This window comes from Oncorhynchus mykiss, chromosome 21 (assembly GCF_013265735.2).
Source record: "Oncorhynchus mykiss isolate Arlee chromosome 21, USDA_OmykA_1.1, whole genome shotgun sequence".
NCBI lineage: Eukaryota > Metazoa > Chordata > Actinopteri > Salmoniformes > Salmonidae > Oncorhynchus > Oncorhynchus mykiss.
In genome coordinates this window covers 40152826-40224914 of record NC_048585.1, presented here as the reverse complement: position 1 = coordinate 40224914, position 72089 = coordinate 40152826, and the positions used below count along the sequence as shown (strand labels likewise).

At 41.2% G+C, this 72089-nt stretch overlaps 3 protein-coding genes across 10 annotated transcripts in view; 1 reads left to right on the top strand and 2 right to left on the bottom strand.

Annotated features, from left to right (window-relative positions):
• The first annotated feature begins 14283 nt into the window (after nt 1-14283).
• On the top strand, nt 14284-22845 carry LOC110500402 (NACHT, LRR and PYD domains-containing protein 1 homolog). Of its 3 annotated transcripts, XM_021577760.2 has the most exons (9): nt 14284-14358; nt 14553-14634; nt 20259-20296; nt 20442-20506; nt 20642-20862; nt 20980-21239; nt 21616-21741; nt 21890-22022; nt 22306-22845. In XM_021577760.2, exons 2-9 carry the CDS (start codon nt 14613-14615, stop codon nt 22596-22598), a joined length of 1158 nt encoding a protein of 385 aa, XP_021433435.1. In that variant the 5' UTR covers nt 14284-14358; nt 14553-14612; the 3' UTR covers nt 22599-22845. The 3 variants fall into 3 exon arrangements, with proteins under 3 accessions (XP_021433435.1, XP_036813709.1, XP_036813710.1); XM_036957814.1 differs by lacking the exon at nt 14284-14358 and having other exon boundaries at nt 14365-14634; XM_036957815.1 differs by lacking the exon at nt 14284-14358 and having other exon boundaries at nt 14365-14634; nt 20395-20506.
• Nucleotides 22846-30440: 7595 nt separating this feature from the next.
• LOC110500400 (E3 ubiquitin/ISG15 ligase TRIM25) lies at nt 30441-58823 on the bottom strand. Of its 5 annotated transcripts, none has more exons than XM_021577758.2 (9): nt 58767-58823; nt 54120-54475; nt 52586-52783; nt 49237-49455; nt 46302-46397; nt 45759-45992; nt 44143-44165; nt 40373-40518; nt 30441-32011 (listed from the first exon to the last, which is right to left on the bottom strand). In XM_021577758.2, exons 2-9 carry the CDS (start codon nt 54375-54377, stop codon nt 31827-31829), a joined length of 1359 nt encoding a protein of 452 aa, XP_021433433.2. In that variant the 5' UTR covers nt 54378-54475; nt 58767-58823; the 3' UTR covers nt 30441-31826. The 5 variants fall into 5 exon arrangements, with proteins under 5 accessions (XP_021433433.2, XP_021433432.2, XP_021433434.2 ...); XM_021577757.2 differs by having other exon boundaries at nt 54120-54425; nt 58664-58819; XM_021577759.2 differs by having other exon boundaries at nt 54120-54425; nt 58790-58814.
• Nucleotides 58824-66339: 7516 nt separating this feature from the next.
• The window catches only part of LOC110500398 (FACT complex subunit SPT16), a 20950-nt gene continuing 15200 nt past the window's right edge, over nt 66340-72089 (bottom strand). Inside the window, exons 20-24 of one of the 2 annotated variants that reach the window (XM_036957812.1) lie at nt 69806-69975; nt 69327-69456; nt 67833-67956; nt 67619-67693; nt 66340-67296 (exon numbers count right to left, since the gene is read on the bottom strand). In XM_036957812.1, the coding sequence (XP_036813707.1) occupies nt 67184-67296; nt 67619-67693; nt 67833-67956; nt 69327-69456; nt 69806-69975 (612 nt within the window). In that variant the 3' untranslated portion in view covers nt 66340-67183. Of the gene's footprint in view, nt 67297-67618; nt 67694-67826; nt 67957-69326; nt 69457-69805; nt 69976-72089 lie in introns of both variants that reach the window. The other variant, XM_036957811.1, reaches the window with a different exon arrangement.

Sequence of the window (72089 nt, the reverse complement as noted above, 5' to 3'; positions counted from 1 at the left end):
ATACACACACAAACACTCATAATGCACCAATTAACAAATTAATAATATAAATCAATGGCCAGATACCAATAAGGATCAATCTTCACTTTACAACATTCAAATGATTCTCATGTCTAAACACATATGTGTTTGGTTATCCATGTTTGTTTGGTTGTAGCTACTGTATATACATATTTCTATATTTCAGCTCACACCCAGAAAAATCATTGAAGCGAAGTTGCCATATTCGTTACTAAGAATGCAAACCCCCTTTCCTGTGAAAAGGTAGAATGACAACCCCTTTTCATTCCACCATACCCTTTTTCTCTCTTCCCCCTCTTTTACCCTTTGTCTTCCTCAGACCCCCCCCCCCCCCATGAATCAGCCTATCTATCAAGTGTTCTATATCTATGGTAAAACTCTCAATAGGGTCCAACCCATGGCGCTCGGTGTGGATTTTATATATTTCTTATTGGTTAGAAGTCACGTGTATGACATCGCTGTGCTTTTTATGTGGCCATTGGCACAAATAATAACAACATATCACTCACAAATGATGTCAATTTGGAATTCCGTGTACCAATTACATATCAAGTTACAAAAGAATGCTGCAAAAAAAATGTGTATTAAAAAAATCATAAAATCGAAGTAAAAAATAAACATAGCCTATATGACAAATAGATATGTAACAATATAACCAAGACATACGTAGACCTAAAATTATACTGAACATTTTAAAATGTAAGACAAAGCTAACCGTTATAGAGAGCTCATCAAACTACAATTCAAATTCAAACTATTCAAGCTACAGGAGTTTTGACTTTTCCCTTTATCCCTTCGTTTACATTCAATATACTGAAGTTATGATTGAAGGGATTTGACAGTAGTTCATTTTCCTATGTTTACTTTTCAATTTTTGGGGGATTAGGTTGTACATATATATGATGAATTTATATCAATATGTTGGTTTCGTAATGGATTAATTTATTTTATGCCAATGTATTGTTTGTTTTTGTATTTTTTAAGTATTCTGATATGTTCACTAAACGGGGTAAAAACGTGTCACTTATCTGATATTAAATAAGGATTGATCAGAGACCACACTTCAATTTAGATTTTAATCTCTGTATCTCTATCCATGTTTTTATCTTTAAATATGGAGTTAGGGGTTGCGTTGTTTTTATTAAGTTAGGAGATACAACCGTCCTTCCTTAAAAAAAAACAGATTGTATTCTATTATTGTATTTAATTTGTCTTCTTATCGTTGGATGTATTTTACAACACACACGCAAACTACACAAACTGTTACCCAGACAGTTGCTAAATTGCAACAGGATATCCATTGTGATTATCTCTTCACGTCATTTGTTGTTGTTTTTCATTGTGGTTGTTTTTATTGGATTATTGTCTTTGTTTTTGATAGAGATGCTTTTGTTTGTTGTGCCGTGAAATGTAACTATCTGAAGGCAGGCCGCTGGGTAGAAAAGTCTCACTCAGAAGAGTTTGTTCTGTTCATTTTCTTGTCTTTTTTTTTTCTAGCTGTGGAAAAAAAAGTGTTGATTTTCAGTTGTGACCCCATGGATAGAGAGGTAGAGGAGGGATGCATTTGGAGTCAGTGCAGTGTAGCAGTAGATGAAAACCCAGGCCCAAATTACACTAATTGCAAATCAAATCATTTCCCTGAGACTAACAACTTGCTAAGTTTATCGGTTTTAACACGTTTCAACTGGTTAGCTGCTCACAATTCCAACAGTGTTAACATAGTATGTGAACCTGCATTGTGATTTCCTTTATCTAAGGTAGATTGAATTTGGGGCCTGAGTTGGATTTGAAGTGGCTGGTGAACTATAAATTACAAAGGTCTTTAAAGAATAAGTTAATTATTATACAACTTAATGTTTGATGGTTCCTTATCCATTACAGTTTGTCCTGGCTCATTGACTACGTTCAGGGTAAGGAACCATCCAACATTAGGAAGCAAAATGACAAACGTATCCTTTAAGGTGTTGAATGTTTCAGGACTCACACATGATGCTGTATAGTAGGCTAGAGAGGTTGTGTTGAGTATTTTTATGTGGAGTTTTGTGTGCTTGGAAAGAAGTTAGTGAGGTTGGGGATTTTGAATGTCTGAAGTTGGAAGATATTTGTACAGCAGAAACAACATTGACAAACATATATATTTTCACGTTCATTGCGTGACAGAAAGAGTGAAAGAGCAAAAATCAATTTAAATTGTGACCATGCATTTTTAAAGCCTGACTATTCAACCTTCTAGCACTAAATAGCAAAATGTGACGTGACAATTTTCAAATAAACATTTACATTAATATGCACAAGAAGCAAGCTTTCACACCATATAGTAAAAGTGCCAACTTTATAGTTTAGTTGCAAAACCGCTAGGGAGGCGGATGGGAGACTTGACAAATCCTGATGCTTGTATGTGCTGTTAACATGACAGAATAATAAAAACAAGTGTACAGTATGTGTACTGAACAATCTCTCAAGAGGCTGCGTCCCGAATTCCACACTGGCGTACTATTTAGAATGCAGCAGTATGAATGCTAGGGTGGATATCGGGATGGAGACTCTTTATTTTAGACGGAAGTTGAAGGCCGTTTTTGGCGGCTGTAAGAAGCCCTTTTAAGTGTGTGTTTTTGCAGTAGAGACTAGCTAGCAACATTTGTTGTGCCGTGTTTTAAGGTGCTCTGCGAGAGGTGAGTTCAACAATGCGAATGTTTGCTAACAGAAGCTAACACGTTCCATTTGGTTTGTGCCAGCTGCAAACGTTTGCTAACATTAACAGACTAAAAAGGTAGTGTGCAGCAAACATAATAAGAGTCTGTTTTGGGTCGAAACTTTTTTTTTAAAGTGGCTATTTGCGGCTTCACTGTTACAGTTTTGAATGTTTATTGCTCAACTGAGATTATTCCTAGGTATTCTAACATTGTTGAACTCCCCTCAGGTCGGTGTCGGGGCCACATATTTAGAGAGTTTGGACATTGTGTTTCTATAATGCACTTATATTCCATATGGCAGCCATGTTAGCTTCCCATTATTACACTGGCAATATCGAGTTCATTGAATTCTTGACATTTTAAACAATGCTATATCTAACTGAACATCTAGAATTACAATTACAATCCAAACGCTCATCATGAATGGATAAATGGAATACTTGAAAGCACTATGCGTTCTAACGGTTGGCCGAACTCTAAATATATGGCGCTGGTCAGTGTTAATCATCGTAACTGCAGTGGTGTGGTCCCGTCAACGTGAGTAGAGGTCATCATCGTAAGGTCACGAGTCATGACGTTCCTGTGCTTGGTTAAGGATAGACTAGGGTCTATGTCCTAATAATATCGCCTTTCTTCTGAAGTGTACACTGGTCACTACTTCCCACACATACGTGAATGCATTCTATGTAGCTAGGTATGGGCCAGCTAGAGGGAGTTTCCACCATATTTCGTATAACAGCTATTTCCTTTCAAAGCAGCGAAGGGAAGTGTACAAGTGCACACTTTGAGTGGAAGGATAGGTAATTGGGATGTAGCCTAGATATAGGCATCTAACCGTTTGATTTTAACATGAAGGAGCTTTAGATTTCCGGCGGAATTCCACCAGGGGTTTAAAGCAGGCAAGAAGTAGCCTATCTAAATACATTATCATTTCCCCCTATTCATAATTTTGACCCTCAGAAGTGAAGAAAAGTAAGAGAAGGTATATCTTAATGGATCACTGCATATCATATCTGGGTGTTGGAAAGTGTTGTATTTCTGATCCTGTTTAAATATGACATCACAGACGGAGACTGACTTCACTGAGCCACAACACAATAGGCCACTATGTTCTTAGTGAGTAAGTTCAAAAGTATTAGTCAACCTGCGGTACCTTGCATACTGTAGTACTCATAAGCATAACGGAACCACAACCTCTCTGTGGTAACAAAACGTTTGATAAATGCAGGTCAAAGGTCAGGTTTCCTCTGATTAGCCAATGAAATGGTCTCAATCTTACCAAAATGACAGGATGTTGCATCAGTCTGAAGGAGTGGCTTGTCTTGAAGCTCTGTTCTCACCATGTGGTAAAGAGGATGGCCGCATTCCAAACTGACTAGATAGCAGACATCTTCCAGATCTCACGACTGGATAGGTGTTTAACAATTAACTAACCACATCATATGATGGCAATTTAATGCCGTACTGTGTACTCAAAGACGTAGCATAGAACCATTGGTTGATACAATTCAATGCCTGCAATGTACTCGGCCTGGAAAGCAACCTATTACAACTACATCCACACCTTGCATTGTTATCATATCTCCCACTGGATGCCATAGGCTATATGCTGTTAGATTTTATTAGAATTCTTATTTTACAGGACCAAGAAAAGAAAAAAGGATTTATGACAGCAACAAATAAATAAATCAAATATAAGGTATTACAATATGTATTAAAATAAATACCGACCTTCAGATGTGGCTTTTGTCCTGATTTACATGAGACTAAACTGAAATGATGCCATTTTGTCATTGTGCTAAAATTATTATAAATATTATATTATATATTAAAATATATTTGCTAACCTACTGATTTGTCTTGAGTGATCTTTTCTTTCCTAGTCAATTGGCTAGATTTCCAAGCAATTCAATACAGTTTAATACCTCAGTAACGTTCAACCAGATATTATCAACCAGCAATTGTCCGTGATTTTTGTGGGAGATGTCGCCACTTTTCTCATTTGATGTTGGCTAATCTGTTGCAGATTGGTGAAATTCCTGAGCAGTTTCCTTCCTCTCCGGCAACTGAATTAGGAAGGACACCTGTATCTTTGTAGTGACTGGGTGTACTGATACGCCCATCCAAAGATTATAAGGCTCAATCAAGCTAGTTGTCTTGACTACTTTCTTATGTCATTCTCGCTGGCACCAAAAGTTTTTGAAAAGTGTTGATAGAGGACAGAATGCGGTCGTACAATTAAATAATTGGTCTTTACAGTGCCTTCGGAAAGTATTCAGACCCCTTGACTTATTGCACATTTTGTGACATGACAGCCTTATTCTAAAATGGATAAAAATATATACAAATCCTCAGCAATCTACACACAATACCCCATGACGAAGCAAAAACAAGTTTTTAGACATTTTTACAACTGTATTAAACATAAAAAACAGGACTACCTTATTTACATAATTATTCAGACGCTTTGCTATGAGACTTGAACTTGAGCTGAAGTTCATCCTGTTTCCGTTGATCACCCTTGAGATGTTTATACAACTTGATTGGAGTCCACTTGTGGTGAATTCAATTGATTGGACATGATTTGGAAAGGATACACACCTGTCTACATAAGGTCCCACAGTTGACAGTGCATGTCAGAGCAAAAACAAAGCCTTGAGGTTGAAGGAATTGTCCGTATAGCTCCGAGACAGGATTGTGTCGAGGTACAGATCTGGGGAAGGGTAACAAAACATTTCTGCAGCATTTAAGGTCCCCTTGAACACAGTTGCCTCCATCATTCTTAAATTGAAGAAGATTGGAACCACCAAGACTCTTCCTAGAGCTGGCCCCCAGCCAAACTGAGTCATTGGGGGGGATGGGCCTTGGTCAGGGAGGTGACCAAGAACCTGATGGTCACGCTAACAGAGCTCTAGATTTCCTCTGTGGAGATGGGAGAACCTTCCATAAGGACAACAATCTCAGCAGCACTCTACCAATCAGGCCTTTATGGTAGAGTGGCCAGACGGAAGCCACTTCTCAGTAAAAGGCACATGACAGTCCGCTTGGAGTTTGCCAAAAGGCAACTAAAGACTCTTAGAACATGAGAAACAAGATTCTCTGCTCTGATAAAACCAAGATTGAACTCTTTGGTCTGAATGCCAAGTGTCACGTCTGGAGGAAACCTGGCACCATCTCTACGGTGAAGCATGGTGGTGGCAGCCATCATGCTGTGTGGATGTTTTTCAGCTGCAGAGACTGGGAGACTAGTCAGGATCGAGGCAAAGATGAACGGAGCATAGTAAAAGAGAGATCATTGATGAAAACCTGCTCCAGAGCTCTCACTACCTAAAACTGTGGGAAGGTTCATCTTCCAACACGATAACAACCATAAGCACACAGCCAAGACAATACAGGAGAGGCTTTTGGGAACTCAAGTCTCCTTGAGTGCCAGAAAATGGACTTGAACCCAATCAAACATCTCTGGAGAAACATGAAAGTAGTGGTGCAGCAACGCTCCCCATCCAACCTGACATACCTTGAGAGGATATGCAGAGAAGATTTGGAGAAACTCCCAACATACAGGTGTGCCTTGCTTGTAGCGTCATACCCAAGAAGACTCAAGGCTGTAATTGCGGTCAACGGTGCTGAGTAAACTGAACTGTCAGTTCTGCAGCCTTGTTAAATGCTGACAAAAGTGCATATGATGCCAAAAAGCGATACACTTTCCTACCAGATCATCAGGTCAGTGGAGTGTGATGGGTCAGCAACATTAAGTTAGGGAATTTTACAATAACCCACGTAACTAGTAGAGAGTAAGTAAAAATCATGATGTACAAGACACCTGTCTGACTTGTGCCTGTCTGAGTGGACTGATCCATTGTGGAGGTCATGGGGGTGGTACAGTCCATCAGTCTAAGGGTGATTTCACATATAGTCCTCTTTAAAATAAGCGATCTCAGTCCTCAAGAAAGTGAACTGCAAAATAACTCAGTTTCTCTTTGTGTTCACACTGCCCTTGCATTTGAATGAGGACTCTTCTGCAAGTTCACTTCACCTATTTTGTGGACCTAGTCCTCTTTGCATTCACATTGCCATGTTTAGAAAGGAACCAAGATTTTTTTGTAACATGCATTCTGGGTTTTTACAAAGTGTAGGACAAGCCATTCAATCAGAATGTGTTATCGGACAGCCTGCTTAAATATACCTGCTTACCTTTTGGATTGCATTTAATTCAAATATGAGACATAATAATTGTAATCAGAAGACACTATTAACATCTACATAGCAATAGAATAACTGCAGAATAAATAATGCTGTAATTTAACCTTGTACGCCCATGGTAGGCTACTGCCCTTTTAAGAGCTAGAATAGATGTTGTACCCTTTCTGTGCATCCTTGACAATCGCTATTCAATATCCAAGAACAGTTCACATTGTTTCCCGCGAACCTGAACATCATAATCTTCTCTCTTTTGTGTCACCAATGTGAGGGTTTATGGGAGGGGAAATGGTGTTGCAGTAGTCTAATGTATTGCGGGAATAATGACAAGTGAACCTCGGGAGCTTTGCTTTCACATTGCCCTAAAAAAGGTAACCCGGACTGCGAATTTCAAGCGAAGCGAACTCAGACCCCCTCTCGAAATAGTCTCTGTTCGGTTAGCTTCAGGGGCTCTTTTGAGGGGGTCTGAGTTCCTTTGGAGTGTTCACATTGCACAAAAAAATAAAGCGAACCGCACTAGCTGAAAGGGATATAGTGTGAAAACACCCTAAGACATTTGCTACTGATAATGGTGCAAACACAAATACAAATAATATTATTTTAGAACAATTGCTTTTTCTCCTGCATTGGATAGTGGTCGCTGTCCGGGGTTCTGAATCACATCAGTGCGCTGTTGAATTTGCGCCTTTCCCTAACCATGTTGCTGTATGCATAATAGCAAAGTTAACCAGTATATTGGTGTTGAGAAGAATGCGGCAGAGGCAGCAGCGGATTTAGGAGACAAGAAAACAGCAATTGACTTAATTGTAAAAGAAAATCGAGGTGAGAGGAAACCCCGACTTAACTGTTAAATATGCCTGGCTTGTCACGCCCTGGCCTAAGTTATCTTTGTTTTCTTTATTATTTTGGTTAGGTCAGGGTGTGACATGGGGGATTTATGTGTTTTTCCTGGTCTAGGGGTTTTTGTATGTTTATGGGGCTGTTTCCTTTCTAGGTAGTTTGTAGGTCTATGGTTGCCTAGATAGGTTCTTAATTAGAGGCTGCTGTCTATCGTTGTCTCTGATTGGGAACCATATTTAGGCAGCCATATTCTGTGGGCACTTTGTGGGTGGTTGTTTCCTGTCTTTGTGTTCTCTGCACCAGATAGGACTGTTTCGGATTTGCCACGTTTGTTGTTTTGTAATTGTGTTCATGTTAAGTTTCTCTTATTATTAAACACCATGAACTCTAACTACGCTGCATTTTGGTCCTCCTCTCCTTCGAAGGAAGAAAGCCGTTACACTACCTTTATAAAGCATCCATATATGTCTACAGAAATAAGACAGATCCTGCTTCTGTTGCATGTTTTGACTGTTTGTTTAATAGACTATTGGTTACGTGACCACCAAGACCAGCCTCTCTGCTATTATTTATAATTTATTCAGTGTTTACATTTTTTACAATAATAATAATAATAACCCTGCTTTTTCCTTGATCTCCTTATTTTTATTATTACTATTATTATTATATTCATTATGATCATCATTATAATAATAGGTAATAGGTCATTATCATTAGTAGGCTTAGTTTAGCAGGCTTGTTTAACCACCATCGAGCTGTAGGCCTAAGAGCACATCCTGTTTAGTCTTATTAATACCATAACTTAATTAGGCCTATTTTTCAATACTTATATAGGCTACTGTATCAATCAATAATGTATTTGTTCTTGTCATCACACAGCATAGGAGTCATTCATGATTTGAAATTCAATCAAGCATTTTAGTTTAAAAAACAACAACAAAGCAACCATTTATTAACTGGCGTAAACAATACATAGGCCTAAACTGTTCCATTTCTGAAATTGCATTCATGAATGTGCCAAATCCTTTCAGCCAATTTGTATCTTTAATATATGTCAGGCAAACAAGTTCCCTACCTTCACCCTTTTCCACATGCCTCCTCCATTTTTGTAGTCATGCTGCTATCAGTTTGTTGTAAGTTTGGATTGAGCAGACATTCCCATATATTTTCAATAGGTGCATATGTGACATAACTCCGTTTCTATTCATAATAACATTCATAAATCTAATTTAAAAAATGTCATTTTTTCCATAGAGAATGTTTTATATTAATCAGCATATTTGAGTTAAACCATAACATTTGTTACAATATTTTTTCTATCTTTTCTGGAGGATAAAACTGAAATTGTAACCACCTTTGTATGGCTTGTTTAAGAAAGGGTGATGCTTAAAAAAAACATTTTCAATTAGTTGGAAATGAGAAGTAATAAAGGCAAAAGGGCCATTTTGAACAAAGGATGAGGCTTTTTTAATAATCTACTGGATAACCATTTTGGGTTTAAGAATAACTTATGTAAGAGTGAAGCTTTTAGTGAGAGGTTTAAAGCTTTAATATATAATAATTCTAGCCACCCAAACTCATATTCATTTTATAAATAGGCACTTTTAATTTTGTCTGGCTTAGCATTCCAAATAAAAGGAAATCTTTTTTGTTCAAGTGATTTAAAAATTGAGTTGTCGGGAGTAGGTAGTGCCATTAGTAAGTAAGTAAACTGTGATAGGACCAAAGAGTTTATCAATGTGATTTTCCCATAAATAGACAAGTATTTACCTCTCCATGGTTGTAGAATAGAATCTACAGTATTTTTTTGTAAACTTTCCATTGAAATTGATTGTGGTAAGTTCATTTAAAAAAATTGAAATGTGAATACCAAGTATGTCTAATTTACCCATTTTATTGGTCAACTACAAGGTAGTATAAACACTGTGTCTTTTAATGATCCGATACGTAATATGGTACACTTGTCATTCTTAGGTTTTAGTCCAGAGGCTAGAAAAGTGATCAAGATCTTCAATGAGACTGTGCAGGGATCCAGATTGCAGACTTAAGAAAAAACTTGAGTCATTGGCATACATTGACACTTGTTTTTATCCCCTGGATTTCTAACCCCTTGATGTTTTTGTTGAATCTGATTTTAATAGCTAGCATTTCAATGGCCATACTAAATAGAAATGGAGACAATGGACAGCCTTGTTTAACTGCTCTTAAAATATCAATACTTTCTGAGAAGTAACCAATATATACTATTTTACATATGGGGTTGCTGTACATAACTTTAACCCATTGTATAAGAGATTCACTGAAATTATAGTAATCCAGGCATTTATAGATCAATTCTAGTCCTACTTTATCAAACAACTTTTCAAAATCTGCTATGAAGACCAGGCCTGGTATCTTTGATGTTTCATAATGTTCAATTGTTTCAACTAATTGTCGTATATTATCTCCAATGTATCATCCATGTAGAAAACCTGTATGATCAGGATGAACAATATCTCAAATCAAATCAAATCAAAGTTTATTTGTCACGTGCGCCAAATACAACAGGTTACAGTGAAATGCTTACTTACAGGATCAAACCAATGGTGTGAAAAAAAAGGTGTGTGTGTGTGTGTAGGTAAGAAAAGAAACAAAACAACAGTAAAGAGGCATTTGAAAAAAGAGTAGCAAGGCCTGTTAGTCAGGCTTATTGAGGTAGTATGTACATGTAGGTATCGTTAAAGTGACTATGCATATATGATGAACAGAGAGTAGCAGCAGCGTAAAAGAAGGGTTGGGGGGCACACAATGCAAATAGTCCGGGTAACCATTTGGTTACCTGTTCAGGAGTCTTATGGCTTGGGGGTAAAAACTGTTGAGAAGCCTTTTTATCCTAGACTTGGCACTCTGGTACCGCTTGCCATGCGGTAGTAGAGAGAACAGTCTATTACTGGGGTGGCTGGGGTCTTTGACAATTTTTAGGGCCTTCCTCTGACACCTCCTGGTGTAGAGGTCCTGGATGGTAGGCAGCTTTGCCCCAGTGATGTACTGGGCCGTACGCACTACCCTCTGTAGTGCCTTGTGGTCAGAGGCCGAGCAATTGCTGTACCAGGCAGTGATGCAACCGGTCAGAACGCTCTCAATGTTGTAGCTGTAGAACCTTTTGAGGATCTCAGGACCCATGCCAAATATATTTTGTTTCCTGAGGGGGAATAGGCTTTGTCGTGCCCTCTTCACGACTGTCTTGGTGTGTTTGGACCAATCTAGTTTGTTGTTGATGTGAACACCAAGGAATTTGAAGCTCTCAACCTGCTCCACTACAGCCCCGTCAATGAGAATAGGGACGTGCTCGGTGCTCCTTTTTCTGTTGTCCACAATCATCTCCTTAGTCTTGGTTACGTTGAGGGATAGGTTGTTATTCTGGCACCACCCGGCCAGGTCTCTGACCTTCTCCCTATAGGCTGTCTCGTCGTTGTTGGTGATCAGGCCATTGTTGTGTCATCAGCAAACTTAATGAGGGTGTTGGGGTCGTGCCTGGCCATGCAGTTGTGGGTGAACAGGGAGTACAGGAGGGGACTGAGCACGCACCCCTGGGGAGCTCTAGTGTTGAGGATCAGCGTGGCAGATGTGCTGCTACCTACCCTCACCCAGCTCGCGGCTGTGCTTCCCTTTGTAGTCTGTAATAGTTTGCAAGCCCTGCCACATCCGACGAGCGTCGGAGCCAGTGTAGTATGATTCAATCTTAGTCCTGTATTGACGCTTTGCCTGCTTGATGGTTCGTCGCAGGGCACAGCGGGATTTCTTTGTAAGCTTCCGGGTTAGAGTCCCACACCTTGAAAGCGGCAGCTCTACCCTTTAGCTCAGTGCGAATGTTGCCTGTAATCCATGGCTTCTGGTTGGGGTATGTACGTACAGTCACTGTGGGGACGACGTCCTCAATGCACTTATTGATAAAGCCAGTGACTGATGTGGTGTATTCCTTCAACGTCATCGGAAGAATCCCGGAACATGTTCCTGGCTGTGATAGCAAAGCAGTCCTGTAGTTTAGCATCTGCTTCATCTGACAATTTTTTTATAGACCGATCTGGTAAAACCTTTTTGATTCTATGTGCTGTGCATTTCGCCAGGATTTTTGCATCACAACATTGAAGTGTAAGAGGCCTCCTGTTTTTTTAAATGGAAAGGAAATATGGGCAGTCCCATGATGACACAATTCAATACTGCCATCTGCCACATTCAAAGCCCTGTAGGTCTATTGCATATCTTTGAGGGTGCTTTTTAAGAGAACTAACCAAATAGCATGGAAAACAGAAGAAAAAAACAAACGATAATAGATCATATTAATAGAAATTATAACAGCACAATCTTTTAAATGCATGCTCATATTTAGAAAGTCCTAGCAAGGCTATAAGCATATCAGCCCAGCCTGCTCAGTTCATTGGATCCAATTGTTTGAAAAATGTTTGAAAAATTAAGAGAAACAACCTATATATTTCGCAAGACTAGATCTTTATGTCCATTACATTTAAGACATAATTCATGTAGTCCTCATTATATCCTGTTTTATTCTGACAAAAAAAGGAAGGAAAAAGGAACATAGATTTTAACGGCCGCTAATGACTGCCAGTAAAAATGTGTCTTAGTCATCACACTACCCATAAAGGAATACCTAAGTTTAACTTACAATCGACACAGCCATCACCGAAACGGTGAGAGCCCATTGTAAAATCAATTGTATCTACCTGTTCGTCCGTCATCATGATTACATTTCACGAACACCTTGAACTTTTCCTCTGTTGACTGATAGTTTTCATTTATCCTCCTTTATTCCAATTCTAACAATATTATCAGTCATACTTCTGCACTTTAGATCAAGTAATTCGGCTTTCATTGTTTTATCATACAGTAGCCTCTCTGTAGTGTATTTTAGGGAGTCCACGGTAGTTTTCAACTTCTTATTTCCGCTCGTATTTCTTTCATAATTTTATTACTGTTATATATTCCTGTTTTTAGGGCCTCAACCTCCCCCAGTAGCACAAGCAATAGATCCATTTTTTTTAAACTCCTCAGTCATGCTTGTAAGCAATGCTCTATCTTCTTGAGACATGGTTACAAATAAATGTACCCCTCCGATGTTACATTTTCAGTTTCACTCAAAGAAAGGTCTTGTTCTCTTCGATGTATCTGATTCTTTTTCAAGCAGATCAAAATGATGATCAGTAAATAGTTCCAAGGTTCTCTATATTATCTAGAATGTTTGTTTCTCAGTTATCAGCTAATCCTCCATTTTTATGATTAATGGGACAAGCTGTGCCTACTACGCTGCCACCTGCGACGTCATCAACTACCTCAACCATTTGTGTGCCATAATTATTTCATCAAACAGTTCGCTCAGTGTATACAGTTGATTTGATTAAAACACATAAGATTGTCTACATGTGGAAAAATACACGTTTTTCAATTCCAACCTACTGATTGGTCGAAGGGAACATGCAATTCTCGATCTACCAAAAGATTTTTATTCAGGGACAGCCCTAGTTCCTACAACAATTGCAGAACTGATCATGTCAAAAGAGGTACTCAACATTCAAAAGAGGTACTCATAACAATGAAACCACTTAAACTTGAATAACATTTCCATTGACAAATATGACATATTTTAGATCATGCCACCAAATATGCTAATGAGCCCCTGCCAGCACATTGCCCCACAGTAACTGAATGCATCGATGCTTGTCGCCCTGCTTTTAGCAAGTCATGGCCACGTGACTCACCGTCTTGTAGGAGCGATCCAAATAAACTGTCCGTGTGTGTAATATATGTTTAGTTAATACAATTATTGAATTTGTGACTAAGATTTCATCACATGAAAAAGTAGTTAGGCTTGTGCACTGTCCCATTTTTACTTCAGACTGGCACTTTGTGGCCCTGATCCAGAGAGTGTGCCAAGCCCATCTTGGAGAAACGTCTGGCGAAGAGAGCTGTCACTGTCGAGGGCTACAGTGCTGGCCGAAAGCCCCAGATGAGGGAGCTCTACATGGGACCTCTGAATGCAAGCTGCACCAGAGGCATGCACCCTATGGGCAGGATGCCTCTGTGTGGGTGTCACTGAGTAGGATGATACACCATTTCATGGGTGCACAATCCATAGGTAAGGTTGTAGGGCTACAGTGCAATAAGAATGTCAATACGGATAAAAGGCTGACTGGGGAGGTGATTTCCCACAGTCAAGTCTCGCAATAAGAGCTATGATGCTAATATTTGTATAAACTCTTCAGAATTGTGTTCTGTGGGTGTCACTGAGTAGACTGATACCCCATATCATGTGTGCACAATTCATAGGTAAGGCTGTTATGTGCATATAAGTATGCCCCCAATGCAATTCTGAAGTCTTAATATATCCACAGTGCGGTGTAGCTTTCTTGGGGGTCAAATTAGATCATTATTGTCTTTTGTTGAATTGATATAACATTCCAACCATATGTAGCATTATCGAGTCCAAATGACGTGATTCCACTATTTGTATTGATTTGCATTAGTTTCATTTCAGAACTTTTATCTTGAAGGCCAACCGTTGATTCCACTACTATTTCACATCGGTAGGGCGTTCCAGCCTTCTCACTAGGTACGTACTTTCTCACATCCGGGAAAGAGTCTTCTTTTTTTCATTCTCTTCATTTTCTGAGAGAGGATTATTTGTTATTGTATATGCATTTAGTGGATGTTACAGGGAGAAAATAACACAGGTTGAGATATGTCAAAATAAGGCTGCATTTGGAGAAAGTAAACTAGCACTCGACGTCCTGTTGTGAATTACAGTTGAACCAGACAGAAGCAGGCAGCTGACGTCATTATCCATTTGAACTGTATCGGACGAAAATGGCCACGTTAAAACAACAAGGTGAGTGTTATGCCGATACTCTTCTGTGAGGTAGGGCTACTCTTGTTATTTCATTGTAGGGCGACTGTATGTGCATTAAAAAGTGTGCGCATAAATAAATACACCAGGCACAGACAGAAGAGCCTTGCTTTCTTCCTATGTTCCTGCCTTGAAGGGAGTTTTTGTAGCCAAGTAACTTGCTTCCGCACCAGCATTGCTTGCTCTTTGGAGTTTTAGATAGGCTACCCAATCTGTAAAGCACTTTATGCCAACTGCTGATGTAAAAAGGGCTTTTATAAAGTACATTTGATGTACTATGTAAAGAACTGAGTACAAACATGAATTTCCACAAAGGTGGTTGACTTCCCAGAAGTGTGTCTAAAGCTATGTGAAGATAAATCAAATCACATTTTATTGGTCACATATACATGTTTAAATTAAGAAATAAATAAATATTTAGATGAGCAATGTCAGGAGTCCGGAGTGTTGACACACTCCGGACTCCTGACATTGCTCATCTAAATATATATATATATATATATATATATATATATATATATATATATATATGTATATATATATATATATATATGTATGTGTGTGTGTGTGTTGAACACCCCTTCAAATTAGTGGATTCGGCTATTTCAGCCACACCCATTGCTGACAGGTGTATAAAATCAGGCACACAGCAATACAATCTCCATAGACAAACATTGGCAGTAGAATGGCTTTGCTGAAGAGCTCAGTGACTTTCAACTTTGCACCGTCATAGGATGCCACCTTTCCAACAAGTCAGTTTGTCAAATGTCTGCCTTGCTAGAGCTGCCCCGGTCAACTGTAAGTGCTGTTACTGTGAAGTGGAAACTGTTATGTGTAAGGCTTGGATGCCACCTGCTGGTATGGTGCTTAACTGTTAGGTTATAGACCGGATACCATTGTTCTACAAGCGGGATATGGAAGTTGATACACTCTGGCGAATGCACTGTTGGCTTCTTCAATTAAACATGGTGTCAGAAGTGGTCTAAACGAAATAACATATTTCAACCAGGCAGGTGCGACACGAAAGTCAGAAGTAGCGATATACAAAATGCCTTACCTTTGATGATCTTCTTCTGTTGGCACGCCAAAAGGTCCCAGTTACATCACAAATGGTCCTTTTGTTCGATAATGTCCTTCTTTATATCCATAAAAATGCAGTTTAGCTGGCGCGCTTCAGTCAATAATCCACCCAGTTTCCCTCCATCAAAATGCATACAAAATGATTCCCAAACGTTACTAATAAACTTTTCCAAACAAGTCAAACAGCGTTTATAATCCAACCTTAGGTACCCTAATACGTAAATAAACGATACAATTTAAGATGGAGAATCGTTGTCGTCTTTACCGGAGAAAAATACCAAAGAACGCACTCTGATTCACACGCTTGGAAACACTACAGCAAAAATGGGAGCCACCTAGAAAAACTACAATTTCTGGCTCATTTTTCCAAAAACCAGCCTGAAACGCTTTCTAAAGACTGTTGACATTAGTGGAAGCCATAGGAACTGCAATCTGGGAAGATTTAGCCTTATAATAAAAGTGACAGCCATTGAAAAATAGTGATAGGCTGACATTTTTTTGTTGTTGGGGGGGGGGGGGGGGGGGGTTTGTCCTTGGGGTTTCGCCTGCCACATCAGTTCTGTTATACTCACATTCTTTTTAACAGTTTTAGAAACTTTAGTATTTTCTATCCAAATATACCAATTATATGCATATCCTAGCTTCTGGGCCTGAGTAACAGGCAGTTTACTTTGGCCACGTTTTTCATCCGGATGTGAAAATACTGCCCCCTACCCAAGAGAGGTTAACCAAAGAACAGCTGCTGAGCGCATATTATGACGTTTTCAACGTTCCAGTGGAGTCTGTGCCAGGAGATGTCCCAATTTGCACCCCACTCCGGTACTGCTTGCCGTGTGGTAGCAGAGAGAACAGTCTGATTAGGGTGGCTGGAGTCTTTGACAATTTTTAGGGCTTTTGACACCGCCTGGTATAGAGGCCCTGGATGGCAGGAAGCTTGACTCCAGTGATGTACTGGGTCGTACGCACTACCCTTTGTAGTGCATTGCAGTTGGAGGCAGAGCAGTTGCCATACCAGGCAGTGATGCAACCTGTCAGGATGCTCTCCATGGTGCAGCTGTAGAACCTTTTGAGGATCTGAGGAGTGTTGCCAAATCTTTTCAGTCTCCTGAGGGGGGGAATAGGTTTTGTCGTGCCCTCTTCACAACTGTCTTGGTGTGGTTGGACTAGAGGTCGACCGATTATGATTTTGCAACGCCGATACCGATTATTGGAGGACCCAAAAAAAGCAGATACCGATTAATCGGCCAATTTTATTTATTTATTTCTAATAATGACAATTACAACAATACTTAATGAACACTTATTTTAACTTAATATAATACATCAATACAATCAATTTAGCCTCAAATAAATAATGAAACATGTTCAATTTGGTTTAAATAATGCAAAAACAAAGTGTTGGAGAAGAAAGTAAAAGTGCAATATGTGCCATGTAAAAAAAACTAACGTTTAAGTTCATTGCTCAGAACATAAGAACATATGAAAGCTGATGGTTCCTTTTAACATGAGTCTTCAATATTCCCAGGTAAGAAGTTTTAGGTTGGCCTCCCGGGTGGCGCAGTGGTCTAAGGCACTGCATCGCGGCCCTTGCTGTGCCACCAGAGATTCTGGGTTCGAGCCCAGGCTCTGTCGCAGCCGGCCGCGATTGGGCGACAGCACAATTGGCACAACGTCGTCCGGGTTAGGGAGGGTTTGGCCAGCAGGGATATCCTTGTCTCATCGCGCACTAGTGACTCCTGTGGCGGGCTGGGAGCAGTGGACGCTGACCAGGTCACCAGGTGTACGGTGATTCCTCCGACACATTGGTGCGGCTGGCTTCCGGGTTGGATGTGCATTGTGTTAAGAAGCAGTGCAGCTAGGTTGGGTTGTGTTTCGGAGGACACATGGCTCTCGACCTTCACCTCTACCGAGTCCGTACGGGAGTTACAGTGATGAGACAAGACTGTAATTACTACCAATTGGATACCACGAAATTGGGGAGAAAAAAAGGGAGTAAACTAATAATTTTAAAAATAAGTTTTAGGTTGTAGTTATTATAGGACTCTCTATACCATTTGTATTTCATATAACTTTGACTATTGGATGTTCTTATAGGCACTTTAGTATTGCCAGTGTAACAGTATAGATTCCGTCCCTCTCCTCGCCCCTACCTGGGCTCGAACAAGGAACACATCGACAACAGTCACCCTCGAAGCATCGTTACCCATCCCTCCACAAAAAACACGGCCCTGGTGCTGCCTACCACCACTCAGACTGCTCTATCAAATCATAGACTTAATTATAACATAATAACACACAGAAATACGAGTCTTACGTCATTTATATGGTCAAATCCGGAAACTATAATTTCGAAAACTAAACGTGGGTACCCGGCTGAAAAGTCCCACCGGCACACTTTTTTGAATCTACATGATTCCATGTGTTATTTCATAGTTTTGATGTCTTCACTATTATTCTACGATGTAGAAAATAGTAAAAATAAACAAAAACCCTGGAATAACTAGGTGTCCAAACTTTTGACTAGTACTGTATTTAGTGCAATACATAGGATAGAATGGTATATGTACAGCAATAGTTAAATAGGATAGGCCTTGACTAGAATACATTATATACATATAAAGTGGGTTAAAAGGTATGTAAACATTATTAAAAAGACCAGTGTTACATGACTGTGTACAGTGCTTTCGGAAAGTATTCAGACCACATGATATTTTCCACAATTTGTTACGTTACATGCTTATTCTAAAATGGATTAACTTGTTTTTTCCCACCTCATCAATCTACACACAAACTGATATCACATTTACATAAGTATTCAGACCCTTTACTCAGTACTTTGTTGAAGCACCTTTGGCAGCGATTACAGCCTCAAATCTTCTTGGGTATAACACTACTAGCTTGGCACACCTGTATTTGGTGAGTTTCTCCCATTCTTGTCTGCAGATCCTCTCAAGCTCTGTCAGGCTGGATGGGGAGCGTCGCTGCACAGCTATTTTCAGGTCTCTCCAGAGATGTTCGATCGGGTTTAAGTCCAGGCTCTGGCTGGGCCACTCAAGGACTTTCAGAGTCCTCATGCATTGTCTTGGCTGTGTGCTTAGGGTCGTTGTCCTGTTGGAAGGTAAACCTTTGCCCCAGTCTGAGGTCCTGAGCGCTCTGGAGCAGGTTTTCCATCAAGGATCTCTCTGTACTTTTCTCTGTTAATCTTTCCCTCGATTCTGACTAGTCTCCCAGTCCCTGCTACTGAAAAACATCCCCACAGTATGATGCTGCCACCACCATGCTTCACTGTAGGGATGGTGCCAGGTTTTCTCCAGATGTGACGTTTGGCATTCAGGCCAAAGAGTTCAATCTTGGGTTCATCAGACCAGAGAACTTGTTTCTCATGGTCAGAGTCCTTTAGGTGCCTTTTGGCAGACTCCAGGCGGGCTGTCATGTGCCTTTTACTGAGGAGTGGCTTCCGTCTGGCCATTCTACCATAAAGGCCTGATTGATGGAGTGCTGCAAAGATGGTTGTCCTTCTGGAAGGTACTTGGTCACCTCCCTGACCAAGGCCCTTCTCCCCTGATTTCTCAGTTTGGCTGTGTGGCCAGCTCTAAGAAGAGTCTTGGTGTTTCCAAACTTCTTCCATTTAAGACTAATGGAGGCCACTGTATTCTTGGGGACCTTCAATGCTGCAGAAACGTTTTGGTACACTTCCCCCCCAGATCTGTGTCTCAATACAATCCTATCACAGATGTGGGACCGTTTATATAGACTGGTGTGTGCCTTTCCAAATAATGTCAAATCATTTGAATTTACTACAGCTGGACTCCAAGTTGTAGAAACATCTCAACGATGATCAATGGAAACAGGATGTACCTGAGCTCAATTTCGAGTCTCACAGCAAAGGGTCTGAATACATATGTAAATAAGGTATTTCTGTTAATTTTGTATAAATGTACTAACATTTTAAAAACCTGTTTTTGCTTTGTCATTACGGGGTATCGTGTGGAGATTTGATTATAATAAGACTGTAACGTAACAAAATGTGGAAAAAGTCAAGGGGTCTGAATACTTTCCAAACGCACTGTATATAGGGCAACAGCCTCTAAGGTGCAAGGTTGAGTAACCGGGTGGTAGCTGGCTAGTGACAGTGACTAAAGTTCAGGGCAGGGCGCTGTACTGGGTGAAGGCCGGCTAGTGGTGACTATTTGAAAGTCTGATGGCTTTGAGATAGTTGTTTTATCAGCTTAAGATGGCAGCCCCCCCCCCCCCCCATTTCAGCTTTGATGCACCTGTACTGACCACCCCGCTACCATCCAGAAAGCGAGAACAGGCCATGGCTCGGGTGGCTGAGGTCCTTGTTGAAAATAAAGCTAATCAAATGATAATGTGCTTAAAGTATCTGGATAGTCCATTTCTTTTGGGTTTATTCATTATTCATGGATGGGTTCATTCCTAAAATCACTCTCTTACTTGATAGATACATGCATTGTCTGGTTATTTAATTCATTTACTTATTTATTTATTATGTGACTTGTCTTCAGATACTCTGATGGAATGCTTGAGTTGCAGCCATCTTAAGGTGAGAAGACAAAATGTTGATATTATGAAGAATCTACTTATTCTACTCTTATTCTGCTCATAACTGTTGTTGCAATAATTTTCAAATATTTTTGAAAGATTAATCTGAAGGTTTTACCATATTTGGTTGGCTCAATCCTAAACAGACCGCAGAAATGTGGATTGCGCTTGAGCCGTTAGTGTCTACAGAAAATGAGATTTCAATCTACAGGTAAACACCTTGGACTTAATTTCGCCTCTACCTCAATAATTAGCATCTGTCACAAACAAATCCTGATCAACAGAGGATTTAGTAATTCAGTTTATTTATTATTTTGGTTACCTAATTTGCATTCCCTTCTTCCAGACTTGAATCTATCGCAGGACGCTATGAGTGCACAATATCAGGGCTGCGCTGGGTATGTGAGAGCAAAGTCACACTTCTGTACCACTTCAGCTCTTGGGATCCTCACAGGGCAGTGCTACAAAGCATGGGGTACAGGCAAGCAGGCCCCCTACTGGACATCAAAATCATTGAAGGAAAACTGAAAGAAGTGCATCTGCCACATTTTGCCTGTTTTGGTGCACGTATGGATATCAGCAATACTGAACAAGACATTGTTTTATTTACCTGGGAATTCTCAATACATATTAAAATAAATGTTTTAATCAAACTGATAATGTTCTGGTTTCTGTCCATTTTAGGGGTTGGAGATCGTTATGATCCCGCTATAAAGCAGAAAGTGAGAGTTCTTCATGTAGAAGGCCGTGGTGTGTCCATAGAACAAGTGGATAAGGTCACCCGCTTCCACGTCAAGATTCTCCATCCATCTTTCTCTCTGAGAGGTGTTATCCTGCAGGCATTAGGGTGTTCCGTGCACTGTGACTTGCAGATCTACCGAGCCAGGACAGCACACCTCACGCTACATGCTTATCTGATGCCATGTGATCCTGCACTAACACAGGTTATAAAGGCTAACTCTCTTCCTCATTGTTACTTCCATATACGGTATTTATTCAACCAGGATGGTCCCCAGCAACAATTTCCATTGACTTTAAAAAAAAAAAAATCGAAACACTCCAGATCAGACAAACGTAAAACAATCAGGCACCCTGATCAAAGCGTTAGCCAAGACGTGTTGGTGTATTTTAATGACTTAGCCCACACATTTTAAAGGTTTATCAACTTTCAAACCCACACATGTGCCTGGACTTGGATTTTTTTATGACATTTAGCACCCATGTTATAGTTTTTTTCTTGTCAAACAATGTTGAGAACAAATGGTAATTGGAAGTATACACTGCAATAGACAGTGATGGATATGTTTGCTTGTTCTACAGGCAGTGGAGAAACAGGAGAAGTGTCATGGATCCACAAGGATCCTAACACCAAGACCAGAGAAGTCCCAATGGTTGACTAGTGATTTCTACCTCACAACATCCTGTCCTTCTGATGTTAACCCTCGTGTACGGTTTGAACTTGTATAGAACATTAATGAAATCCAAAACATTGCACATTCCCAGAACCCCCCTCCCCCCCCCAAGAATGACTAATTTCAAGAAACTATGTTCCATGTCTGTTAGTCTAACACTATCTATCTATCTATTGTCTCAGAGATTGGAGCTCGCACATGTTGACCCACCAAACTTCTTTGAGGTGTTTATAAGAGACGCAGATTTAGACTTCAGTCTGAACCTAAGCTGTAAAAGTCGTAAACAAACCATATGGAACCACGAAATACGAGCAGGTCAGAAAAGATCCATTGGCTTAGTAACCATAAATGTCAAATATAGTTTAATGCCGGGATTCCTCAGGCGAGTTGCATGCTGCACGACAGACAATTCGCTTTTAAAAGGCATATTCCTTTACATTCACGGTAAACACTGCTGATATCAGCTCAGTCGTAAACTATATTAAAAAGTCAACTGTAATGCACTTGCCAATACTGCGCCTTTGATTGAATCCCGTCCTAGAAATGTGTTTAAGGGTCATAAGTAAAGGCAAACTAATTGTATCAGTTTCCTTTATAGCTGAATACAGGGGTTCCATCTTGACCTCAGACCAGCACTTTGTGGACCTCCACCAGACAGCCCTGATTGACAGAGTGAGCCAAGTCGGTCCCATCTTGGACAGACTCCTGAAGAGTGGAGTCATCACTGCTGATGGCTACAGTGACGTGATAGCTGAAAGAAATAACCAGAAGAAGATGAGGGCGCTCTTTGATGGGCCCTTAAAAGGGTGTGGCCCCGAATGCAAAGATCGGTTCTTAGAGATCCTGACAGAGCTGGAGCCATACCTAATCAATCACCTGAAGCTGGAATGATGAGCTAGGTTGGTGAAAGGGGGGCATTTGAAATGTATTTTTGGGGGAAAGAGCATGAATGATGTCAGTTACACTTTGTTTTATTTCTTTATATCATTCCTTTTATTTCTACATGTACAGTTGGAAGTCGGAAGTTTACATAAACGAGTTTTAATGACTCCAACATAAGTCTTTCAACCACTCCACAAATTCCTTGCCAAAACTATAGGCTACTTTGTCCAACAATTGTTTACAGACAGATTATTTCACTTATAATTCACTGTATCACAATTCCAGTGGGTCAGAAGTTGACATACACTAAATTGACTGTGCCTTTAAACAGCTTGGAAAGTTCCCGAAAATTATGTCATGGCTTTAGAAGCTTCTGATAGGCTAATTGATATCATGAGTCAATTGGAGGTGTACCCATGAATGTATTTCAAGGCCTACCTTCAAACTCAGTGCCTCTTTGCCTGACATCATTGGAAAATCAAAAGAAATCAGCCTTGAGATGAATTGGTTCATCCTTGGGATAAATTTCCAAGCGCCTGAAGGAACCACGTTCATCTGTACAAAAATTGTACGCAAGTATAAACACCATGGGACCACGCAGCCGTCATACTGCTCAGAAGGAGATGCGTTCTGTCTCCTAGAGATGAACGTACTTTGGTGCGAAAAGTGCAACTCAATCCCAGAACAACAGCAAAGGACCTTGTGAAGATGCTGGAGGAAACAGGTACAAAAGTATCTATATCCACAGTAAAACGTGTCCTATATCGACATAACCTGAAAGGCCGCTCAGCAAGGAAGAGGCCACTGCTCCAAAACCGCCATAAAAAAGCCAGACTACGGTTTGCAACTGCACATGGGGACAAAGATCGTACTTTTTGGAGAAATGTCCTCTGGTCTGATGAAACAAAAATAGAACTGTTTTGCCATAATGACCATTGTTATGTTTGGAGGAAAAAGGGGGAGACTTGCAAGCCGAAGAACACCATCCCAACCGTGAAGCACGGGGGTGGCAGCATCATGTTGTGGGGGTGCTTTTCTGCAGGAGGGACTGGTGCACTTCACAAAATAGATGGCATCATAAGGAATGAAAATTAGGTGGAAATATTTAAGTAACATCTCAAAACATCAGTCAGGAAGTTAAAGCTTGGTCTCAAATGGGTCTTCCAAATGGACAATGACCCCAAGCATACTTCCAAAGTTGCGGCAAAATGGCTTAAGGACAACAAAGTCAAGCTATTGGAGTGGCCATCACAACACCTTGACATCAATCCTACTGAAAAAGTGTGTGCAAGCAAGGAGGCCTACAAACCTGACTCAGTTACACCAGCTCTGTCAGGAGGAATGGACCAAAATTCACCCAACTAATTGTGGGAAGCTTGTGGAAGGCTAACAAGTTAAACAATTAAAAAGGCTATGCTACCAAATACTAATTGAGTGTATGTAAACTTCTGACCCACTGGGAATGTGATGAAATAAATAAAAGCTGAAATAAATCTACTATTATTCTGACATTTCACATTCTTAAAATAAAGTGGTGATCCTAACTGACCTAAGACAGGGAATTTTTACTCAGATTAAATGTCAGGAATTGTATTTGGCTAAGGTGTATGTAAACTTCTGACTTCAACTGTAAATATACAGGGGCACAACTTTGGTTTTAGAAGTAGGGGGTACATAACCTGGGGGGGGGGGGTTCTCCATCAAATGTTTTGGGCATCTAAAGCTCATTTCCTGCATTTCTACACAATGTAATATGACCCTTTTGAGGTTACTGTTATTGTAGATGCATTCCAGTTATATTTAAACACTTCTAATAATAATCATGAATAATGATGTGTGAGAAAGTCAAAACGCACAAATATCACACCCTCGCAAAAATGCGGACCTCCCCTGTTGTAATGGTGAGGTTAGCCTTGTCTTGGGGGTATGATATGTGTGTGTCGAAACCTTCTCACTCATTATTCTCCGTAATCATAGTATCATCCACATTAATCAAGAAGTGTTTAGAAACATTCTATTCTTATTTACAATAAAGGTGACTTAAATGACACAATACATTATTTACCATTAATTTGTACTGGGCACAAAATAATCTGAGAAACAACCAAAACTGACATCAATTGCATCCAACAAATTTGTAGATTCACCAGCTTGATGTACTCATTGTGTGCTATGAATGTGGGACCAAATACTTAACTTGTGAATTTGTCCCAATACCTTTGCTCCCCTAAAATGGGGGACTATGTACAAAAAAATGCTGTAATTTCTAAACAATTCACCCAATATGTATGAAAATATCCTAAAATTAAAGCTGACAGTCTGCACTTTAAGTTCATAGTAATTGTTTGATTTAAACTCGCATACAGAGAGTACTTAAGTACTTTTCACAGACCGTCATGGGGCTGCAGAAAGGTTGCTAGATCAAATCCCCGAGCTGACAAGTTACAAATCTGTCATTCTGCCCCTGAACAAGGCAGTTAACCCACTGTTCCTAGGCTGTCATTGTAAATAAGAATTTGTTCTTATTAACTGACTTGCCTAGTTAAATAAAGGTTACATTTAAAAAATAATAATAATAATTATACTATGGAATTGTTTCTAGTCACCACCAGATGGCAGTATATCGCCACAATCTCATGAAAGAAATACTATTAAAATCTAATTTTATTGGTCACAAACATTTAGCAGAATTTTTTGCGGGTGTAGTGAAATGCTTATTCATCACTACCTTACAGGTTCTACTCAATACATTGTTTCACTCATTTACATGAGTGTTAAGTCAGTACTGACGATTTTGTAATTTGAGTAGTGATGAGCACAGTGGCACGGGGCGACCGCACAATTTCGGGGGGAATAGTGACATTTGCGCGATCGGTTTTCTATCACTCATTTACACATCACGTCAAAGATATGTCACCGTGTGGGACTGGATCAAATAACGTTGTCAGAGTGGGCGCCCTGATTCTATTTTATGAGCTGGGCAGGTCTCCCACTCAAAAGTACGAGATGGGGAGGGGGTAGGTTGACCTCAGGTCTCCCCACTGGAAGCCCGATGGAGGAGAGGGGGAATCTATCAAACAGCGCACATCAAACTTTGTACAGTACTAATGCAATTAGTAAAATTAGTCACACTACCAAATAAACCACAATTCATTCATAATAGTGTGAATATATAGATTCAGACATAGTTGCATTTTTTTTCTGGTTTGTGCAAAATCATTAAGAATAATATTAATCCAGTCTGCACACCACCAAGGTGAATTGGTTTAGTCTTGACTCTTGGTTGACATTGTTGGGGGATGGGTAATGTATTGATGCTCGAGTGCCAAACCAACACACATGTTTTCGTATGTTTGAAATGTTATGATTATTTTTGTGTTCCAAATGTCTAAATAAAAATTACAGTTAGTGCAGAATGGTGCCTTTTTTGTTGTTGGTGGGGGGGGGGGGGGGGGGGGGGGGGCAGGCGTCCTGTGAATGAGTCGATTGGCAAAAAAAAAGCAAATGGTCGAGGGACAGCTATTGGGGAACTGTGGGGGGGATCTTGGAGGGTTCGGGCTTCACAAGATTGTGATCATGAAAAAGGAAACTGACATTTTATATCACTATCATGCACACGCACCCTCACACATAAGGATGGCTCTGTTGCGGAAAGACATGTTTGAGAGTGTCTTGATGCTGCTGTATTGTTTGTCCTTCATGTTCTAATACTTTACCCATTCCTTGTTTTTTGTAACAAATAATTATAAAATAACATTTTTTTAAAGCCCTGGAGGTTGTTGCTGAGAGAAAGTCTCAATGTAGAACTGGCACCAGCGCAGGGTGCAGCATTGTATTACTAATGCCCTAGACAATAGAAAGTACTGTGCCGCCTTGTTCATAGATTTGTCTAAAGGTTTTGACACTGTAGACCATGCAATACTTTCAGGTAAGCTGTCGTTAATAGGACTGGGATCAGATGCCTGTCGTTGATTTCATGACTATCTAAAAGGATAAAGTCAGCCTGTTAGTGGCGGCATCCAGTCGGAGCAATTGGAGTTGTCAGCATGTAAGGCAAGGCGCGTCTTTTTCCCAACGCAGTTAAGCCATAACCATGCGTTCTACTACGCTCCAATTGGCTAGCTAGCGTTGTCTCACTCACAGGCAATCAGCGAAGAGACAGTGGTACCTTCCGAGGTATGGATGGAAAGTGTAATTTTACAGTTAGCTGCCTACAGGAATGCAGGCCTATTATTATCATCATGTTTGGTAACATTTTCCCATGTATTTATTTTCAGAGTTTCAATTGCTTCACAGTTGTAAATGTCTCAGAACTCTGCTGAATTCCCTCAATTGAAGGTCAGTTAACCTAGACTACTTAACGTTACAAGCTCGGTATTTGAAGTTATATTATCATTAGTAGTCTCAGGTAAAAGCACATGCTTATTATTGATACTTTCTCAAATATTTATTAGCTAATCATTCATTTCTTAAATATTTATTAGCTAATCATTCAGTCGAATACGCTATGCCATTGAATCCGTCTTTGAGCGTTAAGGGACGTTAATGGCTAGCTCGGTCCATGACATTATGTTATTATATTTTTCAATCTTGTACAAGGGCAAATGTTATTAATCAGCAACTGAAATGTCACGCTACGTGATATTCACCTCCGGATTTGGAGACTTGTAGAACACCCCTCAATCTGGGTTTGGCAGATGCCAGGAGACGCTACCTGCCCCAATGCATAGTGCCAACTAAAGTTTGGTGGAGGAATAATGGTCTGTGGCTGACCTCAACCCCACCAAACACCTTTGGGATGAATTGGAACGCCGTCAGAGCCACACCTAATCAACTACACCAGTGCCCGACCTCACTAATGCTTGTGGCTGAATGGAAGCAAGTCCCAGCAGCAACGTTCCAACATCATGGACCAACTCCATATTAATGCCCATGATTTTGGAATGAGATGTTTGATGGTGTCCACATACTTTGTCAGGTAGCGTTTTACAGTTGATGTTCCCCAAATGTCCAAGTATAAGTTACTGTAACTGCTACATGATAAGCAATTTCATGTAGCAAGTAACCTAGCTGCATATATCTTAGTCAAACTCATAAAATGTTTTACCTATAGGCTACAGTCATTCTATACTGAACAAAAATATAAACATGTAAAGTGCTGGTCCCATGTTTCATGAGCTGAAATAAAAGATCCCAGAAGTTTTCCATATGCACAAAAAGCTTATTTTAAGGTTTACATCCCTGTTAGTAAGCATTTATCCTTCGCCAAGATAACCCATCCACCAGAAGCTGATTAAACAGCATGATCATTACACAGGTGCACCTTGTGCTGGGGGCAACAAAAGGAAACTAAAATGTGCAGTTTTGTCACACAACACAATGCAACAGATGTCTCAAGTTGAGGGAGCGTGCAATCGGCATGCTGACTGTAGGAATGTCCACCAGAGCTGTTGGCAGATAATGAATTGAATGTTAATTTCTCTACCATAAGCCTTCTCCAAATTCATTTTAGGGAATTTGGAATTCCAATGTCCAAATGGCCCCATATCCACAGGCCATGTGTAACCTCGCCAGCCCAGGACCTCCACATCCGGCTTTTTCACCTGTGGGATTGTCGCCAATGAAATGTAATAACAGCACAATGCATTTATTTATCTTTATAACATTCATGCAGAATTGATTGGCTGGATAGAACGACAACTAAATTGCTCAAAATCACCCGTATGAAAATCCCTGAAAAATATACTATTTTGTCAAATGATATTTACAAACATTCACTGTCAACTTTCGTAACAATGTGAAGAAAAAACAGATCCCATGCAAGACACAAAAGCCATGATGTACCACCATGTTATTTGCAGAACTTATTTGCAAATAGATAGCCATACAAAATGTCTAAAATAGCACACGTTATCGATTGCTACAGTCATTAGAAGTAGACCTGCAAATGTTTCTCCGAACTGCAAGTCATGAAACATGGGTCGTATTCATTAGTATGCACCATTTCAAAACGTTTTGCAACGGGAAAGGAGAACAAGGGCTTCTTATTGGACAAGTCCTGGTCCATCCTTCCCAGTTTTCTTGTTTGGTGCCTAAGGAATAGGACCGTGGGTGTGCAAATGATTACAAACATATACTGCATTATATTGTGCATTATTAAACAGATTGATAAACATTATCTCAACTTATCTGACAAATTGCGAACAGCTTTTGAAGAACACACCCACGCTTTACACATCTACCCGTCTGTCAAGTCTCCTTTGTTTTCTTTCTACAATCAATCTTCTGTATAAATTCACATAAGTCAGAATTCAGTCAAGACATGCACTCACGTGTCTAGTTACACAAACCCCTAAATGCTAGCCTGGTCCCAGATTTGTTTTTGCCATCTTGCTAATCCCTATGGTTATAAATATTGGACTCAAGGATACCTAGATGTACTAAATTAGTTGTGAATTATTGTGGTTTGAAATTCATATCTGCAGGTAAGTGCAATACCTTTTAATTATTTATATAATATTAATTATCCAGTGCACTCAAATAATAAACACAGTATAACAATGCACCATGCGTTCAACCAGAGAATACAAAATAAAATGTAGCTTTCACTGTATTCGGAAAGTATTCAGACCCCTTGACTTTTTCCACATTTTGTTACATTAGCCTTATTCTAAAATGTATTAAATTATGTATTTTTAATACAACTGTATTAAACTAAAAACAAGCCTACTTTATTTACATAAGTATTCAGACCCTTTGCTATTAGACTCACAATTGAGCTCAGGTCCATCCTGTTTCCATTGATCATCCTTGAGATGTTTCTACAACTTGATTGGACGTGATTTGGAAAGCCACACACCTGTCAATATAAGGTGCCACAGTTGACAGTGCATGTCAGCAAAAACCAAACCATGAGGTCGAAGGAATTGGAACACAGTGGCCTTCATCATTCTTAAATGGAAGACGTTTGTAACCACCAAGACCCTTCCAAGAGCTGGCCGCCCGGCCAAACTGAGCAATCGGGGGAGAAGGGCCTTGGTCAGGGAGGTGACCAAGAACCCGATGGTCACTCTGACAGAGTTTGAGCGTTCCTCTGTGGAGATGGGAGAACCTTCCAGAAGGACAACCATCTCTGCACCACTCCACCAATCAGGCCTTTATGGTAGAGTGGCCAGACGGAAGCCACTCCTCAGTAAAACGCACATGACAGTCCGCTTGGAGTTTGCCAAAAGACAACAAAAGACTCTCAGACCCTGAGAAAAAATATTATTTGGTCTGATGAAACCAAAGATTGAACTCTTTGGCCTGAATGCCAAGCATCACATCTGGAGGAAACCTTGCACCCTCCCTCGGTGAAGCATGGTGGTGGCAGCATCATGCTGTGGGGATGTTTTTCCATCGGCAGGGACTGGAAGATTGGTCAGGATCGAAGGAAAGATGAACGGAGCAAAGTATAGAGAGATCCCTGATGAAAACCTGCTCCAGAGCCCCCAGGACCTCAGACTGGGGCGAAGGTTAACCTTCCAACAGGACAACGACTCTAAGCACACAGTCAAGACAACGCAGGAGTGGCTTCGGGACAAGTCTCAATGTCCTTGAGTGGCCCAGCCAGAGCTCGGACTTGAACCCGATCAAACATCTATAGAGAGACGCTCCCCATCCAACATGACAGAGCTTGAAAGGCCTTGCAGAGACAATTGGGAAAAACTCCCCAAATACAGGTGTGCCAAGCTTGTAACGTAATACCCAAGCAGACTCGAGGCTGTAATCGCTGCCATAGGTGCTTCAACAAAGTACCGAGTTAAGGGTCTGAATACATAAGTAAATGTGATTTCAGTTTTTTTTTATACATTTGCTAAAATGTCTAAACTTGTTTTTGCTTTATAATTATGGGGTATTTTGTGTAAATTGATTTTGGGGGAAAAAAACAAATTTAATACATTACAGCCTTATTCTAAAATGTAACAAAATATGGAAAAAGTTGAGGGGTATCTGAATCCTTACCCGAATGCACTATATACTAGACCAGGTCCTGTATTCATAAAGCGTCTCAGAGTAGGATTTCAGATCTAGGAACAGGTTCCCCCTGTCAATATTAACTTATTCATTATGATCTAAAAAGGCAAAACTCCTACACTGAGGTGTTTTATGACTATGGCCCCAGACCTGGGTCTAAAAACCATTTTAAATAATTTCAAATACTGTACTTGATTGAGTTTGCCTAGTTTAATGAAAGCAATGGAGTATATCTAAAACTGCAAACCCCACCCATCTGGCACACCAGTCAGGTTAGGAACAAGTGCTTTGGTCAAAAAATAAAACAGTTTGAGGTTAGAATTAGAAACCCAGTGTTTAGCTATAACAGTATAGTCTTGAACTACAAAAATATAGTCTTCATCCCAAATGGCACCCTACTGCCTAAATCAGGGCTATTCAACTGGTGGCCTGCGGGCCAGATCCGGCCCGTTTATTTATTTAGACTGGCCCTTTGATCAATTGTGAAAATCCGACATTCAGTGCCAAAATGACAAGCACTATCGTTTCTAGCACCTATGTGACATTTGGATTCTTCTTTCTTTATATGAGTTTGGCTCTAGCATTTGAACGGTTTAAGGGAACAAATACTTTTTGACCCCATTTCTGAAAGCTAAGCACACTTCTGTTTCCCTCTCTGATGCCCACGAGGACTTGCTAGAGGAAGTGTGACAAAAAAAACGCACCAAATGACTGAGGGAAATAAATTCAAAGCATACTGGAATTTGGCATTACCGGACTTGACATATGTGTTATTTTTTTAGATACTTTGTTTTCAGAATTTAAAATGACCTAATTACTTTTAAGTACTTTACTGGTGTGTGGTTTTATTTTTTAAACAGTTCTTCCTTAAACTAAACGCATGTAGAAAATGTCTGCCCCCCCTGCAATTAACCTTTTTTACATCTGTAAGAATATAGTTGAATAGCCCTGGCCTAAATAGTGTACAACATTTGACCAAAGCCTGGTCAAAAGTAGTGCACTATATATGAAATATGGTTCCATGCACCCATAAACATCTCCTCTTCGAAACATTGATGTAGAATGTATAATATTTTAAAGGTTTCCCAAAATGGTTGGGAAAATCCTAAATTCAAAGTAACATTTTTACATAGTCAAATATTGATGTCAGTGGGAGGCTATGAGAGACAGTTTGACTTAAATGGAAGAATGGATTTGACAATTCACCACATAGTCATTTCATCAGTTCGAATAAATCTCCTCTTCATCTTCCTCACCGTAGAGTTCGTCTGCTGACTCGAGGTCGTGTATACCCTCCTCTTCCTCGCTCATTTCCTCCTCTTGTTCATCTCCATCACTGCCATCCTCCTCGTCGTCATCTTCATCCTCCTCTCCTCCGGTGTCCGGCTCTTCCCTGACTGAAGGACCTGGTAGAAGACAAAACCTTTAAAACTAGAATCTAGAGCCACTGTTCACCCTCAATGCCTTTTGTGTATATTTTGTTGATGAAACGGAAGAGCAGCGTTTGGCAGCGTTGTTAATTAAATTTCACAATACATATTCTGCTGTTCAATCGCAACATTTGTTGTTGTTTCAAGTAACTTCTTTGTTGTAATATCCCAAACGGATCTGGCAGTTTCACCAAATACAGATTCTAGCTTTAAGAGAACAATACTTTGTCGATTTGTCGTCACTGGGATACAAATGTGTGTGTATGTGTGTGAGTGTGTGAGAGTGTTGCACAGTATACTGGTATCGCAGTACCAAAATGTCATGATACCAACATTTTTAAATAGCTTAGTAGTTTCATATGATAACACCAACTTTTTCAGCCCTACTAATCTAAAGAACCCGCTGGCGCCTGTTATAAAATGTTTATAAAGTCCGCTGTTTAGTTACATTTTTGACGGGCAGGGATGGAGACCATGATCAGTCTTCTGTTGTTACATTTGTACATTGGAGCAGCACGCAAAGCAATGCAATCTTGATACATTGTATATAATTTCATCCCTAGTATAACCAAGAGCACAGGCCAGTCTGAGTACAGGCTTTGCAAGTTCGCTATCAAGCAGCAGTGCCAGAGAGGAAAAACAGCAAAGGAAAGTGCTTGCTCTAGCTCAAACAACAACAAAAATTAGCCTTTTTCTATTATTTTTCTATTATTTCACAAACCATGTCAAGGCCATTTTAAACTAATCCCAGAATGCTAATTATTGGTTTGATAACAAACAATGTTGTTCAGTCATGTTACCTAGCTAACTAAGAACATATTTGGGGAACCTATTTGATTTTTTTAATTCAATGCAGTCTGGTATTAGAACGGTAGTCCCTACCTGCAAAAGCAGGGTGTCTGCGGAAAGCTGTGTATCTTGGCTATTGATCGGTGCCTTCAAATCTTTCGTGTGACTTACTACCATATATGGGCAAATTAATTTATAAGGGCAGGCCCAGCTGATGACCTCATTTCAAGATGGCTGATATCTACATTCCAGGTAGATTAGTGAAGCATAAACGAAATAAACACAGAATACGTTGATACACACCGAACGCCGGGACTCCACAGATCATGGGGATATCTTATTTGTCTGCCTGTGACCTACCGTTTTTGATCACCAGCCCCGAAAGTCAAAATGTATATATTTTACACAACGTTTTCCCCAAACATCTTACAAGTTAAGCTTCAATTTCGTCTGTGTTTGAGCTATAACTACATGGGGGGTATCTAGCCTATTGCCAATGTTATCTGATATATGACTTAATAGCAACATTGAATGTCACCGAGTGACTATATCAAAAATATGATGTTGCCTGCTTATGCGCTGTAGGCATCCATTACACAAGGGATTGGCTACAATGGCACCTTGACAGTCCTATAACCAATGATATGCAGTTTACCTGGGTGGGACAAAGCAAGACCTAGAACCTTTTATGCGTAATGCGAACTAGTGCTACCTGGTCCAGAGACGAGACACACTGAGCACGCTACATTACATTGGAAACATATTTCATCGCTTTAGCATAAAAGATGGCTTCTCAAGGAGAAAAAAAAGGGGAAATTAAGAATATCGAACAGGAACCTAAAAAGGCAGCAGCTATGAATAAGTATACCGACATAGAAGCTTTGACTAAAACGGGAGTGATTTGGACATTGAGGATTTCGACTCGGCCGACGAAGATTGCTTTCTAGAAGGATTGGATCCACTGTTAGATCTGTAAGTAAATTATTTATGACTTTATATAAACTCAGCAGAAAAAGAAACGTCCTCTCAACTGCATTAATTTAATACAAACTTAACATGTGTAAATATTTGCATGAACAAAACAAGATTCCACAACTGAGACAAACTGAACAAGTTCCACAGACATGTGACTAACAGAAATTGAATAATTTGTCGCTGACCAAAGGGGGGGGGTCACCAGCTGCATTAATTACTGCAGTGCATCTCCTACTCATGGACTGCACCAGATTTGCCTGTTCTTGCCGTGAGATATTACCCCACTCATCCACCAAGGCACCTGCAAGTTCCCGAACATTTCTGGGGGGGAATGGCCCTAGGCCTCACCCTCCGATCCAACCGGTTCCAGACGTGCTCAATGGGATTGAGATCCGGGCTCTTCGCTGGCCATGGCAGAACACTGACATTTCTGTCTTGCAGGAAATCACACATAGAACGAGCAGAATGGCTGGTGGCATTGTCATGCTGAAGGGTCATGTCAGGATGAACCTACAGGAAGTGTACCACATGAGGGAGGAGGATGTCTTCCCTGTAATGCACAGCGGTGAGATTGCATGCAATGACAACAAACTCAGTCCAATGATGCTGTGATACACCGCCCCAGACCACGACGGACCCTCCACCTCCAAATTGATCTTGCTCCAGAGTACAGGTCTCGGTGTAACGCTCATTCCTTCGACGATAAACACGAATCCACGATAAACGCGAATCCGACCATCACCCCTGGTGAGACAAAACCGCGACTCGTCAGTGAAGAGCACTTTTTGCCAGTCCTGTCTGGTCCAGTGATGGTGGGTTTGTGCCCATAGGCGACATTGTTGCCGGTGATGTCTGGTGAGGACCTGCCTTACAACAGACCTACAAGCCCTCAGTCCAGCCTCTCTCAGCCTATTGTGGACAGTCAGAGCACTGATGGAGGGATTGTGCGTTCCTGGTCTAACTCGGGCAGTTGTTGTTGCCATCCTGTACTTGTCCCACAGGTGTGATGTTCGGATGTACCGATCCTGTGCAGGTGTTGTACACGTGGTCTGCAACTGGGAGGACGATCAGCTGTCCGTCCTGTCTTGCTGTCTTACAGTACGGATATTGCAATTTATTGCCCTGGCCACATCTGCAGTCCTTATGCCTCCTTGCAGCATGCCTAAGGCACGTTCACACAAATGAGCAGGGACCCTGGGCATCTTTCTATTGGTGTTTTTCAGAGTCAGTAGAAGGGCCTTTTTAGTGTCCTAAGTTAAGTTTTTATAACTGTGACCTTAATTGCCTACCGTCTGTAAGCTGTTAGTGTCTTAACTGTTCCACACGTGCATGTTCATTAATTGTTTATGGCACATTGAACAAGCATGGGGAAATAGTGTTTAAACCCTTTACAATGAAGATCTGTGAAGTTCTTTGGATCTCTCTGTGAAGTTATTTATATGCGGTCTCATCGTTGTCGGTAATCAGGCCTACCACTGTTGTGTCGTCAGCAAACTTAATGATGGTGTTGGAGTTGTGTTTGTCCACGCAGTCGTGGGTGAACAGGGAGTACAGGAGGGAACTAGGCACAAACCCGAGGGGCCCCAATGTTGAGGATCAGCATAGCAGGCGTGTTTGTTGCCTACCCTTACCACCTGGGGTGGCCCATCAGGAAGTCCAGGATTCCAGTTGCAGAGGGAGGTGTTTAGTCCCAGGGTCCTTAGTGATGAGCTTTGTGGGCACTATGGTGTTGAACGCTGAGCTGTAGTCAATGAACAGAAATCTCACATAGAAGTTCCTTTTGTCCTGGTGGGAAAGGGCAGTATGGAGTGCGATTGCGTCATCTGTGAATCTGTTGGGGGGTGGTATGCAAATTGGAGTGGGTCTAGGGTATGTGGGAGAATGCTGTTGATGTGAGCCATGACCAGCCTTTCAAAGCACTTCATAGCTACCGACGGGAGTGCTACAGGGCGGTAATCATTTAGGCAGGTTACCTTCGCTTCCGTGGGTACAGGCACTATGGTAGTCTGCTTGAAACATGTAGGTTTTACAGACTCGGTCAGGGAGAGGTTGAAAATGTCAATGAAGACACTTGCCAGTTGGTCCGCGCATGCTTTGAGTACACGTCCTGGTAATCCGTCTGGCCCCGCAGCTTTGTGAATGTTGACCTGTTTAAAGGTCTTGCTTACATCGGCTACCGAGAGCGTTATCAAAGTCGTCCAGAACAGCTGGTGCACTCATGCATGCTTCAGTGATGCTTACCACTATCCTCTGGTTGCATGTGAAACGCAGGTAGAAATGAGGTTAAACGGATTTAAGTTTCTCTGCATTAAAGTCCTCCGCCACTAGGAGCGCCACTTTCGGATGAGCATTTTCATATTTGCTTCTGGCCTTATACAGATGGTTGAGTACACTCTTAGTGCCAGCATCGGTTTTTGGTGGTAAATAGACAGCTACAAATAATATAGATGAAAAATCGTGGTAGATAGTGTGGTCTACAGCTTATCATAAGGTACTCTACCTCAGGCGAAAAATACCTTGAGACTTCTTCAATATTAAACATCACGCACCAGCTGTTATTGACAAATAGACACACACCCCTGCCCCTCGTCTTACCAGAGGTAGCTTCTCTGGCCTGCTGGTGCATGGAAAATCCCGCCAGCTCTATATTATCCATGTCGTCGTTCAGCCATGACTCGGTGAAACATAAGATATTACAGTTAATGTCCCGTTGGTAGTATAATCTTGATCGTAGGTCATCCATTTTATTTTCCTATGGCTGCACGTTGGCCAATAGAACAGATGGCAGTGGGAGTTTACTCACTCGCCTACGAATTCTCAGAAGGCAGCCCAACCTCTGCCCCCTTTTTCTCAGTCTTTTCTTCATGCAAATGACAGGGATTTGTGCCCATTCCCGAGGAAGCAGTATATCCTTCCCGTCGGACTCGTTGAAGAAAAAGGGGGTGTATGTTTGTGGTTCTCACCTCTGCCTCCAAAGTGTTACTGTTTGCATTGTGTGTGTGCTTCACACCTATGTAAGTCACTGTACATATACAGTTTAGGCTTGGTGTTTTTACTTGAGTCAACTGTAATTCTGTGTGTCTTACAACAATATATCCCTAGATTTTATTCATCAGGATATGGATGCAGAGGATTTGGATGATGACGTTTGAGAGCCACCCCTCCCCAGCAAGCTCTTTGTGCTAGCTAATTCAGCCTCTGCCTACACGTGGAACCTTTTCATCTATGAAGGCAAGGCGATCACACCCACTAGAAAGGGCCTTAGTTATGACTGTTATGCAGCTGATGGACTTCTCCTTACTTGGCAGTGGGTAACAAGCTATTTGTGGACAATTTATATACTAGACATCTTGAAAAAGCAATTAGGGGCTTGTAGCATTCGTGGGGAAACCAATTCTAAGGTAAACGACATGACAAACAAAGCGAGAGGGGGTCCATACTAACAAGCTGCTTTTTGTGAAATGGAGGGACACTAGAGAAGTGACCATGCTCACCACACAGCATAAGGCATTCAAAAAACGACCATGTCTAGAGGAGGGTGAAAAATGCCAAAGGGAATGGGTGAGGAAGAATGTCCCCATTGCTGTTTCTGTGAAGGACTATGTCAGCATGGGGGGTGGCGACTTGCTGATGCTCTGATAGGCTACTACCAGATCCTCCACAAGACCGGGAAGTGGTACAATACTTTTTTTTAACCAGTTTGTGGACATGGCGACAGTAAATGCCTTCATTCTCCACAAGCAGATTGCCAAAGTAAATGGTCAAAGCCCTCTCTCCCTGTTCGCCTTCCAAGAGAAGCTGGTGTTAGAAATGGCTGAATTTGGGGCCCAAAGCAACCTCACAACCATCACAATGACACAGGTCAAACGTTTTCTGTAAGTCTTCACAAGGTTTTCACACACTGTTGCTGGTATTTTGGCCCATTCCTCCATGCAGATCTCCTCTAGAGCAGTGATGTTTTGGGGCTGTTGCTGGGCAACACGGACTTTCAACTCCCTCCAAAGATTTTATATGGGGTTGAGATCTGGAGACTGGCTAGGCCACTCCAGGACCTTAAAATGCTTCTTACGAAGCCACTCCTTTGTTGCCCGGGCGGTGTGTTTGGGATCATTGTCATGCTGAAAGACCCAGCCACGTTTCATCTACAATACCCTTGCTGATGGAAGGAGGTTTTCACTCAAAATCTCACGATACATGGCCCCATTCATTCTTTCCTTTACACGGATCAGTCGTCCTGGTCCCTTTGCAGAAAAACAGCCCCAAACTCAGCATTCTTTGTCCTCGAAACACGACGAGTTTTTACCAAAAAGTTATATTTTGGTTTCATCTGACCATATGACATTTTCCCAACCTTCTTCTGGATCATCCAAATGCTCCCTGACAAACTTCAGACGGGCCTGGACATGTACTGGCTTAAGCAGGGGGACACGTCTGGCACTGCAGGATTTGAGTCCTTGGCGGCGTAGTGTGTTACTGATGGTAGGTTTTGTTACTTTGGTCCCAGCTCTCTGCAGGTCATTCACTAGGTCCCCCCGTGTGGTTCTGGGATTTTTGCTCACCATTCTTGTGATCATTTTGACCCCACGGGGTGAGATCTTGCGTGGAGCCCCAGATCGAGGGAGATTATCAGTGGTCTTGTATGTCTTCCATTTCCTGCTTACCTATTGCAGATTCAGTCTTCCCAGCCTGGTGCAGGTCTACAATTTTGTTTCTGGTGTCTTTGGTCTTGGCCATAGTGGAGTTTGGAGTGTGACTGTTTGAGGTTGTGGACAGGTGTCTTTTATACTGATAACAAGTTCAAACAGGTGCCATTAATACAGGTAATGAGTGGAGGACAGAGGAGCCTCTTAAAGAAGAAGTTACAGGTCTGTGAGAGCCAGAAATCTTGCTTGTTTGTAGGTGACCAAATACTTATTTTCCACCATAATTTGCAAATAAATTCATTAAAAACCCTACAATGTGATTTTCTGGATTTTTTTTCTCATTTTGTCTGTCATAGTTGAAGTGTACCTATGATGAAAATTACAGGCCTCTCTCATCTTTTTAAGTGGGAGAACTTGCACAATTGGTGGCTGACTAAATACTTTTTTGCCCCACTGTATATGCAACTTTGGAGAAGTTTAGGTAACTTGGAATCATCCCGTGACCACACCTGACACCACTTACTAAAACATCTGCCCATTCCTAGTTGTTAGGTCTATCAATTCCTTTTTAATGATATTGTTCACATGTTGTGGAAGCCATCTGATGTGTTTCCAGCTCATCGGTTATTTTGCGTGTGCTTGTTCTTGTGTATTCTGATCAAGCACACACAAAATGTATTCTGATCATTTCCTCATAATCTTCCAGTCTCCTTTCCAAATTTACCAAGTTTTTACATGTCAGAATCATGTAATTACACATGAATAGCAGTAACTTTTGGGTATGTCTATTTAGGCGGAAATCACATTTTGCCATTACATTTAAGAGGTTAACTTGACAGCAAATTTGATTGGCTCGGGAAGGAAAAGGGTCTTCAAAAGGTAGGATTCATATAGGCCTAACTATATAAAAAAAAATCTATCATTTGCTGGTGTTCCTTACATTCTGTTTGGTGCCTAACGTTTTTAAAGTTGGGAGTAGTGCGTGTGTGTGTGTGTTTGCGGAAGAGAGAGTGGTGTGTGTGTTAATGAGAGAGGGAGACTGTGTGTGAGGGAGGGTCTGTGTCCATTCCTCCACCCAAATCACAGGTAGGCCTTTGCAAATATGAGCAAATTAGCCATTCGATGCAGTATTCTATTAAATACAGTGAACAGTGTGAATTAATATGTGTAGGCCTCCCGAGTGGTGCAGCAGTCTTAGGCATTGCATCGCAGTGCTAGCGGCGTCACTACAGATCCGGGTTCGATACCTGGCTGTGTCGCAGCCGGCCGCGATCGGGAGACCAATGAGGCGGCGCACAATTGGCTCAGCGTCGTCCGAGTTAGGGAAGGGTTTGGCCGGCGGGATATCCTTGTCCCATCGCTTTCTAGCGACTCCTGTGACAGGCTGGGCGCATGCACACTGACACGGTCGCCAGGTGTACGGAGTTCCCTCCGACACATTGGTGCAGCGAGCAGTGTGTCAAGAAGTAGTGCGGTTTGGCAGGTCGCATTTCTGAGGACGCATGGCTTTCGACCTTCGCCTCCTCCGAGTCTGTACGGGAGTTGCAGCGATGGGACAAGACTGACTACCAAATGGATATAACAAAATTGGGGAAAAGGTACAATAAAAAATCCATATGTGTTGCATTGAGTGAAAGTGTGAATATCAGTGACAGGTTGTGTGTGTAGCACATGCGCATAACGTTCAGAAGACAGTAACAAGTGTCCGGGGGACGGGGCGAAAAGTACCCTGGGACACTGAGTTGTTACCCCGTGGTATCGAGATAATACTTGGCCTGGTATCATGACAACACTAGTGCATGAATCACAAATTCAAAATCTATTCAAATGATTCTAAACTTCCAAAACCCTGGTTCCTTTATCGCACGCGCACACACACCTCTTTCTCCCCACTCACTCACGCACACACGCAAATACGTCTGTTACTCACAGATATCGTCGATGAATTGAGAGATGCAGGAGCGTACATAAGTGAGGAAGTCATCCTGCTTAACCTCCAGGGCCTCGGCCAGGCCTTCAGTGTCCACACCAACATACTCTGGGTAGAAGAGGGGCTTCTTCAACTGCCTGCAGAAACTGGAACACATGCATTGCAAATTGCACGTCACCCATAGACAGGATGAGAGACGCACTGCAAATGGCATTTCACCCATAGACAAGAGACACACAATACATATAATATTACACCCCACACAGACACATTTCAGGTGTACAGTGCCTTCAGAGAGTATTTATACTACTCGACCTAGTCCATCTTTAGTTGTGTTACAGCCTGAATATAAAGTTGATTAAATACATTTCTCACCCATCTACACACAAAACCTAATAATGACAAAGTGAAAACCTGTTTCTAGAAAATGTATTGAAAATGAAATACAGAAATATGTAATTTACATAAGTATTAACACCCCTGAGTCAATACTTTGTAAAGCACCTTTGGCAGCGATTACAGATGCGAGTCTTTAAGGGTAAGCCTAAGAGCTTTCCACATCTGGATTGTGTAACATTTGCCTATTATTATTTTCAAAATTCTTCAAGCTCTGTCAAATTGGTTGTTGATCATTGCTAGACAACCATTTTCAGGTCTTGCTATAGATTTTCAATTAGATTTAAGTCAAAACTGTAACTTGGCCTCTTGAGAACATTCACTGTCTTCTTGGTAAGCAACTCCATTGTATATTTGGCTTTGAGTTTAAGGTTATTGTCCTGCTGAAAGGTGAATTAATCTCCCAGTGTCTGGTGGAAAGCAACCAGGTTTTCCTCTAGGATTTTGCCTGTGCTTAGCTTCACTCCATTTATTTTTAATCCTGAAAATCTTCCCAGTCCTTAACGATTACAACCATACCCATAACATGATGCAGCCACCACTATGCTTGAGAGTGGTACTCAGTAATGTGTTGTATTGGATTTGCCCCAAACATAACACTTTGTATTCTGGACAAAGAGTTAATTGCTTTGCAACATTTTTTGCCGTATTACTTTAGTGCCTTTTTGAAAACAGGATGCATGTTTTGAAATATATTTATTCTGTACAGGCTTCCTTTTCCCTCTGTCAATTAGGTTAGTATTGTAGAGTAAGTACAATGTCCAATATCCAACCTTAGTTCTCCTATCACAGTATTAAACTCTATAACTGTTTCAAAGTCACCATTGGCCTCATGGTGAAATCCCTGAGCGTCCTTTCTCTCCATCAACTAAATTAGGAAGGACGCCTGTAACTTTGTAGTGACTGGGTGTATTGATACACCAACCAAAGTCTAATTAATAACTTCACCATGCTCAAAGGGATATTCAATGTCTGTTTTTTTTAACCATCTACCAACAGGTGCCCTTTGTGAAGCATTGGAAAACCTTCCTGGTCTTTGTGGTTGAATCTGTGTTTGAAATTCAGTGATCGACTGAGGGACCATACAGATACAGTGCCCTCCGTAATTATTGGGACAGAGACAACATTTTTGTTGTTTTGGCTCTGTACTGCAGCACATCACTTTCAGGTTAAAGTGCAGAATCTCAGCTTTAATTTCAGGGTATTTTCATCCATCTCAGGTGAACCGTTTAGAAATTATAGCACTTTGTGTACATAGGGACTATTTCTGGGGACCAAAACTACAGGTACAAATTCACTTGTGTATTGAAGTAGTCAAAAGTTCAGTATTTGGTCCCATATTCCTAGCACCCAATGATATCAATATTGTGACTCTACTTGCTTGTGACTCTACTCTACATCAAACTTGTTGGCTGTATTCAAATACAAAGTGCTGGAGTACAGAGCCAAAACAACATAAAATGTGTCACTGTTACAAAAAATGAAGGAGGACACTAATCGTATGTGTGGGGTACAGAGATGAGGTAGTCATTCAAAAATCATGTTAAACAATAGTATTGCACACAGAGTAGTCCATACAACTTACAGTGCGTTCGGAAAGTATTTAGACCCCTTGACTTTTTCCACTTTGTTACGTTACAGCCTTATTCTAAAATTGATTCAATTGTTTTTTTCCCCTCAATTGACACACAATACCCCATAATGACTAAGCAAACACAGGTTATTAGTATTTTTGCAAATGCATAAAACTAAACTGAAATTTCACATAAGTATTCAGACCCTTTACTCAGTACTTTGTTGAAGTACCTTTGGCAGCGATTACAGCCTCAAATCTTCGCTACAAGCTTGGCACACCTGTATTTGGGGAGTTTCTCCCATTCTTCTCTGTGGATCCTCTCGTGCTCCATCAGGTTGGATGGGGAGCGTCACTGCACTGCTATTTTCAGGTCTCTCCAGAGATGTTTGATTGGGTTCAAGTCCGAGCTCTTGCTAGGCCACTCAATTAAATTCAGAGACTTGTCCCAAAGCCACTCCTGCATTGTCTGGCTGTGTGTTTAGGGTTGTTGTCCTGTTAGAAGGTAAACCGTCGCCCCCAGTCGGAGGTCCTGAGTGCTCTGGAGCAGTTTTCATCAAGGATATCTCTGTACTTTGCTCTGCTCATCTTTCCCTGGATAGTCTCCCAGTCCCTGCCGCTGAAAAATATCCCCACAGCATGATGCTGCCACCACCATGCTTCGCCGTAGGGATGGTGCCAGGTTTCCTCCAGACGTGATGCTTGGAATTCAGGCCAAAGAGTTCAATCTTGGTTTCATCAGACCAGAGAATCTTGTTTCCCATGGGTTGAGAGTCTTTAGGTGCCTTTTGGCAAACTCCAAGTGGGCTGTCATGTGCCTTTTACTGAGGAGTAGCTTCTGCCTGGACACTACCATTAAGGCCTGATTGGTGGAGTGGTGCAGAGATGGTTGTCCTTCTGGAAGGTTCTCCCAACGCCACAGTGGAGCTCTGTCAGAGTGACCATCGGGTTCTAGGTCACCTCCCTAGCCAAGACCCTTCTCCTCTGATTGCTCAGTTTGGCCGGGCAGCCAGCTGTAGGAAGTGTCTTGGTTGTTCCAAACTTCTTCCATTTAAGAATGGAGGCCACTGTGTTCTTGGGTACCTTCAATGCTGCAAAAATGTTTTGGTACCCTTCCCCAGGTCTGTGCTTCGACACAATCCTGTCTCGGAGCTCTACGGACAAATGCATTGACCTCATGACTTGGTTTTTGCTCTGACATGCACTGTCAACTGTGGGACCTTATATAGATAGACGGGTATATCCCTTTCCATATCATGTCCAATCAATTGAATTAACCACAGGTGGACTCCAATGAAGTTGTATAAACATCTCAAGGATGATCCGTGGAAACAGGATGCACCTGAGCTCAATTTCGAGTCTCATAGCAAAGGGTCTGAATACTTATGTAAATGTAATATTTCCATTTTTTTATTATGGGGTATTGTGTCAATTATTGAGGATTTTTTATTTATTTAATAGATTTTAGAATAAGGTTGTAACGTAACAAAATGTGGAAAAAGTCAAGGGGTCTGAATACTTTCCGAATGCACTTTATTATGTGACTTGTTAAGCAGATGTTTACTCCTGAACTTATTTAGGCTTTCCATAACAGAGGTTGAATACCTATTGACAAAAGACATTTAAGATTTTCATTAATTTGTAAAAATGTCTAAAAACATAATTCCACCTTAACATTATGGGGTACTGTGTGTAGGCCAGTGACAGAATACATTTGAGATTCAGGCTGTAATATCAAAATATGGAAAAAGTCAAGGGGTGGAATACTTTGAAGGCACTGTAACATACAACAATAACTTACTTTTTGCTTGATGATTTGTATGCCTAAACAGCAAATCAGAGAAAAGGATTAACATTTATTAGTTCCAGAAAACAGAACGAAAAATTAACTATTTAGGGACAGCAAGAGATTTTCCTGACCATGTGACTTTTTGTTGTGGTCAGTGAACAGCATCAACCACTTATGTACTATCCTTGATGATTTGAAATGCATATCCACCTGTTCATGTACAGTTGCACCCAAATATATTGAAACCCTTGAAATTTTCATAAATAATTTCCTTTTCTGAAATAAGTTAAAAAATAAAATTGATCTCCACACCCTCGTCATTGGACAATTTTAATTTAGAAAATAAAGACTAATGGCATGGACAAAATTGTTGCCACCCCTGACTTAGTACTTGGTTGCACAGACTTTGGCCAAGATAACTGCCAACAAACGCTTAATGTAGCCATATGAGCTTGCTGCACCTTTTTACTGGTAATTTGGCCCACTCTCAGCAGCAAACTGCTCAAATTCTTCAATGTTTGAGGGGTACCCTCCACTAACTCCTGTTTTCAGCTCTCACCATAGGTTTTGGATGCTATTCAGATCTAGACTCATTGCTGACCACTCCAGAACTGCTTCTTGAACCTTTGATGTGTGTTTGAGTTTGTCGTCCTACTGAAAAATCCACAACCTGCAACAGACACAGTTTTTGGAGTCTGGGTTGAACATTGCACTCCAAAGCCCCTTGATAATCTGTTGTTTTCATGTCTTGCACACATTCAAGGCATCCAGTGGCAGAAGTAGCAAAGCAATCCAACAGCATTGTCGAACGTACCCCATGTTTGATTGTGGGGTGTTATTTTCTTTGAATAGATGTGGTAAAGAGGTCAATGGAACGCAGACCATGGGGGATAGTAGGATGCCGGATTGGCGCACATTCAACAAATCTGATCTATTCAATGAAAAGAACACTCGCACTACAATCTAAAATGAGGAGGCTTGATAATGCTGTGGAGGTTGCTTTGCTGCCTCTGGTACTGGGGGCCTTGAACATGCGCAAAGCATCTTGAAATCAGCAAGGGTCTTCTTTGAAGATTGTGGGTCTTTCAGTAGGACAACAAGCCCTAACACACATCAAAAAGCACCCAGGGATGGTTCAAGAGATGCTGGCCAGCGAAGAGTCCAGATCTGAATCACATCCAAAATGTGGCAAGATCTGAAAACAGCAGTTGGTGGAGGGCAACATTGAAGAATTAGAGCATGTTTGCTGCTTAAAAAGTGGGCCAAATTGCCAGTAGGAAGGTACAGTTTGCTCATTGATGGCTACAAGAAGCATGTATCTGCAGTTATCTTGGCCAAAGTACTAGCTCAGGGGTGGCAATTTTGTCTTTATTTTCTAAATTAAAACTGTAAACTTATGTTAACAAAAATAAAATTGGTCCTGCAATGTTGAAAATCCAACAACGTGTGGTGACCAAAACTGTTTGAAATTTCAACTTATTTTAGAAGAAATGAGGAATTATTTAAGAAAAGTGTAAAGGTGCCAATATATTTGGCCGCAACTGTATATCCATTGTTTGGCTGAATATATTATAATTTAAAAACATTTTGTTAAATGAAAACAATCAAATGAAAAACCACACACTGACCTCTAGGAAGCGGAAGGGGTCGTTCTCCTGGGCGAGGTTCTGGATTCTGCTGTGGACATCCTGCAGACGAGCGTGGTCCTGGGTCACCTTGGCTATGTTCCGCTGGATGTTGGGGCCACACTCGCTCTCTTGGGAGCAGGTACAGTCCCTTAAGGCTGTGAGGAAGCCCTCCAGGTGGACCTGTAACTCCTCCCCCACCATCATGATCCGCTGGTCCGAGTCCTCCAGGAACTTCTGCACAGAGAGAGAGAAAGAGGGTTGAGCGATGGGGGCAGGGGAGTGCGTGCGTGTGTTTAACCAGAGAAATCCAACTAATCAGTGTCCAAAGTTTCTCTTCGTCTGCCACTAAAGTAAAATGCATGAAAATATACAACTCTGTGAACAAACAAATACATGACATCTTACATTACGATAAGAGTCCGGGTCGGTACTCAGAAAGTGTCTCAGAATAGGAGTGCCGATCTAGGATCAGGTCCCCCCCGTCCATATAATCATATTCATTCAGTCTACAAGACAAAACATATCCTGGATCAGCACTCTCACCTTGTTAATTTGTTCCTCCACTTTCTGCTCCTGGAGAGTTTTTTCTGCTTTGCTCAACTTCCTGTCCACCTTCTGTAGCTGGGTCTCCAGAATGCCCTGAGGGACCAGAGAGAGGGGGAGAAACCGGGGAGGAGTTTGGGGGGAGAAGAGAGAGTGTGTGTTAGGGGGAAGAGAGAGAGTTAGGGGGAAGAGAAATAGAGACAGGGGGAGAACCAGTGTTACCTACATTCACTATGACAAGACTATAGTGAGGGTAAATGGTGAACTGAAAATGTCTCCCTTTCTCTCATTGGTTCAGACAAGTCATTTCTGGAAATGGGTTGAACAAGTCATTCAAACAGCGAGATCACAAGTTATGGTGAGTCCTAAATGACACGCTACTTTATAGTTTACTACTTTTGAACAGAGCCCTATGGGATAGCTTTCTTCCCACTATAGGGAATAGGGTGCCATTTGGGACTCACCCATTGTCTCATTCGCTCAACCATGTCAGACTAGTGACAACAATAAAATGATATTCACCTGCGTTCTAGACTCAATAGCCTATCTGTGGCAGCCTAGTCTAGATCTGTGTGTGTGTGGTTCACTGTTGAGTGTGTGTGTGTTTACCTTTTGTTTGATTGAAAGTAATTGGGGGTATATTCTTCTTGCTTGGGAGTGTGTTCTAGCAGAGCTTTTACAGACCTGCCAACCCTGTCCAACTTTTTAGAGTACCAGAAGCGCGTGGCAAATTGGAAATTCAACCGAATTGGGGTTCTCTTTCCCCCGCACGCTCATGCTGTTTGTGAGTATGATCGCAATTACAGAATTGTACCAAATCAAGTCTATAAAAGGTTAGAATACTTTCTTGACATTATTCCATTTACACATATGGTAAAAGTCACTAACAAGATGTAATTAGAAAGAACACAAAGGGTCTTTATTCTTGGAGTTCTTATTTTATTAAACAAATAAGTTAATTGTTTAGGTACAAAATGTACCAGCGTCTTATCAGCAATACCCTTTTTATTTAAAAACTCTGATATGATAAGAACAACAAATGTTTGAAGCAGAGCAGAGCATCAGTATCAAATAAACATATTATTCATAATAAAAACTAAAATGCTATGATAGGAAACAGTGGGTGAGAACAAATCTTCTGGAGACCTTCAAATGTTCAGGAAATAATAGCTTTATGCAGCAGGGCATCAGGGTAGACTTCTCTGTGGCAAACAGTTCCTCTGGCAATCATTGAATCCTTCTTGGTAACGAGGGCACTCAGCATGTCTGTACTGAGGGAGGCTTTGTACTGGGTTTTGTTCTTGGAAACAAGACTGAATATTCATTAGCAGTCTGCATTGCAGTGGAATATAACCAATATCCCCAGCATCACATCCGAAAGTTGGGAGTAGACCAGGCTGCCCCCCCCCCCCCCCTTTTCCATTGTGCCGATTTCTCTCCAGGTCTGATCCGTGCGCATGTTGACCAGACTCAAAAGGTTGTTGCCTGATCCACAGAGGCTCCCTCAGGAATAATGCAAGGAAAGCGGGCCATGAAAAAGTTGAGGGATGAGAACTTAGCAGTCTGCCTGTTGGCAATGTCAGCGACCACTGCATGCTGGAGGAGCACATCTCCAAATGGAAATTTCAGCAACATGTAGTCTTCTGCAGAGGAAAATACGTTTCTGACATCTACATAGAAGGTCTTCAGAAACAGGTTGCCTTGGCCCCCAAATTCAGTCTCTATAGTAGAGGAACACTTGTCACCTCTCAAACAGAGCCAATCACTAAGGCCAGCTCACAAGTATTGGCTTTTTAGACACGGTTCCTAATTAACACCAAAAGGAAAATAATTTTGAAAACATATAAACAAAAATAAATGATTGCATCGACAGACCGCAAACTGGCTACACAGAGTAGAAGTAGGCTACCGCAAAGGGAATCTGAACGCTGTCACTAGAAGAGTCCGGTGTTTCAGCCTATGTAAAAGGTGCCTATTGGATTTCTTTGCTGCGCAAACATCATTTCAGATTTTCGAAATGTATATAATCTCCAATCTAGTGCAAAGGCATTTTAGAAGCATTGCCGCTATAGCTAATACCGGACACTCATGCATTCTTCATCGCGCAGTCTTCTAAACTCCCCACTCCATTTAATGCCAAGATGTTTGGATTTACTTTTGATTATACTTTTGTAATGCTTTTTGTGACGTGGATCATAATTACAGTTACAGTCTATCAGGATGCATGATCCTCGTAATGTTACGTGGGAAAATACAACTAATGGGACGCAGAATTAAATGTATATCACACTTTCTTTCACTAGCAAATGCGAGTGAACTGCTGGCACTTTAGAGCCCACTGAATGACCATCTCATGTTTGCTAAAGTTAGCTTGAAACAATTAGTGTTGACCTTTCCACAACACACGGAGTCAAAAAGAGATTTGTCCGCGTGTTTACGTACAGCTGACAGTCAGCAAACTCAGCATCACAACAAACAGGAGAGGCAGACACGGGGTAGCTACGTCGAATAATGATGTATTGATCTCCATGTCCGTTGACACAAACTCCGTACATGTCTGTGTGTTGCAGCTCAAGAATCGGGATGTTAGATTTACTCAGTGGATTTAGTTTTTATAAAAAATATTTTAAAAACATGTAAAAACAAAAATCAGGCCTTATTCATTTCTGCGTACTTTTAACTCGGATCTCGTACCTGAGTACATGCGTACAGAGAATTGTGTACAGAGAATTGCGTAGTTGGTACGCAAAATGAGTGCATTTTGGCAGGTCTGCTTTTACCTTCAGATCTTTCATGGTGTTCTTTGGTTTTTGGAGTGCTACATTTAGGCATGTACATCACCCTCCTGACTAGTAGACCAACCAACAGAGGCCTCTTAACGTTACCGCTCTTCCTACAATCATTGTCATTTAGGTTCCAACTCTAGAGCCTTTACCTTCAGACCCTTCATGGTGTTCTTCAGGGTCTTGATGGTGTGTCCGGCGTGGCCCCCCTCTATGGTACAGGCATTACAGACACACATCCTGTCGTCCATGCAGTAGTAGCGGTACATCTCATCATGTTCGGGACACTTCCTCTTCCTCAGGTCTCCCAGGGGCTCGGTCAGGGGGTGCTCCCTAAATGCAGGTAGCTCCAGGTGGGGCTTCACATGCTCCTGACATGGACAAAATTAAGAAAAAAAGTCATGTTTGAAAATAAATACAGTGCCTTGCGAAAGTATTCGGCCCCCTTGAACTTTGCGACCTTTTGCCACATTTCAGGCTTCAAACATAAAGATATAAAACTGTATTTTTTTGTGAAGAATCAACAACAAGTGGGACACAATCATGAAGTGGAACGACATTTATTGGATATTTCAAACTTTAACAAATCAAAAACTGAAAAATTGGGCGTGCAAAATTATTCAGCCCCCTTAAGTTAATACTTTGTAGCGCCACCTTTTGCTGCGATTACAGCTGTAAGTCGCTTGGGGTATGTCTCTATCAGTTTTGCACATCGAGAGACTGACATTTTTTCCCATTCCTCCTTGCAAAACAGCTCGAGCTCAGTGAGGTTGGATGGAGAGCATTTGTGAACAGCAGTTTTCAGTTCTTTCCACAGATTCTCGATTGGATTCAGGTCTGGACTTTGACTTGGCCATTCTAACACCTGGATATGTTTATTTTTGAACCATTCCATTGTAGATTTTGCTTTATGTTTTGGATCATTGTCTTGTTGGAAGACAAATCTCCGTCCCAGTCTCAGGTCTTTTGCAGACTCCATCAGGTTTTCTTCCAGAATGGTCCTGTATTTGGCTCCATCCATCTTCCCATCAATTTTAACCATCTTCCCTGTCCTTGCTGAAGAAAAGCATGATGCTGCCACCACCATGTTTGACAGTGGGGATGGTGTGTTCAGGGTGATGAGCTGTGTTGCTTTTACGCCAAACATAACGTTTTGCATTGTTGCCAAAAAGTTCAATTTTGGTTTCATCTGACCAGAGCACCTTCTTCCACATGTTTGGTGTGTCTCCCAGGTGGCCGGCACAGCCAGAAGAGAACTGGCCATCCCACATATGCTCTCTCTAATTCTCTCTTTCTTTCTCTCTCTCGGAGGACCTAAGCCCTAGGACCATGCCCCAGGTATACCTGACATGATGACTCCTTGCTGTCCCCAGTCCACCTGACTGTGCTGCTGCTCCAGTTTCAACTGTTCTGCCTTATTACTATTCGACCATGCTGGTCATTTATGAACATTTGAACATCTTGGCCATGTTCTGTTATAATCTCCACCCGGCACAGCCAGAAGAGGACTGGCCACCCCACATAGCCTGGTTCCTCTCTAGGTTTCTTCCTAGGTTTTGGCCTTTCTAGGGAGTTTTTCCTAGCCACCGTGCTTTTACACCTGCATTGCTTGCTGTTTGGGGTTTTAGGCTGGGTTTCTGTACAGCACTTTGAGATATCAGCTGATGTACGAAGGGCTATATAAATAAATTTGATTTTATTTGTGGCAAACTTTAAACGACACTTTTGAATGAATGAATGGCTTTCTTCTTGCCACTCTTCCATAAAGGCCAGATTTGTGCAATATACGACTGATTGTTGTCCTATGGACAGAGTCTCCCACCTCAGCTGTAGATCTCTGCAGTTCATCCAGAGTGATCATGGGCCTCTTGGCTGCATCTCTGATCAGTCTTCTCCTTGTATGAGCTGAAAGTTTAGAGGGACGGCCAGGTCTTGGTAGATTTGCAGTGGTCTGATACTCCTTCCATTTCAATATTATCGCTTGTACAGTGCTTCTTGGGATGTTTAAAGCTTGGGAAATCTTTTTGTATCCAAATCCGGCTTTAAACTTCTTCACAACAGTATCTCGGACCTGCCTGGTGTGTTCCTTGTTCTTCATGATGCTCTCTGCGCTTTTAACGGACCTCTGAGACTATCACAGTGCAGGGGCATTTATACGGAGACTTGATTACACACAGGTGAATTGTATTTATCATCATTAGTCATTTAGGTCAACATTGGATCATTCAGAGATCCTCACTGAACTTCTGGAGAGAGTTTGCTGCACTGAAAGTAAAGGGGCTGAATAATTTTGCACGCCCAATTTTTCAATTTTTGATTTGTTAAAAAGGTTTGAAATATCCAATAAATGTTGTTCCACTTCATGATTGTGTCCCACTTGTTGTTGATTCTTCACAAAAAAATACAGTTTTATATATTTATGTTTGAAGCCTGAAATGTGGCAAAAGGTCGCAAAGTTCAAGGGGGTCGAATACTTTCGCAAGGCACTGTATATATTTTTGTAAGACCAACGCAAACGTGGCCAAAGACATGACTGAAACAGGAACAACTTTTCCGTAATTCTAAAGCAAGAGATCACAAATGAAAGTGATTCATGAGACCTCTCTAACCAATTCAATTGTACACAGTCTATGTTTTAAGTTTGTGTGTGTGATATGGGGGTATAGAAAAGTTTGACATTTATAAAGAAAAACTTTTATTAACAATCGCAGCAGTGTAAAGTACTTAAGTAAAAATACTTTAAAGTACTACTTAAGTGGTTTTTTGGGGTATCTGTACTTTACTATTTATATTTGACAACTTTTACTTCACTACATTCCTAAAGAAAATAATGTACTTTTTACTCCATACATTTCCTCTGAGACCTAAAAGTGCTCGTTACGTTTTGAATGCTTAGCAGGACAGGAAAATGGTCAAATTCACACACCTATCAAGAGAGCATCCCTGGTCATCCCTACTGCCTCTGATCTGGGGGAATTCACTAAACACAAACGCATCTTTTGTAAATTATGTCAGAGTTTTAGAGTGTGCCCCTGGCTATCGGTAAATAAAATAAAAACAAGACAACGGTGCTCTCTGTTTTGCTTTATATAAGTATTTTACTGGGTGACTCACTTTTACTTGAGTAACTTTCTATTAAGGTATCTATTATTTTACTCAAGTATGACAATTGGGTACTTTTTCACCAATGAATCACAGCTCTGTTGACACTGCCATGTTGATATGAGCCTTGCTGTTGAAAAACTACTAGCGTCCGACTTTCGGTTGTCGCAGATGTAGCTCCACAGACTTCACTCGCCAACTTTCGTCTACATTCAGCTTAGTTAGCCTTAGTGCTCGAAAACACCCAATGTGTTGAGAATACTGGTGCTGCGCAAAAACGTAGACTTAGATAGCAGAATAATGTTGGAATATTTCTGCTCCACAGTGCTTTACCAAGGGTGCCACACTAACATATTTGGAATTATGGGTGCTGAATAGCAATATTCCATGTATCTTTACCTGACACATGGACACCTCGCATTTCAGACACGTCTTCACCGCAAACACCACCTCTCCTCCAGCCCCGGGAGCTCCAGGTTCCCCTTTCCCCGCCTCGCTAATGTCCCCTGGGCGGCAGTAGTCACAGGGCACGGACACAGGGGTCTTGGCTGTTGCCGGGGGGCCAGCATCTGGTTGTTGTGGTCTTGACAACGCTGCCTGGACATCATAGTGACAGCACAGAGAAAGGACAAGGAATAGAGTACGCTGTGTTTTGTGGTAGACCTATAGGCTATGAATCAGTAGAGTAAGCTATTGTATAGATTAATTATCCTAAAACTAAGGTCATCATCAGTGACAGTCCTATAAAATAGCAAAAATATATCAAATTAATGGCATTCGGTAATCACGATTAATCAACATTTTTGAATTTGCTCAAATTTGGCCATAAATAAATATTCTTCCATTTCAAACAGTGCATTGAATTACAGGCATATTATGCTTGATTGTAAGGGACGTAAAACACAAAATGATCTATTTCAGAATGTTTTAATAGCATTTCTCACCACAGACAAAGTCACTGGAACATACAGCTTATTAATTAATGGTCCCAGTGTTTAAGTAGGCCTATTCCCCCTCATTAATGTTATTGAAGTGTAATTCGCGCACAGCACATACTCTGTGCTGCAGGGCGGTGGACCCCTAGGGACAGGATGGGGTGATCCAGCTATATTGTATGCAAGTAAAAAGAGCACTACAGTACTATTAGGCCTGTGATCTGAATTACAGTGCCCTCCATAATTATTGGGAAGTCATTTATTTTTCGGCTCAATACACCAAGTTTGGAAATACAACAATGACTATGAAGTCAAAGTAAGTACTGTCAGGATTAATTGTAGGGTATTTCGATCCATATCAGGTGAACCGTTTAAAAATTACAGCACTTTTTGTATATCATCCCCCCATTTTAGGGGAACAAAAGTAATTCAGACCCCCTGCCAGGTTATGTCCTCCCCTCTTCTAAAACAAAAGTTACGCCCCTGGTTCCATATGGTGAAGCTGTTATTCAATAGGTTTCTATGAGCTAATAGCAATAAGGCCAAAAATATTTTTTAATCAAATAATTAGATGTATTTTTTTTCCCCAAGGGGTCGTAAAATTCAAAAAGCAAAATGATCCTTGGTAAGACGAGCTTAAAACAATTCCATATAGCTTAGTAGAACCCCCCCCCCTCCGGCTTAGACTCTTATGGGTTAAAAAGGGTCAATGCGGAAACACGTGCACTTAAAAGGTTTCATGCGGTGAACAAATGGAGACGCAATTAACGACGTCAAAAAGAATTACGCCGATAAACATCACTCATTAACTTTGACAATCCTACTATAAACTGATCAACTTCACTTTTCTGCTTTTACCACAACTTCTATGACCAAGCACCATTTGTATCAAGCGTCTCAGAGTAGGTGTGCTGATCCAAGATTGAAAAGGTAAAACTGATCCTAGATCAGCACTACTACTCAGACGCTTTGTGAAAATGGCCCCAGACCACACATACCTGTCCCCGGAGGCGGTAGTCGTCGGCGATGTTGGCCAGCTTGAAGTTCTTCTGCGAGGCTGCGGAGCAGCGGTGGCTCTCGCGACACTCTGGGCAACGGAAGCGACCTCGCTCTGCCTGGCGTTTGAGGCGGCGGACGCAGAGGAGGCAGAAGTTGTGGCCGCAAGGCAGCAGGTGGGGGTCCCGGAACAGGTCCAAGCACACGGGACAGGTGAGCTCATCTTCAAGAACAGTGGACTGATCCATGGAGGTAGCCATGATGGGAAGGTGGGGGAGGCTGAGCTGGGGGAGGGGAAGGGAGCTGAGCTGATGTGAGAGGGGGAAGAGCCAAGGTATGTGTGGTTTGGTCACAGTTGCTGTAGAGAAAAATTCAACGTTGATAGGAGTTTATGTCCCTCTAATATAAAACATGGTTATTGGAGTATTTCGAGGTGATCAGATAAGTAGTAACACATTTGGCAATTTAAAACATAACTAGATTTAAACTTTTATCTTCTCATTTCCAATAAACACTGTAGATGTTGGATGAAAAGTGTAAGAGATGAGTCACCCAGCTCTGAACTTGCTGACAAAACCTAAAATTCAAAAGGTAATTTGTGGTCGTAGTTGAATATCTGCTGGGGTGTATTCATTAGGTTGATGTTGCAAAAGGTTTTGCAACTGAAACCGTTTACTCCAAACGGAAAAGATTTTACCTTGGAAAACCAGTGACTATTGGACAAATGAATGTTCGTCCCTCCAGGTTTCGTTCGGTTTGTTTCTGTTTGCCATGAACAGTAAACGGTTTCATTGCAAGACGTAACGAACAGGGATGGAAATTAAGCTAGCCTCCTAGCCCGTGGCTACTTTTCAGACAGGACTAGAACAGTAGAAAATGTGCAATCCCTAGCCCACCAGCCCACCGGCTAATGAATATTTGTATTTTCAAATATTGCATGACAAAAGAAATTGGCCAGTTTCAATTCCGATAGTAGCCTCATAACTCACCATTTCATAAAGTGCATTCGTTAAGTATTCAGACCCTTGAATTTTACAGAATGTTACGTTACAGCCTATTTCTAAAATGTATTAAATCGTTTTCCCTCATCCATCTACACACAATACCCCATAATTACCAAGCCAAAAACAGGGTTTTAAGAAATGTTTGCTGATTTATAAAAAAAATAAATATCTTAGAGGTCGACCGATTAATCAGAATAGCTGATTAATTGGGGCCGATTTCAAGTTTTCATAACAATCGGAAATCGGTATTTTTGGACACCGATTTGGCCAATTTTTTATTTTTACACCTTTACTCAACTAGGCAAGTCAGTTAAGAACACATTTTTATTTTCAATGAAGGCCTAGGAACGGTGGGTTAACTGCCTTGTTCAGGTGCACAAAGACAGATTTTTACCTTGGTAGCTCGGGGATTCAATCTTGCAACCTTACAATTAACTAGTCCAACGCTCTAACCACCTGCCTGGGTAAGTTGCTAGCTAGCATTAAACGTATCTTATAAAAAACAATCAATCAATCATAATCACTAGTTAACCTAATAATATCATCAACCATGTGTAGTTATCTAGCGGGTCCTGCGTTGCATATAATCGATGCGGTGCGCATTCGCGAAAAAGGACTGTCGTTGCTCGAACGTGTACCTAACCATAAACATCAATGCTTTTCTTAAAATCAATAGACAAGTATATATTTTTAAACCTGCATATTTAGTTAATATTGCCTGCTGACATGAATTTGTTTGTGTCACTTCTCTTGCAACAGAGTCAGGGTATTTGCAGCAGTTTGGGCCACCTGGCTCGTTGCGAACTGTGTGAAGACGATTTCTTCCTAACAAAGACAGCCAACTTCGCCAAACGGGGGATGATTTAACAAAAGCGCATTTGTGAAAAAAGCACAATCGTTGCACGACTGTGCCTAACCATAACTAGGCAAGTCAGTTAAGAACACATTCTTATTTTCAATTATGGCCTAGGAACGATGGGTTAACTGCCTCGTTCAGGGGCAGAAAGAGATTTTCACCTTGTCAGCTCGGGGGATCCAATCTTGCAACCTTACAGTGAACTAGTCCAACACAGTAACGACCTGCCTCTCTCTCGTAGCATTAAACTTATCTTATAAAAAACAATCAATCATAAGCACTAATTAACTACACATGGTTGATGATATTACTAGATATTATCTAGCGTGTCCTGTGTTGCTGACTGAGCTGACTGAGCATACAAGCATACAAGTATCTAACTGAGCGGTGGTAGGCAGAAGCAGGCGTGTAAACATTCATTCAAACAGCACATTCATGCGTTTTGCCAGCAGCTCTTCATTGTGCGTCAAGCATTGCGCTGTTTATGACTTCAAGCCTATCAACTCCCGAGATGAGGCTGGTGTAACCGAAGTGAAATGGCTAGCTAGTTAGCGCACGCTAATAGCGTTTCAAACATCACTCGCTCTGAGCCTTCTAGTAGTTGTTCCCCTTGCTCTGCATGGGTAACGCTGCTTTGATGGTGGTTGTTGTCGTTGTGTTGCTGGTTCGAGCCCAGTGAGGAGCGAGGAGAGGGACAGAAGCTATACTGTTACACTGGCAATTCTAAAGTGACTATAAGAACATCCAATAGTCAAAGGTTAATGAAATACAAATGGTATAGAGGGAAATAGTCATTTTATCCGTATAATAACTACAACCTAAAACTTCTTACCTGGGAATATTGAAAACTCATGTTAAAAGGAACCACCAGCTTTCATATGTTCTCATGTTCTGAGCAAGGAACTGAAACGTTAGCTTTCTTACATGGCACATATTGCACTTTTACTTTCTTCTCCAACACTTTGTTTTTGCATTATTTAAACCAAATTGAACATGTTTCATTATTTACTTGAGGCTAAATTGATTTTATTGATGTATTATATTAAGTTAAAATAAGTGTTCATTCAGTATTGTTGTAATTGTCATTATTACAAATAAAAAAATTGGCCAATTAATCGGTATCGTCTTTATTTGGTCCTCCAATAATCGGTATCGGTGTTGAAAAATCATAATTGGTCGACCTCTATACCTTATTTACATAAGTATTTAGACCCTTTGTATGAGACTCAAAATTGAGCTCAGGTGCATCCTGTTTCCATTGATCATCCTTGAGATGTTTCTACAACTTGATTGGAGTCCACCTGTGGTAAACTGAATTGAAGGTCCCCAAAAACACAGTTGCCTCCATCATTCTTAAATGGAAGAAGTTTGTAAACACCAAGACTCTTCCTAGAGTTGGCATCGTGGTCAAACTGAGCAATTGGGGAAGAAGGGCCTTGGTCAGGGAGATGACCAAGAACCTGATGGTCACTATGACAGAGCTCCTTTGTGGAGACGGGAGAACCTTTCAGAAGGCCAACCATCTCTGCACCAATCAGGCCTTTATGGTAGAGTGGCCAGACGGAAGCCACTCTTCAGTAAAAGACACATGACAGCCCACTTAAGAGTTTGACAAAAGGCAACTAAAGGACTTGCAGACCATGATAAACAAGATTATCTGGTCTGATGAAACCAAGATTGAACTCTTTGGCCTTAATGCCAAGCATCACATCTGGAGAAAACCTGGCACCCTCCCAACAGTGAAGCATGGTGGTGGCACCATCATGCTGTGGGGAAGTTTATCCATCGGCATGGACTGGGAGACTAGTCAGGATCGAGGAAAAGATTAATGGAGCAAAGTACAGAGGGATCCTTGATTAAATTCTGCTCCAGAGCACTCAGGACCTCAGACAGGTTCACCTTCCAACAGGACAACGACCCTAAGCACACAACCAAGGAGTGGATTTGTGAAAAGTCTCTGAATGTCCTTGGGTGGCCCAGTCAGATCCCAGACTTGAACCTTTATCTAACAACTCTGGAGACCTGAAAATAGCTGTGTAGAGAGAGACGCTCCCCATCCAACCTGACAGCGCTTAAGAGAATCTGAAAGGACTGGGAGAAACTCCCCAAATACTGGTGTGCCAAGCTTGTAGCGTCACACCCAAGAAGACTCGAGGCTGTAATCACTGCCAAAGGTGCTTCAACAAAGTACTGAGTAGTAAAGGGTCTGAATACTTATGTAAATAACATGTTTTATTTTTTATAAATTTGCTAAAATGTCTCAACCTTTTTTGGGTTTGTCATTATTGAGTGTGTAGATTGAAGGGAGGGGGGGGTAATACATTTTAGAATAAGGCTGTAACGTAACAAAATGTGGAGTAGGTCAAGGCGTCTGAATACTTTCCGAAGAATGCACCGTACATGACATCTCCCTTTCTTTAGATGCACTGTAGCTAGCTAACTCTTTCATCGTCAACGATACTGGAGACATCTAGCTACGTCTTGTATGCAAGTGCAATGGCTCAAAACAAAAGCAGCTGAGTTCAAATCTATTTATATGATAAATAGAATACGCTGACCTACATGGAATGTTGTAGTTCAGAGCGCTAACGTTAGCTATCTAGCTAAAGTTAATTAATTAGCTAGCTATCATAGGTGGCATAATAGTGGCGCTAGGCGTTGACAATACAAACATTGCCGCACATACCTTACGTCTATTACAGAGGACACCGTAATTCACAAATTCTTATTTAGCCTGTCCCATTCCTTGCCATACCGGTATCTCCAATGAACATGATTCGGGCACTTACAATTGTTCTTCGACCATTCTTACCAGGGAACCGAAAGTGAACTCTCTCGTGACCTCGTGACGCTGTGGGCAAGCTGATAGGGTCACGTGACTAGAATGCGCGCGTGAAACGTTTTTGTATTATTTTGTATTAAAAACAATATATGTACAATTTGCATATTTAAATGGTTGTATGCATTTTGTTGCCAAGAAATAGCTTCAAATCAGTCCAGAACACAGCATTATGCAAACTACAAAATAAGTGTCAAATGGATTCCGTTTCTAGTTCACTGGTTAACATCAGGTATACATTTAGAAATCAAGCTATTACACGGGTATAATCTATGGATAATCTCATAATAATGGCTGGAATGGAGCAAATTGAATGGCATCAAACACATGGAAACCATGTAGTTTGATGTTGATACCTTTCCAACTATTCTGCTCCAGCCATTACAACGTGCCAGTCCTCCCCAATTAAGGTGCCACCAGCCTCCTGTGGTGTGTATTTATGCGTTTATCCTCAATTTATAGCAGGCAGACAAATTTTATATTATGCACATTGATAGCAAATGTCCTTGTGTTTTATCATAGTAGCAGGCAGCAGTAATCTAAATGATCAGACCAAAAACATGCAGGAAAAGTGATCATGTGAAATTATGAAGCGAGTGGACGGAAAAATACAGCTCCATCTAATCAGAGCAGCTAGATCAGCGTGCAGCCCGCCCTTCTCTTTACAGACAGGTAGACTAGCCAGTTGAGTTATTTAGACCACGTAGAACCTTGCACATGGCTGACAAATGAGAAAGATGTATGCTGGCACCTGAGAAATCTATTTTTTTTTAGATTAGGGATAATTACCAAAAATGAAAATCGAAATGTATTGGTCACATACACATGTTTAGCAGATGTTAATGCGAGTGTTGCTTAATGCTTGTGCTTCTAGTTCCGACAGTACAGTAATATGTAACAAGTAATCTCAATTTCCCAACATCTACCTAATACACACAAATCTAAAAGGGGTGAATGAGAATATGTACATATAAATATATGGATGAGCGATGGCCAAGTGGCATAGGCAAGGTGCAATAGATGGTATAATATACAGTATATACATATGATATGAGTAATGTAAGATATGTAGACATTATTAAAGTGGCATTGTTTAAAGTGACTAGTGATCCATTTATTAAAGTGGCCAGTGATTGAGTCCCAATGTAGGCAGAAGCCTCTCTGAGTTAGTGATAGCTGTTTAGCAGTCAGATGGCCTTGAGCTGTTTTTCAGTCTCTCGGTCCCAGCTTTGATGCACCTGTACTTACCTCGCCTTCTGGATGGTAGTGGTGTGAACAGGCAGTGGCTGGGGTGGTTGTTGTCCTTGAGGATCTTTTTGGCCTTCCCATCGATGTGGATGGGGGGGATGCTGTTTCCTGAAGTCCACAATCATCTCCTTTGTTATGTTGACATTGAGTGAGGTTGTTTTCCTGACACCACTCTCCGAGTGCCCTCACTTCCTCCCTGTACGCTGTCTCGTCGTTATTGGTAATCAAGCCCACTACTGTTGTGTCGTATGAAAACTTGATGATTGAGTTGGTAGGCATGCATTGTCACGCAGTCGTGGGTGAACAGGGAGTACAGGAGGGGGCTGAGCATGTACCCTCGTGGGCCCCCATTGTTGAGGGTCAGCGAAGAGGAGATGTTATTGCCTACCTTCACCACCAGGGGGCAGACCGTCAGAAAGTCCAGGACAGGACCCAATTGCACAGGGCGAGGTTGAGACCCAGGGCCTCCAGCTTGATGATGAGCTTGTAGGGTGCTATGGTGTTGAATGCTGGGTTGTAGTCAATGCACAGCATTCTTACATAGGTATTCCTCTTGTCCAGATGGGATAGGGCAGTGTGATGGCGATTGCATCGTCTATGGACCTGTTGGTATGCAAACTGAAGTGAGTCTAGGGTGGCCGGTAAGGTGGAGGTGATATGATCCTTGACTAGTCTCTCAAAGCACTTCATGATGACAGAAGTGAGTGCTGCTTACTGGTACATCCTGTTTCAGTTTTTGCCTATAAGACGGTTGGAGCAAGATGGCGTCATGGTCGGATTTGCCGGAGGGAGCACGGGGGAGGGCTTTGTATGTATCGCGGAAGTTAGAGTAGCAGTGTTCGAGTTTATTACCCCCGCGAATACTACAATCAATATGCTGATAGCCTTGTTCTCAAATTTGCTTTGTTAAAATCCCCTACTACAATAAATGCAGCCTCAGTATATATGGTTTCCAGTTTACATAGAGTCCAGTGAAGTTCCTTGAGGGCCGTCGTGATGTCTGCTTGAGAGGGAATGTACATAGCAGTGACAATAACTGATGAGAATTTTCTTGGGAGGTAATATGGCCGGCATTTGATTGTAAGGAATTCTAAGTCGGGTGAGCAGAAGGACTTGAGTTCCTGGATGTTGTTATGTGCAACTGTGTGCAACTGGGTACTGGACTTCCTGACGGGCCGCCCCCAGGTGGTGAGGGTAGGTAACATCTCCACCCCTCTGATCCTTAACACTGGGGCCCCACAAGGGTGCGTTCTGTTCCCTCTCCTGTACTCCCTGTTCACCCACGACTGCGTGGACATGCACGCCTCCAACTCAATCATCAAGTTTGCGGACGACACTACAGTGGTAGGCTTGATTACCAATAACGACGAGACGGCCTACAGGGAGGAGGTGAGGGCCCTCGGAGTGTGGTGTCAGGAAAATAACCTCACACTCAACGTCAGCTAAACAAAGGAGATGATTGTGGACTTCAGGAAACAGCAAAGGGAGGACCCCCCTATCCACATCGACGGGACAGTAGTGGAGAGGGTAGTAAGTTTTAAGTTCCTCGGCGTACACATCACGGACAAACTGAATTGGTCCACTCACACAGACAGCGTTGTGAAGAAGGCGCAGCAGCGCCTCTTCAACCTCAGGAGGCAGAGGAAATTTGGCTTGTCACCAAAGCACTCACAAACTTCTACAGATGCACAATCGAGAGCATCCTGTTGGGCTGTATCACCGCCTGGTACGGCAACTGCTCCGCCCACAACCGTAAGGCTCTCCAGAGGGTAGTGAGGTCTGCACAACGCATCACCGGGGGCAAACTACCTGCCCTCCAGGACACCTACACCACCCGATGTCACAGGAAGGCCATAAAGATCATCAAGGACAACAACCACCCGAGCCACTGCCTGTTCACCCGCTATCATCCAGAAGGCGAGGTCAGTACAGGTGCATCAAAGCAGGGACCGAGAGACTGAAAAATAGCTTCTATCTCAAGGCCATCAGACTGTTAAACAGCCACCACTAACATTGAGTGGCTGCTGCCAACATACTGACTCAACTCCAGCCACTTTAATAATGGAAATTGGTGTAAAAATGTATCACTAGCTACTTTAAACAATGCCACTTACTATAATGTTTACATACCCTACATTACTCATCTCATATGTATATACTGTACTAATTTAAACTGCTGCATCTACTGCATCTTGCCATCTTTATCTTCATGTATCACTAGCCACTTTAAACTATGCCACTTTATGTTTATTTACCCTACATTACTCATCTCATATGTTTATACTGTACTCTATACCATCTACTGCATCTTGCCTATGCCGGTCTGTACCATCACTCATTCATTTTTCTTTATGTACATATTCTTTATCCCTTTACACTTGTAGTAGTTGTGGAATTGTTAGGTTAGATTACTCGTTGGTTATTACTGCATTGTCGGAACTAGAACCTCAAGCATTTCACTACACTCGCATTAACATCTGCTAACCATGTGTATGTGACAAATAACATTTGATTTGATTTGATTACACCATTGTTAATCATGAAGTATACAGTCGTGGCCAAAAGTTTTGAGAATGACACAAATATTAATTTCCACAAAGTTTACTGCTTCAGTGTCTTTAGATATTTGTGTTAGATGTTACTATGGAATACTGAAGTATAATTACAAGCATTTCATAAGTGTCAAAGGCTTTTATTGATAATTACATGGAGTTGATGCATAGAGTCAATATTTGCAATGTTGACCCTTCTTTTTCAAGACCTCTGCAATCCACCCTGGCATGCTGTCAATTAACTTCTGGGCCACATCCTGACTGATGTCAGCCCATTCTTGCATAATCAATGCTTGTAGTTTGACAGAATTTGTGGGTTTTTGTTTGTCCACCCACCTCTTGAGGATTGACCACAAGTTATCAATGGGATTAAGTTTCCTGGCCATGGACCCAAAATATTGATGTTTTGTTCACCGATCCACTTAGTTATCACTTTTGCCTTATGGCAAGGTGTTCCATTCCTCCTTTTGAAGCTTCCAGTCTGTTATTTGAACTCAATCAGCATGGCAGATTGATCTCCAGCCTTGTCCTCGTCAACATTCACACCTGTGTTAACAAGAGAATCACTGACATGATGCCAGCTGGTCCTTTTGTGGCAGGGCTGAAATGCAGTGAAAATGTTTAGGGAGGATTCAGTTCATTTGCATGGCAAAGAGGGACTTTGCAATTAATTGCAATTCATCTGATCACTCTTCATAACATTCTGAAGTATATGCAAATTGCCATCATACAAACTGAGGCAGCAGACTGTGAAAATTAATATTTGTGTCATTCTCAAAACTTTTGGCCATGACTGTACACCCCTGCCCTTCCTCTTCCCAGAGAGGTGTTAATCTCTGTCGGCGTGATGCATGGAGAAGCCCGGTGGCTGAACCGATTCCGACAACCTATCCCGAGTCGGTTTCTTTAGCCTTTACCACTCTTTTCATGCCGTTTCGGCATGAATATATTTTTGCGCCTATCTCAGTTAACTAATTAATTGTGGTGGCTGAGACTAAAAGCCCATTTATGCTTGATCCGAAAATGTGGTCGGAGGCTTCATATGGATGGTGTGACGCAATTTTCATGGGTGGAAGATGACGCGCTGATGCCATCTGTTGGTAAATGTTAATTCCTTCAACAGCAGTATTTTTACTGGTGTGCTTGATATACCCAGATGGATTGCAATGTGCTGAACAAGACTGATTACTCGCATTGCGCACATTCATTGCCCTGACTTCTGGTGAGGCCATATCACCGTAAATGCTGAATGGCCAATGCAGAGACGTCGGATTGACCATGCGCCCAGATGCACAATTATCGCTCCAGAATGAGCACATTCATTGTTTCAAAACGTCATTGTGTGAATTGTTTGCGTTTGTCAGTGTATATCAATTCTCCATTACATGTATCACTAATAGTACATTTACCGTGAATACCTATAATTTATAAATGTACAATGTTTGTTACTCTGGTTACGGTAATTATTTTTAATGGTATATTATTACTCTAGTCTTCCCGTTCTCATTGTCTGAGTGGACACATTGTTTGCAGAGTGTACAACCAGTGCTACATTTGTGAGAAACAAGTTTTGGTTTATTTAAGCCGCGCAGGCATAGAAGTAGGCCTATAGGCTACCTGAAAAATCGCCCTCCCTTTCACTGGATCAGAGCATTACATTTTTCGTGGTTTTTCAATTTTCGTGGTTGATACAATGTTTCAAGTTAGTTGCAGACAGGCCATGCGTAGCCAATGTGATTTATTGGATATTTATTTTTATCAGGATATTTTCTATCTGCAGGCTTAATGTTTTTATTTGTCTTTATGTAGGCTATTTTTTTTTACCTAGTTTGCAATGGCAATAGAAGTTACAAAATTAAAAAGTATGATTTTCAATTAGATTTGGTTCTAATTTTGATTAACCACATGACAATGATTTTGAGATATGAAGACGTTATAAATTAAATGAAACTGTTTCACGAAAATGTGCATATGAAAACCATAGCTGGCACGTAGCTCGGTAGAAATTGTAAGATACATTGGCATTCAACATGAAAAGGTTGCCGACTCCTGGTGTAGCCTATTACTGGCAACTTCAGGAGAGTAATCACAGAATCTGCGAAAGCCAACAGAAGCGGGATGAGAATAGTGGGGTCAGGTAGTTTTTCTTCTGGTTATTTAGATCTCTGGCGCCCTCGTACGGCATCAACCCGTAAACTGTAAGCATCAGACAAACTCAATGCCTGTAGTTGACTTTATTAAAACATATAGGATGTCTATATGAAAAAATACACGTTCAAAAATGTCGACCCATCCTATTTTTTTAGTCGGCGACAGCTCTATTTATATACGTTATAGTTTACAATTACACTTTCATATTAGTACATAATTTTGCATTATTTCAACTAACAATAGCCAGCTACCAAGTGGCTGAACCAATTTTCCCAAAAGTGAATGTCAAATTGTCTTTGCTAGCCAACCCATTAATGCCGCTACCAAGCCAATCTACTAAATGTACCTTGAATGGAACTGATCATTATTAGATTTAATCTAATTTCACTGCTACTGGTTAGTCAACATGCAATAATACCTTTATACTGTCACTGAGATTATTTGCGTTGCTGGCTTCATTAAAAACTGTTAATCTGATGGATTTTGGATGTTTTTGGTCAGATTTATTTGTTCAAGGGCCTATACATGAGGCTAATTTTACCATATGACAGTGTCCAATCAAAAACGCATATTTTGACCAGTGTTCCAATGCTGATTTTAGGCTTGTGTGCGGCTGCTCAACCATGGAAACCCATTTCATGAAGCTCCCAACGAACAGTTCTTGTGCTGATGTTGCTTCCAGAGGTGGTTTGGAACTCTGTAGTGAATGTTGCAACAGAAGCTACGCGCTTCAGCAGTCCCGTTCTGTGAGCTTGTGTAGCCTACCACTTCGCGGCTGAGCAGTTGTTGCTCCTAGACGTTTACACTTCACAATAACAGCACTTAAGTTTACCGGGGCAGCTCTAGCAGGGCAGAAATTTGGTGAACTGACTTGTTGGAAAGGTAGGCCTCCTATGACGGTGCCACGTTGAAAGTCACTGAGCTGTTCAGTAAGGCCATTCTACATTCTTCTATTCTAATGTTTGTCTATGGAGATTGCATGCCTGTGTGCTCGATTTTATACACCTGTCAGCAACGGGTGTGAGGGAAATAGCCGAATCCCATCATTTGAAGGGGTGTCCACATACTTTTGTATATATATATATATAGTGTGTTACAATGAGTGCTAAAAAAAAAGAATCCCACCAACACTCGCACTTAACTTTTTCTACTAGCAGACTTTGCTGATAACTACCTTGAGGACAAATGTACTTACTAGGACAAAGAAATGTGGTCGTCTCCCCTAACCATCTTAAGATGAATGCACGAAGTCGCGCTGGATAAGAGCATCAGCTAAATGACGTAAATGTAAAATGTAAATACTCATCCCCGGTGTGGTCAAGGACAGGTGAAAAAAACGCTACCCCCAGTCACACCTAACTGGTTATCTACCCCTCCCCCTTGCCTCTGAAGCTTAGTGTATCACATGTCAATTGTAATTGTTCTAGTACTAATTTGTTCGGTTAGGTGGCAGAGAATGCAGCCAGCCAACTTGGAAGTGAACCATGTAGCACAATAAATGGTTTATCAATTTCATAGTAATTCATAGGTAGCATTGATAGTGACATTTTAATTAACGAAATGGACAAAAAATAGTTCCTTTTCAATTTTATTACCCAAACAAAGAAAATCTGGATTTTTTTATTTTTTATTAACAATACAACAGTCTACCTATCCAGGATGAACAAAAAGAGAGAGGATAGGGGGTAGGAAAGGAGGGAAGGAGAGAGGAAGGGAAAGCGACAGTGTGGGGTTTGTGAGTGTGTCTGTGTGTGTCGGTCTGTACAAACCCCCATTAAAAAAAAAAGGAATTGGAAAACTGAATATTGATATCTGCCCTCCAAAAATGAACATAAATCTTTCAACAAATAAACTGCGTCCAAGAAGATAAAAGAGCAAGGGAATAGATGGATTGTGACAGAGCGATGGGGAAGGAGGAAAGGAAAGTTTTCACAAAGTCTTATAAAACGCTTGGCAGAAGATACTGTATATCATCGTCACTGCTTACTAGATCTATTAGTTCAGAAACAGTTTACCAGAAAACCAATGGTTTGCAATAAAAAAAACTTTTCAACACACACATATGTACCTGGCCCCTGAAAACAGGAGAGTTAGAGTTGCCAAAGGAAAGGAAGGAGGAATGAAGGAAGGAATAGAACAAAATAAAAAAGATGGATGGAGTTTGTCGGTTGCCAGGTACGATATGCCCATTTTAATCAAGACACTCAATGCCTAATACAAACGCATGGGGGTGCTACCTCTATATACACATTGTATAGTGTGTGTGTTTTTAATGTGTGTGTGTGTATGTATTTTTGTTTGAAAGCAAGATGAAGAGGAGTGACAGAGCGAAGATGAATGGGAGGAGAGGGTGATCGAATTGACAATGTTTTGGCAGTGTGTGTGTGTGTGTGTACGTGTCTGGTGATGTTATCGTTCAGTGGCGCCGTTTCTTCTTGCTGCTGGGGGGTGGGGCTGACGAGCGGCCCTTTCTCTTCCTATTGGCCGACGAGGTCTCCTCCGCGTCCTCATAGTGAGACTCTTTGTCCGCTGAGGGAGAGGAAGAGGGAGACGTGTCAATACCAAACAATTTGCAACCGATTTCACAGCCTCTTTTCATTATGTGAAGTGTGTCAACAACAAACATATAATTTCTTTTTTTTTTAAAAAGGTCAAAAGTGTCAGGGGTCGTTGAATGAAGAATTTCCAATTCACATCAAATAGCAAAGTATTCTTTTCCGGTATTTCTCAGGCTTTTCTATACCAGGGACAAGCAAGCAATAGTACCTCTTGCTTCAGGAATGGTAAGCTATGATTCTCTCCTTGGGGGACCGCTTACATTAAAATGGGCATGTAAGTAAAGTAGACTCACCTTTCCTGGCCTCCTCTTCCAACTCATCCCAGTCTTTACCACTCTCCTCTTCACTGCCCAGCGATGCACTGTAGTCTGAAATATACACACACACACAGTACTAAGTCTCTGTATGTGTTTGTATGCGTGTCAGACCACGAGTCCACGCAAGTGATGTGTGTGCATGTGTGTCAGTAAAATGTGTGCGTATCTCAACATGATGCGTTACCATTACCAGAGTCCTCGCTCTCTGAGTCATAGTCTTCATCACTGTCTTCCTCCTCTGCCTCGCTCTCGTCTGCCGAAGGGTTGAATGTCTCATCTTCCCCCGACTCAGAGTCATCCTCCGCTCCCTCCCCCTGAAAGAGACAGATGTCAAACATCTTCATTTTAACACAACACATGTTCGGTCTTGCAATAATAGCTCAAATCACACACACGCTCCAGTCACACCAGTGTTAATTTCGTCAACAATAACAAAAACACTGGTCAACAACCTATTTTTCTTGATGAAAACTAATGACGATAACAAGATGAGATGCCCTGGATAAAAAAAACAAATCACTTTTCATTTTAGTTGACAAAAATGTAACGAGAATTCAATGTGAGACTAATGGACATTCAATTTGACATGAAGCTTCTTTTCATCGGTTTTGTCCAATCATAAGCATGCATCCCTTTGCAGAATATATAATGCAATCCTCTCATTGGCCGATAACGTCTTTCTGTTGAGCGGGCTGATTGAGAGTTGACCTGGCTCTGCCACACCCACAGCTCCCGGTCACATCAAATCACTCTCGGACTCTTTTGAAGTGGTGCGCAATTGTAAGGAACTAAGCTCAATTAGAAAACAATGTCTTTAAAAATTGTTTTAGGCCATTTTTTTGCTCTGATCACATCAAAAGCTCTATTTTGCCATGAGCGCTGTTGTTATGTGTGTTGCGGTTGCTTTTTTCAGATTGGAAAAACTGCTGAATAAAGTACAGTATTACTTCTGGCATTGCTGGAAAGCTCATTCTCCCCTTTCAAGGAAATCACTGTTATTTACCCCCCTCTGACAGTTATGATGGGGAGAAAAATCAAGGCTAAATTGTTTAACCTGTAGGCTTTATATGCTATATGGTTAGATATGGCTGGCATTTGTTACAATTTTTCCAGCTAAGGTATACGAGGCAATGGTAGGCCTAGTTGGACAAAGCTATTTGAAAGTACACATGATGCAAGTACGAGCTCAATATTCATTATTTAATGGAAAAGATGCAGACTAAAATGTGACCAAAACTAGACCACAATTGTCCAGAGTTTGTGTCACCTGATCACTAAAACTAACGATGGAAGAAATTACTCAAATGTGACTATTAAGACCAAAATATATATTATATATTTTTCTCAAATCAAATTTTATGTCACATGCGCCGAATACAACAAGTGTAGATCTTACCGTGAAATGCTTACTTACAAGCCCTTAACAAAAAGCGCAGTTCAAGAAGAGCTAAGAAAATATTTACCAAATCAAATAAAGGAAAAATTAAAAAGTAACAAAAACGAGGCTATATACAGGGGGTACCGGTACAGAGTCAGTATGCGGAGGTACACGTTAGTTGAGGTAATTTGTAAATGTAGGTAGGGGAGAGGTGACTATTTTGAGACTAAGACCAAATCGAAAATAGCTGGCAAAATTATAATTGGCTCACTCGCTCGCTCACAAACACAATCACACACCCCTCACCTCACTCTCAGGGTCTAAAAAGGACCAGCCCCCCTGTTCAAAGAAGCCCTCTGGATCGTCCACTATAGTCTTCATGATCTTAGTCCAGTTCAGAGACTGGACCCCCTCTGTGTACTTGATATCACAGGAACTGGAGGGAAGACAGCACGGGGGGGGGCAGAGAGAAAGGTTTTTAAAGTAGTTATTCTTTAGGCGAAACACTTGGTTAAACTCTGCTAAAACACATATCAATTGAAAATTGAATTCCTTTCCCGAAACTCCAAAAAATCCATTCACCGTTAAAAGGGACAAGACTAAACCATTAAAATATGGCCATAAAGAGATTTATTGATATGTGATATTTAGCAGACACTTTAATACAGAGCGTCTTACCGATGTGCTTGCATTTTCTCATTGGTAACCCAAGTGTGAATCAAATCCACGGCTCTAGCATTGTGAGTGGTACACTACCAACAGCCACACGGAACCAATTGACTTACTTGAGCCACTCCTTGATGGGGTCCAGTGAGTTGACGGGCACTGCGTTGATCATGGTGACCTTCTTGCTGTAGTCCTTGTAGACGATGACCACGTCAAAGTTCTTCAGGTGGAACTGAACACGCTCAAAATGAACCAGCTCGACCTCATCCAGAGTCACCACGAACGGAGGCTGGAGATGGAAAGGAAGAAAACAGGAGGAAAAGAGAAGAACATATGTACTGCTGAATGTCCCTTTCAGCCTCAACTTTAACCTACTGAGGATTTGATTTGATCTGTAGTAAAATATCTGCCTAAAGGCCTAGCTTTGTTTAAAACACATGGTGGAGAATGCAAGCAGTACTGCTGACGATATCAGTGAAGGTGAATTATTAATATGTGCTGTAGTATAAGCGGTATTCATATGTGCTGTAGTAGTATTCATATGTGCTGCAGTAGTAGTATTATTCATATGTGCTGCAGTAGTAGTATTCATGTGCTGCAGTAGTAGTAATATTCATGTGCTGCTGCAGTAGTAGTATTCATATGTGCTGTAGTATTCATATGTGCTGCAGTAGTAGTATTCATATGTGCTGCAGTAGTAGTATTCATATGTGCTGCAGTAGTAGTATTCATATGTGCTGCAGTAGTAGTATTCATATGTGCTGTAGTATTCATATGTGCTGCAGTAGTAGTATTCATATGTGCTGCAGTAGTAGTATTCATATGTGCTGCAGTAGTAGTAGTATTCATATGTGCTGCAGTAGTAGTATTCATATGTGCTGTAGTATTCATATGTGCTGCAGTAGTAGTATTCATATGTGCTGCAGTAGTAGTATTCATATGTGCTGCAGTAGTAGTAGTATTCATATGTGCTGTAGTAGTAGTAGTATTCATATGTGCTGCAGTAGTAGTAGTAGTATTCATATGTGCTGCTGTAGTAGTAGTATTATTCATATGTGCTGCTGTAGTAGTAGTAGTATTCATGTGTGCTGTAGTAGTAGTAGTAGTAGTATTCACGTGCTGCAGTAGTAGTAGTATTATTCATATGTGCTGCTGTAGTAGTAGTAGTATTCATGTGTGCTGTAGTAGTAGTAGTAGTAGTAGTATTCACGTGCTGCAGTAGTAGTAGTATTATTCATATGTGCTGCTGTAGTAGTAGTATTATTCATATGTGCTGCTGTAGTAGTAGTATTATTCATATGTGCTGCTGTAGTAGTAGTATTATTCATATGTGCTGTAGTAGTAGTAGTAGTAGTATTCACGTGCTGCAGTAGTAGTATTCATGTGCTGCAGTAGTAGTAGTATTCATATGTGCTGTAGTAGTAGTAGTAGTATTCATATGTGCTGTAGTAGTAGTATTCATATGTGCTGTAGTAGTAGTATTCATGTGCTGTAGTAGTAGTAGTAGTATTCATATGTGCTGCTGCAGTAGTAGTATTATTCATATGTGCTGCTGTAGTAGTAGTATTATTCATATGTGCTGCTGCAGTAGTAGTATTATTCATATGTGCTGTAGTAGTAGTAGTATTCATATGTGCTGCTGCAGTAGTAGTATTATTCATATGTGCTGCTGCAGTAGTAGTATTATTCATATGTGCTGTAGTAGTATTCATATGTGCTGTAGTAGTATTCATATGTGCTGCTGCAGTAGTAGTATTATTCATATGTGCTGCTGCAGTAGTAGTATTATTCATATGTGCTGTAGTAGTAGTAGTATTCATATGTGCTGCTGCAGTAGTAGTATTATTCATATGTGCTGCTGCAGTAGTAGTATTATTCATATGTGCTGTAGTAGTAGTAGTATTCATGTGCTGCTGCAGTAGTAGTATTCATATGTGCTGTAGTATTCATATGTGCTGCAGTAGTAGTATTCATATGTGCTGCAGTAGTAGTAGTATTCATATGTGCAGTAGTAGTAGTATTCATATGTGCTGCAGTAGTATTCATATGTGCTGCTGCAGTAGTAGTAGTATTCATATGTGCTGCAGTAGTAGTAGTATTCATATGTGCTGCTGCAGTATTAGTATTATTCATATGTGCTGTAGTGGTAGTAGTATTCATGTGCTGTAGTAGTAGTAGTAGTAGTAGTATTCACGTGCTGTAGTAGTAGTAGTATTCATATGTGCTGTAGTAGTAGTATTCATGTGTGCTGTAGTAGTAGTATTCATGTGCTGTAGTAGTATTCATATGTGCTGTAGTATTAGTAGTAGTATTCATGTGCTGTAGTAGTAGTAGTATTCATGTGCTGTTGTAGTAGTAGTAGTAGTATTCATATGTGCTGTAGTATTAGTAGTGTTCATATGT

Excerpts from the sequence above, each read along its gene's own strand:
- LOC110500402 (XM_021577760.2), top strand. The coding sequence starts at position 14,613 with ATGGCCACGTTAAAACAACAAG. Across the intron at positions 20,507-20,641 it reads AATGAGATTTCAATCTACAG|ACTTGAATCTATCGCAGGAC; the intron begins GTAAACACCTTG and ends CCCTTCTTCCAG. Across the intron at positions 21,240-21,615 it reads GTGATCCTGCACTAACACAG|GCAGTGGAGAAACAGGAGAA; the intron begins GTTATAAAGGCT and ends CTTGTTCTACAG.
- LOC110500400 (XM_021577758.2), bottom strand. The coding sequence starts at position 54,377 with ATGGCTACCTCCATGGATCAGTCCACTGTTCTTGAAGATGAGCTCACC. Across the intron at positions 52,784-54,119 it reads ACTACCGCCTCCGGGGACAG|GCAGCGTTGTCAAGACCACA; the intron begins GTATGTGTGGTC and ends TATGATGTCCAG. Across the intron at positions 46,398-49,236 it reads ACACCATGAAGGGTCTGAAG|GGCATTCTGGAGACCCAGCT; the intron begins GTAAAGGCTCTA and ends CTGGTCCCTCAG.